Source organism: Notechis scutatus, unplaced genomic scaffold, assembly GCF_049901735.1.
Source record: "Notechis scutatus isolate UNSWTSFEM ecotype Mainland unplaced genomic scaffold, rNotScu1.2 NSCUSCF73, whole genome shotgun sequence".
Lineage (NCBI taxonomy): Eukaryota > Metazoa > Chordata > Lepidosauria > Squamata > Elapidae > Notechis > Notechis scutatus.
The window spans coordinates 1-61,235 of NW_028263174.1; the positions used below are offsets into that span (position 1 = coordinate 1).

At 42.7% G+C, this 61,235-nt stretch overlaps 3 protein-coding genes and 1 long non-coding RNA gene across 4 annotated transcripts; 3 read left to right on the forward strand and 1 right to left on the reverse strand.

Moving 5' to 3' along the window:
- Positions 1-4,673: 4,673 nt before the first annotated feature.
- Positions 4,674-9,721, forward strand: LOC113429758 (uncharacterized). Its single transcript, XM_087949085.1, has 3 exons — positions 4,674-5,727; positions 6,605-8,488; positions 9,597-9,721. Exons 1-3 carry the CDS (start codon positions 4,674-4,676, stop codon positions 9,719-9,721), a joined length of 3,063 nt encoding a protein of 1,020 aa, XP_087805211.1.
- Positions 9,722-16,891: 7,170 nt separating this feature from the next.
- On the reverse strand, positions 16,892-18,803 carry LOC148128440 (uncharacterized). Its single transcript, XR_015746400.1, has 2 exons — positions 18,686-18,803; positions 16,892-17,097 (listed from the first exon to the last, which is right to left on the reverse strand). It is a non-coding gene; the product is annotated as an uncharacterized LOC148128440 (long non-coding RNA).
- A 7,321-nt stretch (positions 18,804-26,124) lies between these two features.
- LOC113428770 (vomeronasal type-2 receptor 26-like) lies at positions 26,125-39,832 on the forward strand. The gene is made up of 7 exons (XM_087949086.1): positions 26,125-26,200; positions 27,995-28,049; positions 28,378-28,669; positions 28,918-29,133; positions 36,246-36,464; positions 36,612-36,738; positions 38,937-39,832. The coding sequence occupies exons 1-7, from the start codon at positions 26,125-26,127 to the stop codon at positions 39,830-39,832; spliced, it is 1,881 nt and encodes a 626-aa protein (XP_087805212.1).
- A 2,911-nt stretch (positions 39,833-42,743) lies between these two features.
- Positions 42,744-50,546, forward strand: LOC148128441 (vomeronasal type-2 receptor 26-like). The gene is made up of 3 exons (XM_087949087.1): positions 42,744-42,827; positions 43,363-43,492; positions 49,642-50,546. Exons 1-3 carry the CDS (start codon positions 42,744-42,746, stop codon positions 50,544-50,546), a joined length of 1,119 nt encoding a protein of 372 aa, XP_087805213.1.
- Positions 50,547-61,235: the final 10,689 nt, after the last annotated feature.

Here is a 61,235-nt window from a genome sequence, read left to right on the forward strand (position 1 = left end):
TAGCAAAAGTTTTGTATGCTCTAGTTCAGGGGTCCCCAACGCCGGTCCGCGGACCGGTCCGGTCCGCAGAACAAGTCTTACCAGGCCGCTGGTTGCTGGGGCCGCCATCTTTTTGATAAAAAGTGCTTCCGGTGAACTTTTCCGGGTAGAAAGCTCACCGAAGCACTTTTTCATCAAAGAAGATGGCGGCTCGCCTCGTGAGCTTTTCCGGGTAGAAAGCCATTTCTACCCGAAAAAGCTCACCGGAAGGCATAGCGCCGCCATCTTTTTGATGAAAAAGTGCTTCCGGTGAGGTCACCGGAAGCACTTTTTGTCAAAAAGATGGCGGCACCCAGTTGATGCCGGTACCGGGCCGCGGTGCCCAGCTGATGCCGGTACCGGGTCGCGGCATAAAAAAGGTTGGGGATCACTGCTCTAGTTAGCAATGTTTATTGCAGTGAACAAGGACATACATTTGATTTTGCAGCTACTAAGATTGTTGGCTGAGCAGGGACAAAAATAGCCAGGGAAATTATTGGATCCTGGGAAATGGGCCCCTTTTTTATTTTTTATTATTTTTTAAAACAAGTTTTATTGATTTTTCAAAAACACACAAATCATCATTAACCATTACATGCTTAAACCTTTTTCCATTATAAATTTAACAAGTCAGATAAAACCTTATTTTATACACTATAATTCTGTTTTAAACCATTTCCATATAAACATACAAAAACCTCTTATCCAATTTCTCTTTACTTCTCTTTACTCTTATTCAATTTCATTATTATTATTTCATCTATTTCTTTCTGACTTAGTTACCATTATTCTCATTCTATATTTCTGCAAGGTTTTATTAATTCTCCCAAAAAAAAAACATATACACACAACACACAAAACATTAAAAAAATCTTTTTGGAAAGTAACGTAGCCCCAGGTATCTCTCTCTTCATGGACTTCGATTATATTCATGCTCATCTTACATGTCATTACTTATTTTATTTACCATTCTGAATCTTCTATATTAACTTCTCCACACATTTCACTCTTCTTAATTCTATCTTAATTAATCATCTTAATTTGAGTCATTATATTTGTATCTTTTGTCCATTCTTTATTGTCCCTTTGTCTCGTTCCTTATAAAAAAAAAAAAAGAGTTTCTCCTGAAATCACTAATCAGAGTATGATGCCTTTCTATCTCCCCCCTAAATTAATCAAATTAACATTTAAAATAACACCCAATACCCAATCCGATTCTGCTTGGTACGTTCTATCTAAATAGTACATCCAAAATAATTAAATACATAGTTAAACAATAGATCTAAATATTGCATCTTATAAAATTCCCATTACCTTGTCCAAAAAACAAATACTACAATAAAAATTTTATAACAACATCAATACCATAATCTTATTAAACTCTTTAATTAAAACTCAATATTCTAAGCCTACCCTCATATTATTAAATTTTAAAACCAATCATTATTAAACATTTCAACATTTTAATCTTTTATCAACTCTTAAACCATTTAAGTTTTCTATTTCTAATACAATGCTACAATATCATCTTATGTACCTTGCAAAATCTTTTTTGAAAAAATTATACTTTACCCTTTATCCCTAAAAAAGATTCCTTTTTTTCCATCTAGTTTCAAAACTTTGTAGCTTTTCTCCACCTTTTCCCTTCCTTTCTTCTCCCAACAAACCTTTCTACCCCACCTTCTTCTAGCCTCTGCCTTACTGGCTTCCCTTCTCTGTCGTGTTCCTTTTCCCTTTTGTTTTCTATCATTATATTGATTTTGCACCTTATTTTTCCCTTTCTTAAGTGTTTTTTTAAATCTTAAGTCCTTTATTTCTCTTCCTTTCCCTCTTCCTTCTTTCTTGGTCGAATTCTGAGATTCATTAAAAATGGCTTCCTCTCCTTCTTCTTCTTCTGCTGTCTTCATCTGTTGTAATGTTTGTTGATAGTTAATAAGCGCCATTTCTAAAAAAAGGAAGGCTTCTTTCACACCATCTTTACCATTTTTTTTTGCTTGCTCATATTCTTTTCTCAGTTCCTCAACAGAAAAAGCCATTATAAATCTTTTCTTTTCTTTTCCCCTTCTTTCTTCTTACAACAACCAGAATATTCCAAAAAAAATAAAACAGTCCCAAAGTTATCAATCAGTCCAAACCAAGGCAGAGTTCTCACTTTCTCCTCCTGGGGTAGTATCAATCAGAAAAAAAGAAAGTCCAAATCTGTTTCTTAAAGTCTTATTGCAATATATTTCAATCTTCAAATCCTTAAGGCATCTCCTCCAACAAAGTCTTAGCATATGAATATTTTTTTTTTTTAGTCCTCTCCCTTCCCACTCATCACTTAAATCCAGTTTTTACCTAAAAAAAATAGGTTTCTTAATATCAGCTTATTAATTCCATAGGGAAGGAGAGTAAACTTTCCTTTTAGCACCACCAAACTGCCGCTTTTTTTCTTTTAGAAGGTATCATTCAGAAAGTCATAATTTTCAGGAATTTTGTTAAATATGTCTTAGAGTCCTGGGAACCAAGAAAAACTTTCTCTTTTCAAAAACTTTCTCCACTTCCTCCTGCGCATTCTTACCCGGCTACCAGCTTCTTTGTGGCGGCCATTGCGGACCGCCGCTGCACCGTCTTGGGAAAAGGGGGTTCTGCCGGCCGGGGAGGGGGTCTGCAACACCCCCAAACCCCTCTCCAGATCCCCCCTATCCGGATCGGAGCACCAAAAGCGGCTAGCGCAGCAGGGATCGCGCAGCTTCGCAAATCCCTGTCGCTCGCGAAGCCGACAAACCGGAAGTCGGAAATGGGCCCCTTGTCACTCAACAGGAGTGCTGATTATTGGGTACTTAGAAGCTGAGGGCACAGCAACACAAGGAAACAACAAGCAATGGCCTAATAGCCGGCCATCAACACCCTGATTAACAACTAAAACCCACACATAACAAGGCACTACATAAATACTACACATGCAACAGTCTAGTGCACACATTTTGCACAGAAAGAAGTTCCTTTCTGGAGGAAAGCCATTCTACTGATTAATTGTTCTAACTGTCAGGATTCAAGTTCCAAGTAATGCAGTCATCATAAAATGAACTCAGAGGCATTCTTGAAGCAGGACCAAAAAGACATATAAAATAATAGCACTTTTAATCATGTTAATCATATCATCACCCTATATAGGTCGTAGGTCATAACCAAAAGAAGGTCAGAGTGCCTTTGCTTCTGCTTGCTCAGATATTAAGCAATCTATAACTTTAGGGAACTAACAACTTAGTTGTCACTGTAAACAAGGGTGGGCATGGAAAGTATCTGGTGGTGTAAGATAACAGAGTAAGCAAAATATGTTTATCATATCCTCTTTCTGGTTCCTTCTTGGAAAAAGATGTTTTTCAAGTTTTCTGTATTATCTTGTAAGCACAGTTATCCATATTTGGTAAATATGTCAAAGATGAACGCCCAGGCTTGGGCTGAAGTCACAATAGGTATAAAGGAACTGCCCAAAATGTGAGACGGGAGTTCAGAATTTGTCATGCTAATGCTCTGAACGCTTTGCGCAAATAAACCTGTATTCTTCTACCTTTCGTGGTCTTGAGTCCTGTTTTGGAAACACGATTTGCTGCTACATTTAATGGTGACCGCGGCAGGACTGAAGGGGCCCTGAGGCCCTCTGGGGGGTCCATCCCGACTGCCAGCGTATCGGTGAGTTGCGGGGAACATCCCAGGTGCCACCGGACCCTTCAATCTGAGGGACTTCCTCAAACTTCTGTTTCCTGGCGTCAGCGATCGACACCTCCAAGAACCACTGGTGAAAGGTGAGAAGAACAGGACTGGGGCTGGCCAGCTGTGAAGAAGGAAGACGCCTGCAGGCAAGTATTGGACTGGGGAAATAATCCCTCCCTGTAAACAGGGACGGAGGAGAGGACTGATCACCCTCTCTTGAAAGGTAAGGTGGGCGGAATTGTCAAGTCCGATTGTGAAGAAAGGCTACTGCAGTTCCCATCGGTGACTGTGAGTGTCCAGTGCCGTGGGTCAGTAGAAAGCGAGTGGCGTCCGCAGTTCCCATCGGAGACCGTGTGCATCCAGCTCCCTGGGTCGGGCGTGAGTGTGTGTGACTCCTTATTGTGTCCGGAGAAGGAGGGACCCCATACCCTCCTCTTCAACCCCTTTCCGCTTATATCTTGTCTGGTTATATGGGTGGTTCATGGGTGGTGGAGAGAGCAAACCTGTGACCCCACTAGAGGTTATGCTAAAACATTTCAAAGAGGCATACCAGTCACAGGATTACGGGTATAAGTGGAGCAGGCTGAAATTACGGAAGTTTTGTGAGACAGACTGGCCCACATTTGGGTTTGGGTGGCCCCCAATAGGTACACTTGACATCCCCACTGCAGTACAGGTACACCGCCTAGTCTTCCACCCTACCTTGGGACATCCAGATCAGGCATCATACATAGACGTGTGGCTAGACCTCTTGAATCACCCCCCCTTGGATGAGGAAGCTCAAGATGCAACGGTGCAAGGCTCTGTTGTCACAAAACGTTACTCTAAAAAAGTTGTGAAAGACCACACAGGTGCTGCCTAGCTGCCTGGAGGAAGGGCCCCATCCTCCACCGTATGTGCCACCGGGTGGGTTTGATAGTGGGTCGGAGGGCGAGGAGTCGTCAGGGGTATCTGGCTTCATGGCTCGGTTGGACCAGTTATCCCCCTATGTGAAAAGCCTGTCAAAACCCTCGAGGACAGATCGGTCCGTCCAGGCTGACCGATCTCATCGGGCAGCCTCTACACCAGTAGAGGACCGGCCTGACCCCATCCCATCCGCACCCAGCCCAAGCTCCCTGGACCAAGATTTGGCAGGTCCAGGAACTTCATCTATGACCAAACCAGTCGCGGCTAGGACTAGGGCTAAAACGGAACAGCCTTCCCTGGTAGCCCCCTTGAGGCAGGTGGACCAATTGGCAATCAACCCCAAGAACCCATCTGAATCGGTCACACTCTCCCTGTTCCAACATGTACCCTTTACCTCTTCAGACTTACTGAATTGGAAACTGCACTACGGTCCGTTCAGTGAAAAACCCACAGAAGTGGCAGATCTGGTAAAAACAATAATGGATGCACATAATCCCAGTTGGCTAGATATCCAACAACTCATGGGGATATTGTTTAGTCCCGAGGAAAGGGAGAAAATTAGGAATGCAGTCACTGAAATATTGAAGCCTGATGTTCAACTATATAACTCCATGGAAGATCTTCTGAGAGTAAAATACCCGTCCAGTAACCCGGACTGGGATTTGTATAGCGATGGAGGAAAGGAATGGCTGAGGGACTATCAGTCTCTCCTGGTGCGAGCTATTTGCCTCGCAGGGAAACCTGTAATCAATATGTCAAAGCCCTCTCTAGTATTGCAAGAACCTACTGAAAGCCCGGAGGCATTTTTCACCTGTCTCATTGATGCATACCGCATGTACACCTCCATAGACCCCTCAGCCCCGGAGAATGCTCAGATGCTGACGATGGCATTCATCTCTCAGAGTGCCTTGGACATAAGACGCAAATTACAACGACTCGAAGGAGCTCTGGGGAAGCCCATGAGTGAGCTGATGGAAGTGGCCCGAAAGGTTTTTGCAAACAGGGACAAAGAGGAAGATAGGAAAAAGGACCAGAAGATGCAGCGGAAGGCTGAATTAATGGCGGCATCCATGATGTGGGCACCAAGAGGACGGGCCAACCCGCCACGTGGCGCAGGGTCTGGTCCACAGAGGGGCAGGGGGGGTAGTCTGCAAAGGGGGGGGGGCAGATGGGAACTTGGCCCTAATCAGTGTGCTTTTTGTAAGAAGCAAGGACACTGGAAAGGGGAGTGCCCCAAAAGAAATAGCAAGGAGGGGCATGGAGGAAGGGGAGGGCCCCCACGGAATCTTAGTTTTGTGGTGGAAGATGGCCAGCGGAGACTAGCGTAAAGAGGCCGGGGAAGACCGGAAGGTAGGAGGGGCCTGGGTAGACCCCCTTTAGTGGGTTTGGCACAGGTGGAGGAATGGGATTGAGGACAACCGGGTTCAGAAAGCCTCCCGGAACCCATGGTCAGACTAAATGTTGGAGGCAAACCTGTCACCTTCCTGGTAGATACCGGAGCCACCAGGTCGGTCCTCACCCAACCTTTAGCCCAAGCGTTCCGCGAGACCATTAATATCCAGGGGGCAACCGGGGGTACATTGCAACGACCCTTTCTGGAACCCCTTGAGTGTACCTTAAAGGGACAGGCAATAATGCACCAGTTCGTATACATGCCCGACTGCCCAGTCCCGCTATTGGGAAGGGATTTACTCTGCAAGATGCGGGCTCAGATATCTTTTAATGAGGATGGCTCTATGAATTTGGGATATGGAAAATTAAGTGTGTCCGTACCTCTAGAGGAATCATGGTGACTTATGGTAGCTAGAGATCTCGGGTGTGGTGATGAGGAGAAATGGAGACAGTTTGAAGTTCCTCATTTGTGGGCGGAGGATAACCCCCCCGGCTTTGCGGCTCACCATCCGCCTATCTTAGTCGAGGAAGTGCCGATGAAGGCGCCTGTAAGGATCCGACAGAGGGCATACCCCCGCCATATCATTGCAAGCCATTCAAGATATTATTGATCTATACCTGGAACATCATATCCTAGTGCCCACGGAGTCGCCCTGGAATACCCCGATATTGCCCATCCCGAAAGGGGATGGCCGCTTCCGCCCGGTTCAGGATTTGAGGCCCGTCAATTTGGCCACAGTAACCATCCATCTGGTGGTCCCCAACCCTTATGTAATATTAGGCCTGATTCCCCAAGCCGCCCAGTGGTTTTCGGTCATAGATTTGAAGGATGCCTTTTTCACTATACCCATACATGAAAATAGCCAACACCTATTTGCTTTTGAATGGGAAAGCCCCATCACGAGTCGGAAGCAACAGTACACTTGGACTAGGCTACCTCAAGGATTTAAGAACTCACCAACTCTCTTTGGTGCTGCATTGGCAAAAGATCTTGAGGCTTTACACATACCAGCCCCTGACGTAGTGCTGCAGTATGTAGATGATTTGTTGGTGACGGGCCGCACTGAGGAAGGTTGTTGGGACAATATGAGGGAGCTACTCTCCCTCTTACAGAGTCTAGGATACAAGGCATCTAGGAAGAAAGCACAATTAGTCTTACAGAAGGTCAGATACTTGGGCTATGATATTGAACAGGGGAAGCGGACATTAGGCCATGAGCGGAAGGAGGCTATATGTCAACTTCCTAGACCCACAAATAGAAGAGACTTGCGAGGGTTTCTGGGAGCGGCTGGTTTCTGTTGTATATGGATCCCCAATTTTAGCCTCATTGCGAAGCCCCTCTATGAGGCTACCAAAGGGGCCAATAATGACCCGCTTCAGTGGGACGCTGAAGAGGAGGCCAGCTTCCAGTCGCTCAAACAAGCCCTGTTGCAGGCCCCTAGCTTAGGCCTCCCGGATTTGGAGAAACCATTTCAGTTGTTTGTGGACACTAAGGGGAACGTGGCTGTGGGAGTCCTTACTCAGACTATTGGCACATGGCACCGCCCTGTAGAGTATCTTTCTAAGCAGCTTGACAACGTTGCCAAACGGTGGCCCACTTGCCTTAAGGCAGTGGCTGGGACTGCCATTTTGACCCAGGAAGCCAGCAAGCTAACCTTTGGTCAACAATTGGATATTTGTACCCCTCATGCTCTTAAATCTGTATTGGAAATGAAGGGCCACTTGTGGTTGACTAACCCCCGCATGCTTAAGTATCAGGGACTCCTCACTCACAACCCAATGATCACTCTTACCCAATCCACTACCTTGAATCCTGCCACATTATTGCCCGAACCTAACACTGAGCTGATTCACGATTGCATCCATACCATTGAGGAAACATATGCCAGTCGCCCTGACATGAAAGATGTACCTCTCCTCGCCCCGGACTACACCCTATTCACGGATGGGACCAGTTACCTACAGGAGGGAATGAGGAGGACAGGTTATGCAGTGGTTACCCTGAACGATGTATGGGAGGTGGGGCCACTACCCCCTAGGACAAGTGCACAATTGGCCGAATTACATGCACTCACACGAGCCTTAGAACTAGCTAAGGGACTGGCGGTGAACATATATACAGACTCCAAGTATGCCTTCCTCACAGTTCAGGTTCATGGAGCCCTGTATAAAGAAAGAGGGCTTATCACCGCAGGGGGTAAGGATATTAAATATGGTCCCCAAATATTACGCCTCTTAGAAAGTGTATGGGCTCCAACTAAGGTGGCGGTTATGCATTGCCATGGACACCAGAAGGTGGTCACGGACATACAAAAGGGAAACGAATGTGCTGACAGATTCGCACGTGAGGCTGCATTGGTAGACTTCGCCCCTGTGGAAAAGAACCTGGACATAAGGGTGCCCGATGCCAATCCACGACCTCATTATTCCAGAGATGACATGGCTCGGCTGGAAGCACTTGAGGCGCACCTAGACGGTCATTGGTGGGTCCTACCAGACAATAGGGTGTACATCCACGCTCACATGGCCTGGGATATTGTACGCCAAGTACATCAGCAACTACACCTAGGGAAGACCGCCTTAACGAGGGCGCTGAAGAGGGAATTATATATAGATAAAATCGGTAGTATAGCAGCCAACGTTTGTGCCCGTTGCAAAATATGTGCGGCTAACAATCCTAGACAAGGTCCGCAACCACCTCCGGGCCACCAACCTAGAGGCTGCTACCCTTTCGATTCATTAATGATTGACTTCACTGATATGCCTCGCTGTGGCCCGTACAATGCGCTTCTGGTTATTGTGTGTACATATACGGGGTGGCCTGAGTGTGTGCCCACTCGCACAAAAAAAGCCACCGAGGTCGCTCTGGCACTACTCCATATTGTAATCCCTAGGTATGGGTTGCCCTCTCGGATCTCCTCTGATAATGGTCCGGAATTCATACATAAAGCAACCCAACAATTAGCCAAGGTATTAGGTATTACATGGAAGTTGCATTGCAGCTTCCATGCCCCTTCAGGGGGCAGGGTGGAAAGAGTCAATCGAACGATCAAAGACAAACTGGCTAAGATATGTCAGGAAACCCATCTCAAATGGACAGATGATCTGAGTTTGGCCCTGGTAGCTGTACACTGTGCCCCGCGTAAACACATCTCTGTCTCTCCATTTGAATTGCTATATGGCCGGATCCCCAACCTTGTTAGATTCAATATTCATGATGATACCAGGGTATCGGATACTGTTCGACTACAACAACTTGCTGCCCTGAATGGGGTCGTCCAAAACTTACAACGATACGTCCTCATGTGTAAACCTCATGTGCTGGTGACTTCCCCACATGATATACATCCAGGGCAGGAAGTCTGGGTTAAGGATTGGAAGAGGGAGACGTTGAGCCCTAAATGGAAGGGACCCTATACTGTGGTCATGTGTTCTCCCCTTGCTGTTAAGGTAGCTGAAATTAAGTCATGGATTCACTGGTCCCGGGTTAAATTGGCTGCACCTACCCTTTGGAAAGCTGAATCCCGACCGGGTTCTCCGCTTAAAGTGGTCTTGAAAAGGACAAACAGGGATATCTCCCCTAGTGGTGACAAACCGGAAGCTGTCCCTCTACCTACGGGAGATGAAGAGGACTTGCTCTCCCCTAGTGGTGACACACCGGAAGCTGTCCCTCTACCTACGGGAGGCGAAGACCATCAGACCCCTGTAGGCATTACTCCGGAAGCTGACGCCCATCACACGGGTCTTCCTTGGCGACTAAGGTCTAGGGCCAGTCAGAGGCTTAGAGAAACCGCATGCATCCGCAGGGGGCTCATGCCATCTGTCTGGGTTGTGATCATTCTGCTTGTGCTAAGTGTTGTGATCAACTCACTGTACTTATATTCAACACTGATGCAAAAAAAAAGTGGCTTTGGATGAGCCGCTGCCTATTGATGATGACATAATGGAGAAATGGTACTCACCAGACCCCTTTGAGGATGGCCCCCCACCAATGGTGAATGTCAGGGAAATTGAAACATGTCTGAATTGCTTTCTGGTACGACCTACGGGAAACCATTTCACTTACACTAAGAATAGGCCCCCTAATTGTTCTATCACTAATCTCCTTCAGTGCGAATATCAGGGAACAAAGAATTGGCAATGTATGCAAAACAATACGATAAGGTGCTACTTTCTACGCTCCCCTTGGGTCCCGGTTAAGCATACCCGTTTCCCCCGCAATCCTGGTCATGAGCTGGCAGCTTACAAGCATGACCCTGCGTGTGATGGGTGCGTAGATGAGAAGGGAATATTGGTAGGATATGTTGGGATGCCACCTACTTGTACAATTTTCAACATAACTTCCACATGTTATTACATGCTACCCACGAACAGTGGACAGATGCAGAACACATTGGTACTAAAATGTTCCGGAAATCAGGGTATGCAGTGTTACACAGCAACCCCAAGAGATAGATCAACAACTCTCACTGAGGGGCAAAAATGTAACGTGCACCCTGAATGTAAGGATGGACGGGGTGGCCTCAGATACACAATGGGCAAACCACCAACCTGCACAGACTTTAATCTACCCCAGTGCACCCATACCACCTGGAGTTCTCCTACAAGCTGTAATGGCACAAAATGCACTGGAGTAGTAAGGATTAACAAGTCCCTAAAGCGATGCATGGGTAATCAGGGTCTCTGAGGTGGAGATCATACCCACTCCCCTCTGGAAAAATCCCAAATTCCATCCCACTGTTCCGCTGCCAAAGGCACCAAAACCACCTAAGCCCCAGGGCCCAGATAAGGGAGGAAAGGGAACCCCCACTAGATCGGCTCGGGTCCCACATGGCACAGACCCATTATGTCCTAACAACTGTACTGTATGTCTGAAAACGGTATTAAGGGGAAGGGAGATCCGCACTACCTTGATATACCATACTCACTACACGTGTGTGGAAATTCCGACCTCCTGTTGTTACAATGGGACCTGGTACTCCATCTGTCCGCAAAAGAATGAATGTTACGATCCCAAGGTAGACCCTGCCCAGACCTGGTTGGTGGTTAGAAGCCGGGGCGATAGCAACGGTCCAATCATTGCTCAAACATGGATTCTGACACCTAATAGCCCAGGCACTGTCTTATTTGATGTCTGCAAAACATCCCAATGGCCCACGTCATGTGGGACTTCCTTGTCCTGGCATAGAACATACTCCCAATCTGATGTTTATCTTTGCCCATATCAACATCCTGGGGGGAGGGGAAAATGGGATTGCAGTAGCAATGTCGGTGAGAGATACTGCCCATACTGGAATTGTGTCCTTTGGGCCACGTATACAGCCTCGGGTAGGGGAACCAATCTTCATATATCATGGGCACTTCAGTCTAAAGACTGTACACTTTACAATTGCAATTGGGTTAACATCACTATACCCAACCCCCTAACCTGGATTACTAAATATGGCCCAACTTTGGGAATCAGGTTATATGCTACAGGAACGAACCCAGGGGGCGTTATCCATTTGTCGATAGAAACTAGGAAGCTTGCATATAATTCCTACTCAAGGTACTTCTCTGAATTTTGGCAGGAGGTTGACATAGAATTCCAGCCCTCACATGAGGCGCGCAACCTTTTCCTCGAACTAGCCTCCACCATAGCTCATACCTTTAATGTCACTAACTGTTACATCTGTGGGGGAACCAAAATCGGGGATCAGTGGCCATGGGCAGCACAGGAGTGGAACTATTCCATAGCTTATAACCTCACGGTGATGCCAAAGCACCAGCCCCTCTCGCGGTGGGAGTTAACTAACCCCATAGTCGCTCATTGGTGCCTAGCCAATACGCAGGGGAAGGGTCCCTCGGTGGGGGAAACAGAATGTTTGGAGGTCCATTAATGGAATTGTTCCACAAAAGCATGGGACTACTGGCCTAATAAAACCAACCTCTTTTGGGCCGATAAATATTCCCTGGAGAACGCTACTGAAGCCCCTCCTGGAGTACATTGGATATGTGGAGATGTGGCCTATAGCTCCCTTCCCCCTAATTGGAAAGGGGCTTGTACTCTGGGGGTTATTAATCCATCTTTTTTTTAATGATGCCATTAAACATACCCCAAGCGGTGAATTCTAATCAATGGCAGAGTAGAAACCTGAAAGCAGATTATAAGATAAGTGACTGGAAGGATGATGAGTGGCCACCAGAGTGGATCATTCATTATTATGACCTGGCCATGTGGGCGGCAGACAGGTCTTGGGGATACCGTACCCCTATATATATGCTAAATCGTATTATTAGGCTTCAGGCTGTAGTTGAGCTCATCGCCAATGAAACTGCTCAATCTCTGCGCACCCTGGCGGCCCAACAGAAGAAATTTAGAGATGCCATTTATCAAAACCATTTGGCATTGGACTATCTGTTGGCAGCTGAGGGAGGGGTGTGTGGAAAGTTCAACTTTACTAACTGCTGCTTGGAATTCGATGATGTGGGTGAAATCATCGAACAATGTGCTAGGCGCATTGAAACTCTGGCTCATGTCCCGGTCCAAAACTGGAATGGCCTAGATCTTGGTGAACTTTTTGGTTCCTGGTTCCCCAAATTACCTGGCTTACAGGCCATCGTCGCACTCATAGAGGTTATTGCTGTAGGATGTGTAATATTGCCATGTATTCTCCCTATCTTTGTGCGAACAATTTCTGGCAGCCTTTCACTCCTTGTTGAAAAGAAAACTACTGAAAAGGTAATGGCCTTAGGGGCGCAGGACCCTTCAAACACATATGAGGAGCTTCTTCCCCTCTATCGGCCCAACCAGGAATATGAAACTGCACAGTAATTTGTCAATTAAGGTGAAGTTTCAAAGGGGGGAATGAAGTAGGACCAAAAAGACATATAAAATAATAGCACTGTTAATCATGTTAATCATATCATCACCCTATATAGGTCGTAGGTCATAACCAAAAGAAGGTCAGAGTGCCTATGCTTCTGCTTGCTCAGATATTAAGCAATCTATAACTTTAGGGAACTAACAACTTAGTTGTCACTGTAAACAAGGGTGGGCATGGAAAGTATCTGGTGGTGTAAGATAACAGAGTAAGCAAAATATGTTTATCATATCCTCTTTCTGGTTCCTTCTTGGAAAAAGATGTTTTTCAAGTTTTCTGTATTATCTTGTAAGCACAGTTATCCATATTTGGTAAATATGTCAAAGATGAACGCCCAGGCTTGGGCTGAAGTCACAATAGGTATAAAGGAACTGCCCAAAATGTGAGACGGGAGTTCAGAATTTGTCATGCTAATGCTCTGAACGCTTTGCGCAAATAAACCTGTATTCTTCTACCTTTCGTGGTCTTGAGTCCTGTTTTGGAAACACGATTTGCTGCTACATTCTAATTCCTCAAAGAACTATTTTATTTAATTACACATCATGGCATTAACTGGGTGGAAGCCAGTCCTGAAAGTTTCCCGGGTTTCCATGTTACTATAACCAAAAGTTTCTCATTTTTCCAAAACAATAAGTCACATTGTCCAACCAGGATATGGAATAGTTTCCTGGCAAATTCGCTCCTCCTTTCTCCAGCGGAGCAGCAGCTGGAATGCAGCTGACTCATCACCCAACTATGTTGTTTTGGTTGGAGCTTCATCCACCTCAGATCTCCCTCCTTCCAATCCTCAAGTGTGTCAAGCTAAATTCATATGATTCCACCACCAAATTTAATTCAGGCTTGATAGGAAACTTCTCCTTAGTTCTAGGTTGCTTCTTTCCATCTATTGCTTCATTTCCTGCCTTCTGGTTCTTTGGAAAATAAGTTGACCTTCTCTTCTTCTTGGCAAATACTGGAACACTGCTATCCTGTCACCTCTACTTTTCATTAAAATAGGCATGCCCAATTCCCTGCCACTATTTTTCATATATTTTAGCCTCCAGTTTCCTAATCATCTTGCTCTTCTCTGCACTTTTTCTAGAGTCTCGATATATGTAATGTCCAGTAATGCAGATGTACTGTCTTCTTCTTCTTCTTCTTCTTCTTCTTCTTCTTCTTCTTCTTCTTCTTCTTCTTCTTCTTCTTCTTCTTCTTCTTCTTCTTCTTCTTCTTCTTCTTCTTCTTCTTCTTCTTCTTCTTCTTCTTCTTCTTCTTCTTCTTCTTCTTCTTCTTCTTCTTCTTCTTCTTCTTCTTCCTCCTCCTCCTCCTCCTCCTCCTCCTCCTCCTCCTCCTCCTCCTCCTCCTCCTCCTCCTCCTCCTCCTCTTCTTCTTCTTCTTCTTCTTCTTCTTCTTCTTCTTCTTCTTCTTCTTCTTCTTCTTCTTCTTCTTCTTCTTCTTCTTCTTCTTCTTCTTCTTCTTCTTCTTCTTCTTCTTCTTCTTCTTCTTCTTCTTCTTCTTCTTCTTCTTCTGTACAATAATATTAATATACAATAAGAAGATACTTGGTTGATACCTAGGATACTGGTACCATCAGCACCAGTTACTGGTATTTGTGATGTATTTTTAGATGTTCAGTTGACTGAATTTCATGTTTAACGAATAAAAGAGATAATATACAATCTGTCAGCTTTGAAATCCTTATTAAAAGCTGCCACAGAGCTGCGGATGATGGACAAAATTCAGTAGACAAAATAGATATATAAAACCTTCATGGTCATTGTCTATGGTGTAGCAAGAATTGTAGCTGAAGGGTGATTGGTTCACGTGATTTATGATGTGATAGAAAAGGGGTGGGTGTAGGTTAAGTCTTGTGGGAAGTCTGGGAGGAAACTTTAGTTTCGGAATTCCACAGATGTGCCAAGCTTCTGTTTTAATAAAGCACTTTGAGATTACGGTTTTCTCAGAGTTACTGATTGGAATGGATAATTTCTGGAACCCTGACATTACTGTGTATTCACTCATGTCTGTCTTTCAATCTTCTCTGTCTCTGGGATTTCCCACCACTTTATTTATGGAGAACAAAGAAAACCTTGGCCTCCCACCATCCCACCACTGGATTTCCTGTGTCTCTTTTTTTTTCCTCCAGACCCTTCCTTCAATTTGATGAAAACTTCATATGTTTTTCCCTCTTCTGATGTACAAAGTGAAGCATTGCTAAGTGCATAGGATGTTATTCTTCCTTGCAATTATCAAATGTACAATAATTCTTAATTTATCCTCTGTGGATTTCCACCCACAGAAGTCTTCCAGAAAAAAACCTGCTTAAAAAAATAAAGTTCTGAATTATCCCAATGGGGACTGGATATATCAACTTTGCTTGTCTTGCAAAGAGGTAATTTCTTGCAATCAATGATGTTTAATTGGCCTCAGTTTTCTCTTTGGTGGCAACTCAAAGCATGTAACCCAAAGCATACTTGTCATTAAATGCCCCAAGGCCCTTTACATGGCACAGTTTGCTTATTTTCTGCTGTAGCTGTGGTGAGATTTCCTGGGGACAAATTCTAAGGAAACATTGATTTTTTATCTTGGAATAGAGGTGGGATTTTATCAGTTCGCACCTATTTGCCTGAACCGGTTGTTTACATTCTAAGCAGTTCGGAGAACCAGTTGTTAGAAGAAATTACTGTCCTAATCCTGTAAGGAAGGCAGGAAGGAAACATTCTGGTGTTGCTTACAGAAACTACCTCTCCATTAACCTGTATTACATTCTTGGCAGGACTAGACTTCCTGTCTCAGGAACGTCTCTGGAGGTTTTTTTTCCCCCTCCTTTGCTCGTACTTTGCTTGTGTGGAGTGACCATTTAAATTGGCATTGAAAAAAGTGACATGACCATTTTTCACACTCATGACTGTTGCAGCATCCCCACAGTTATGAGAGGCCAGGCGAGGAGATGCACGCCTCAATGTGAGTGATATTGAGTTGGCCACACCCAGCCAATAACATGCCCACCAAGCCATGTCCATCCAGTCACATGACCACCAAGCCATGCCCACCACCTAATCCACGCCCACAGAACCGGTTGTTAAAATTTTTGAATCCCACCTATCTAGGAAGGAAGGTTAGATTAATGAATAGGTTGCCTCTTCTCTTGCTTTTCTTTTGGTTCTTGCCTTCAACAATTCATAAGATGATGCAAACCATATGTTTAGTGAGCTGTGCAAACTTTGGAGGAGTACTATAGGCCTGGTGATCTCATTATTGGTGGGAATTTAGCCCTGAAATTGTTTTCTGGTGATATACTGATAAAATTTAACATTGAGCCATGGTTGATACCAATTGCAGGAAGGTATGTGGTCACCTACAAGCAAATAGATTAGAGGTTGGCCTATTTTGTTTTGGATTCAGGGATTTCTTTGAACAAATTCTGCTCAATCTGATTGGAGGAATAGAGATCCCTGAACTAACGAGTGGAACTATCACTTTGTATGGTCTGAACATGATATGTTTATGGATGCAGGCCAGGTTTTGTGGATGGGTGTAAACAATTGATTGACGGCTTACATTGGTAATAAAGTAATAGTTATCAATCACATTTATTTTTATTAATTTGTTATTTATTATTTTATTAATAAATGGGAGATTTATTAATCACAGATCAATTAAAAATCCATTTAAAATACAAATGTTAAAAAGCCATTTAAAATACATTTATAATTGTATTTATGTTTGTGTTTTAAGTATTTTAAATGGTATTTTAATTGACCTGTGATTACTAAATCTCTCATTTATTAATAAATTAATAAATAACAAATTAATAAAAAATAAATGTGATTATTGTCTTGTGTTTCACATGTCTAGTCTAGGGTCTCCTGCTTGAGCAGGAGTTTGGTCTAGAGGACCTCTAAGGTCCCTTTCAGCTCCATTCTGATTGATTGTGTGAACACCCATTTGTGCATGCATACACAACACACACACACACACACACACACACAGTAATGTAGTGCCATGAGCTCCTGTTAAAATCACCACACAACAACTGCAATGCTCACTTAGCTGTATTTCAAGAAAACGTTGCCAGATTTTACCTTAATGCATACATGTTTTAGTGTCTGATAGATAGCAATTTGGATTCATGTAAAGGGAGATAAAGCGATAGCAAGCAGTGATCTCAGGTCATTGGCCAGATCTTGAAGACATGCCTGAGAGTAGATGAAGATGGCATTATTCTTCCTCTAAGATGATCCTAAGAAATGAGATAAAACAATATGTTGATCAGTTTAATATTTTTTCTGCCCCCTGAGCTCCAACACCTATTCTCTCCTCCCTTCCTTTCGATGCAGAGCTTTCCTGTAAACCCACTTCATGTTTATTTCTTGCAATGCTTTGTAAATATAAACAAAATCAGGCAGATTGTCCCACTCTTGTATATAACCAGGCTAAGCACAAGGGAGGGGTCAACACATCACAAGTCACGAGTGCCTACTCGCCCACAAGCAATCTAAGTCTAGCCCACTTTGAATGCCTTTACAGATTTACAGATAATCAGAGTTGGAAGGGACCTTGTAGGTCATCTAGTCCAACCCCCACCCAAGTGGGAGACCTTACACCATTTCTAACAAATGGCAGTCCAATCTCTTCTTGAAAGTCTCAACTGATGGCTCTCCCACAACTTCCAAGGGCAACTTCTGTTCCATTGGTTGATTGTTCTCACTCTCAGAAAGTTTCTCCTTATTTCCAGGTTAAATCTCTCCTGGTTCAGTTTCCATCCATTATTCCTTGTCTGGCCTATAGGAGCTTTAGAAAATAGCTTGACCCCCTCCTCCCTGTTGCAGCCCCTCAAATATTGGAAGACCACTATCATGTCTCCCCTGGTCCTTCTCTTTACTAGACTAGCCAAGCCCAGTTCCTGCAACCATTCCCTGTATGTTTTAGCCTCCAGTCCCCTAATCTTCCTGGTTGCTCTTCTCTGTACTATTTCTAGAGTCTCAACATCTTTTTTATAATGTGGTGACCAAAACTGGATGCAGTTTTCTTATCTCCCACCTTTCTTATCTCCCACCCATTTCCCTTGACTGTTAGTTCGTCAGATTCTTGTAGAGAGCTTAAACTTGAAATAAATCTTTATACTTATTACATTAGATCAGATTAACCGAGTTGGGAGGTATCTTGTAGGTCATCTAGTGCAACCCCCATCCAAGCAGGAGACCGTACACCATTTCTGACAAATGGTATTCCAATCTCCTCTTGGAAGCCTGCAGGGATGAAGGCAACTTCCGTTCCATTGGTTGATTGTTCTCACTGTCAGAAAATTTCTCTTTATTTTTAGGTTGAATGTCTCCTTGTTCAGTTTCCATCCATTATTCCTTGTCTGGCCTTCAGGTGCTTTGAAAAATAGCTTGATCCCCTCCTCCTCTCTGTGGCAGCCCATCCTCAAATATTGGAAGGCTGCTCTCATGTCTCCCCTGGTCCCTCTCTTCCCTAGACTAGCCAGGCCCAGTTCCTGCAACTGTTTATCATATATTTTAGTCTCCAGTCCCCTAATCATCCTGGTTGCGCTTCTCTTTCTAGAGTCTCAACATCTTATTTTATAGTGTGGTGACCAAAACTGGATGCAGTACTCTAGGTGTGGTCTTACTAAGGCATAGAATGGTATTAGTATCTCATGTAATCTTGATTGTATCCTTCTATTAATTCAATTTAGAATTGCATTGGCTTTTTTGGCTGCTGCCGCACATGTCTTGCTGATATTTAACATCCTGGATTTCCTGATTTCTCTGGCACTTGACAAATTTACAACTGTGGCATCTCTATTAGGGAACTTTTTTTCTTACGGATGACAGCACACTTTTCTCAAGCAATCAAATATTCCAATGAAGATATAGCCTGCATGACAGGGAGAGGGCATGCAGTATCCTCCTCGTCTCTGGCACTGGGGACCAGCATTCCCTGTGAAAAGGAAAAGAGGAGAGAAGTAATTGAGGAGTAAAGCTACTTTGATATTGACATACATTTCCCATTCCAAGACACCACTACCAATGCAGAATTCCTGGGGCTTCAGGCAGTTTCATCTCACCAGAGGAATCTGTTTCTGCTTGTCTCCTTGCAATACGCCCAAATAAATCCATCTGGTGATGATAGCAATAGCAACAGCACTTAGACTTATATACTGCTTCACAGTGCTTTATAGCCCTCTCTAAGCAGTTTACAGAGTCAGCCTATTGCCCTCAACAATCTGTGTCCTCATTTTACTGACCTTCGAAGGATGGAAAGCTGAGTCAAATTTGAGCTGGTGAGTGCTTTTTCTCCGGGAATGTTGTACTAATAACTACAGCATACAAAACATTTGCTAGACCAATTCTCAAATACAGCTCAACTGTCTGGAAGCCACATTGCTTATCAGATATTAATACAGTTGAGAAAGTCCAGAAATATTTCACGAGAACAATGCTGGCTGAGGAATTCTGGGAGTTGAAGTCCACAGGTCTTAAAGTTGCAAGGGTTGGAGACCCCTGCTCCAGAGGACCGTTGCCATCTGCTGGTGGCCAAGTACTAAGGAAGGACTTCATTTCCTTCCTTCCTTTTCTTTTTTCCTTCCCTTTTCCTTCTCCTTTCTTCTTCCTTCCCCTCTTTCCTTCTTTTTCCTTCCTTGCTTTCTTACCATCTTTCCTTCTTTTCCTTTGTCTTTTCTTTTTCTCCTTTCCCATCCCTTCTTGGATGCTCATATGCAAAAGGGGAAACGTTTCACCTTTGGTTTTATTTTGCTTTGAGTTTGCTTTGCTAATCCTCTGCCAGCAAAAACAGGGCTTGGGGAAGGTGCACACAGCACTGTAAGCTAGTCCTTTGCCGTTCCAGAGCAGCTGTGTGGGCCAGATCTAAACATCCCGTGGCCCGAATCCGACCTGCGAGATTTGAGTTTGACATCCCTGCTCTAGAAAGTAGGACATAGAATAACTGTCTTAAGTTCTAGGAGGCAGATCTATCTGCAGGTTGGGAAACCCTTCCTAAGAATCTCTGCAGCCCAACAATGGAACCAATTCACTAGAGTAGTGGTAAATTAAAGCCTTCATAGATGCTTTGAATCCGATTCCTGTACTGAAGACAGGGCTAGATTGGATAGTCCCCCTCAACTTTTATGATTCTGCATATGATTTTGATTGAGGAATGATTTTGTGCCATCATGTCATTTTTGACTATTAGTGGTGCAGTTGCCTAGAGGTGGAGTTCTTGCCTCACAGTCAGAAGGCTGTGAGTTCAATCCTAGGAAGAGACAGATATTTCTCTCTCTTGGCACACTGAGAATATATCTGCTAAACAAAACTCAGTACTGGTGACAGGAAGGGCATCCGGCCAGTAAACACTCAGCTCCATTCTGTTGCCCAAACTCCACCCCACAAGGGATTATGGGGGTCATGAAAAGAGGATGATGATGACGAAGTTTCAATAGATTTACCGTGCCCCTATCATTCACCTCAGATGAATGTCCACATTTCATGTAATGGCAAAATACATTTGCACTGTCACCTTTCCTAATTTTGAACAATATCAATGAAATGTTTACTAAGCATGGATGGAGGGTAGGATTAAAACCTATGCAGAAGCAATGGCATTGCAACATCTTTGTAGGTAGAGGTGACTCTTACAATGCTTTGTGAATATGTCTGTGTCTGTTCCATGAGATTAAACATCGTGACACACCGATCATCAAAGCCAACAACCAAGATCTCAGCTACATCCTCCTGGTTTTCCTCCTGTTCTGCTTCCTCTGCTCATTCCTCTTTATTGGTCAACCAGGGGTGGTCACCTGTCTCTTCCAGCAAACTGCCATTGCCATTCTCTTTTCCCTGGTGGTTTCCTCTGTCTTGGCAAAGACGGTCATGGTGGTTCTGGCCTTCATGGCTACCAAACCAAGGAACAGGATAAGGAAACTCTTAGGAAAACCACTGACTAACTCTATTGTTGTAGCCTGTCCCCTGGTCCAAGCACTTCTTTGTGCCACCTGTCTGGCAACCTGTCCTCCATTTCCCAACTTGGACTTCCACACCTTGACTGGAGAGGCCATCTTGGAATGTAATGAAGGTTCAGCTTTAATGTTTTATGCTGTCCTCGCCTACCTGGGTTTCCTGGCCCTCATCAGTTTCACAGTGGCATTCCTGGCTAGGAAATTGCCTGACAGCTTTAATGAAGCCAAGTTCATTACTTTTAGTATGCTGGTCTTTTGCAGTGTTTGGATCACCTTCCTCCCCACCTACCTGAGCACCAAAGGGAAGTCCATGGTGGCTGTGGAGATCTTCTCCATCTTGGCCTCTGGTGCTGGTCTCTTGGCTTGCATCTTTTTCCCCAAATGCTACATTATCCTATTGAGACCATATCTGAATTGTAGAGAGAATATAATGAGGCACAAGAATATATGATTTGTCCTGGGATTGGGAAATTTTACTTGGATTGGGGCATTTTGGCAATTGTCCCTGGTGAGGACCTAAGGATCATCAGAGTAATATACATGTAAAATACAAATGTGGATATTAATTAATTAAACAAATTTATCTAGCCATCCAATTCACATGTAGGTTGTCAGCCTTCAAGATTTTTCTCCCTTTGCTTTGCTTCTTTCGGCTGTCATAAGTAATGGGGGGAGGAGGGGGAATGATTATGGGAAGTGAGCTGGAGGTGTTACAAAGCAGAACTGTATAAACTGGGGGGTTACATTCTTGCTTAGGTTTCTATCCTATGCTATGTGCAGCTGCAACCCTTTATCAAACTATGTCAAGGTCAATGGACAGAAGCCTCATCATCACCTGGAGATGCCCACATGATGATATACACAACTTTTAATTGGATGAGCCAATTGAACTATTGGGGGTGGGAACGTTGCCATTACTTTGTATATGTGATTTACGTGCCCATTTTCTCAGATTCAGAATTCTTTTGTTGCTACCACTTGATTTCCAGTAAAAGATATCTTTTCTCTGATTAAAAGAGTCTAAGTATTTCTTTCTTGGAGTTTGAATGGAACACCAGCTGACATAGGGGAATCTGGGCAGCTGGAAAAATATTTTGTAAAAATCCATCATATAATAAATCCATCATATAAAGAAACTGCAATTTACAGCAGGAAATTTTCCCAGTTTAATCAGAGTTCCTAAAATGTGCTGGATTGTGTTGGGTGGCTGGGGAGCTGGAGGGGAAGACTTTTTATTTTACAAAAGGAAATGTTGCTAATTAAAAAAGAGACAAAGAAATTGTAAATCGCCAATGACTCCAATTAATGCAGAAATTAAATCTGCGCTAAAAATAGCACAGTTTATATTAAAAACTATTTAAATGGAAAACACTTTCTTTTCCTGCTTTACTCAGTGGCTGCCTTCATCCCTGTTGCCTCTTCTCATCAGGGCAGTCTATCTTTTAGTTTACCTGTTTATCTGATTCTTCGTCTTTGGCTCTTTTTATTCAGCCACTTCCTCATGATGGAAAAGCTCCCATGGAAGCCATCTTGTCTTCCCTCCTTCTTGTCTCTTGCTCAGCACTTCATCTCCTCTTTTTTCATTTCTTCTTAATTCTTCTCTTCTTCATCTGAAATTTTACTCCATATAACAGATAATCAGAGTTGGAAGAGACCTTGTAGGTCATCTAGTCCAACCCCTCGGCCAAGCGGGACACCCTACACCATTTCTGACCAATGGCAGTCCAATCTCTTCTTGAAAGTCTCAAGTGATATGAGGGAAACTCTCCAGAGGATGTACAATAGGGCATCTGTCATACCTCTGGGACTCTGCAAATGAAGGATTTGTCTGGTAGGGTGATGGTTGGCTTGTCACTCAAAAAAAAGTAACCCTTCCTGGTTCAACCTGCAAAGGATGGAGACTGAAGAATGGTGTAGAGCAGAATGTTGTACCTGAGAGAAGCTCAGGATCCCGTCCTCAGGAAATCCTCCATCAGGCAGAATGATTCATTTTGAAATACTTGTTTAAAATATTAATGACCCATTCAAGTAATAGGAAGATTGGGCAGAATGCATTTAAGTCATTAAGAAAATAAGAAAGCATGTGATTAATAAAAACCATCCAGGAACCCCATAGCTGAAACACATCTCCATTGGCCAGTCAAGGAAACACCACTAAAATAAAGGCCATGGTGAATTATTCCAGGAAGTCCCAGGGCATTTCTTAATCTTGAAAGAGTTTGGTGGCGGCAGCAGAAACTGTCAATTCCAAAGAGATCTTAGAGACTTAAAAGAGTTTGACTCATGTGTACCAGCAAAGCTGACTGAGGAATTCTGGGAGTTGAAGTCCACAAGTCTTAAAGTTGCCAAGGTTGGAGACCCCTGCTCTACATTAAGGGGATTGAACTAGGTGATCCCAAATTTTGATCTAATTCTAAAGCTGCATCACTTTCCAATCACAGTTGCCCAATTGCCCACAGTTGCCCACAGTTGATCAAGAGACACAATTGTGGGTTCACAAATAAGTTTCCCTCTTGCTAAAATGGCACAGACTCCAGAGCTTTGGGGATAATGTGGACATTAATTTCTCCTGGGATACATCAAACACTAGCAATTCTTACTTCATCTCAGTGGATTTCCACAGATTAAATCCGTCCTAAGCCTAAAGAGGTTGTGGTGAAAACATGTTTATGTATCTACATGTTTAACACTATAACTGGGTCCTTTTACAGTTGGTGCTTCGATGAATGTGTATGTGAAGATTGAAAACCCCACTTGAGTCCTCTGAAGTCACCAAAGCATCACTTTCCCTGTAACATTCTCTGTTGGCTTGATCTAGAAGAAGGTCTCTTTCTGTGGCCAATGATTTGGCTTTTAGTGTTGCTGTGCACCTTGCCTGCAGCTGTGCAGATGGACCTGAGGCCAAACTGTTTGTGGAGGAGACCTTTCCAAGAACAAAAAGACTATTATAGACCCGGAGATCTCATTATCGGTGGAAACCTGCCTCTCTCACTTACTAAATTTCTACAGTTTCCTTTACATGAGCCTCCTGGTAATTGGGATACCTATTCTCTGTAAGTGTTTCTTTATTGTCTTTTGTCTCAGGGCAATGTGGAAAGGGCAGTTTTGAACATAGGGCAGACTTAAATCCCACCCAATCTCTGTTGAGATAGGACCTTCCTTGTTATAAGACACTGATTCTCTTTGATGATTGAATCTGCCTCTACTTCCCTTCTCAAATCCTCTGACTCTTCAGTGGTAAAGAACAGCTTGTCACCCAAGGGAGTCAACCTTTTCTCCATGTTCCTGAAGGCAAGATGCACATTGAAAAGAAACCAGTATGGACTGAACTTGGGGACAAATAATACTAGGCTCTTCTGACTTATTTCTGGACCAAATTCATCTTCCCATCTCGTTATTCTGATGATTTATAATGCCACCCTTCATGCTTGCATTACATTCTCTGAAGAGAAAGTCTGTCTTTTGTCCCACCAAGTCTGGCTTCCCACCAATTGCCTGTTAATCCTGGGCACTTCAAGGTCAGTGGAGCGAGCTTCCTTGGAGAATCCCCAACAAGAAGAGTTCCACCTTCTGACAAACTGAAAGGGTTTTTTCTACCTGGGGGCCATCCATCAGCTTAATCATTTCTAGCCAGCAAAAGTCAACCAGGTCAGACATTCAATTTAATTCAGTTTAATTTAATGTATGAGTTTATGAAGCCACTTAATTCAAAAGGACCCTGAGAACATGATAGGGTGCCAGATTGGGGGAAAGTGCTTGAGAACATAGGACAGAAGATGACGTGACTGGCTATAATAAAATGTGTAGTTTTGTCAAGATAGCAAGAGCAAGAGCACTTAGACTGATATACCATTTCATAGTGCTTTACAGCCCTCTCTAAGCGATTTACAGGGTCAGCCTTTTGGCCCCGACAATCTGGCTCCTTATTTTCCAATCTTGGAAGGATGGAAGGCTGAGTCAACCTTGAGCCACTCAGGATGAAACTGCTGGCAGTTGGCAGAATTAGCCTGGAATACTGCATTCTAACCACTGTGCACCATGGATGGATGGATAGATGGATGGATGGATGGATGATGGAAGAAAGGGAAGGAGGGAGGGAGGGATGGAGGAAGGAAGGAAGGAAGGAAGGAAGGAAGGAAGGAAGGAAGGAAGGAAGGAAGGAAGGAAGGAAGGAAGGAAGGAAGGAAGGAAGGAAGGAAGGAAGGAAGGAAGGAAGGAAGGAAGGAAGGAAGGAAGGAAGGAAGAGCAATAGCCCTTAGATACCTTATATACCACTTCACAGTCCTTTACAGCCCTCTCTAAGCTGTTTAGAGAGTCAGCCTCTTGCCCCTGACAATCTGGCTCCACATTTTACCAACCTCAGAAGGATGAAAAGCTGAGTCAGTCTTGAGCCTGCTGAGATTTAAACTGCCAAATTGCAGGCAGCTGGCAGTCAGCAGAAGTAGCCTGCAGTACTGCACTCTAACCACTGCACCACCATGGCTCAATCACATTTCCTTAACTGGACTGAAAAGTTCATTTTGGAAAAGTCAATCAAATCAAATCAAATCAACCTTTATTGTCAGAGTATAACATCTGTACAATGAGATTGGCTGAGTCTCCTTTCGTGCATCCCCCAACACAACTCACAGTGACGACAAAAAAGAAAAATCCCTAATCCAGTGAATCCTACTAACAAACACATTATTTTATTGCATCATGTGAACTTATTGCACAACGTGGCAGCCCCACAAGTCTATCATACCATGTTGACATGAAGTTATTTTCCTTTTGGGAGTCTGACAGCCCACAGGTAGAAACTGTTCATCAGCCTGTTGGTGCAGCTGGCTATGTTTCTGTATCTCCTACCTGATGGTAGGAGAGTGAAAAAGTGCTGACCAGGGTATAAGTCATCCCTGAGGATTTTCCTCACTCTTCTAAGGCAACGAGCTATAGTGAGGTCATCTAGTGCAGTGGTTCCCAAAGTGGGCGGTACTGCCCTTTGGAGGGCGGTGGGATGCCTTAGGGGGGCGCTAAGAGGCAAGTGGGCTGGCAGGGGGGCACTAAGAGGCGGCAATTCAGGGGTGGGATTTTGCAGGTAGCTTGGCCGAAGTCCTGCCCCTGGGAGTCAAAGCGCTGAAGCGTGAGCAGTGCGGGAAACTTTGGCCAGGGTCTCAAGATGAGAGCGACTCTGGCTGCTTCTTTCCACTAACAGGCAGCCAAGATATCTGCAAACTGTCAAGCTAAGTGCTCCTCAAAAGAGACGATTTTGCAGATAGCTAGCCAAACTCCTGTGCAAAGGGGAGCACAACATTGTTGCACAGTACTAACATGGGGGGTGGGGGGAAGTGGCTCATCCCCGAAGCACCAGCATTGCTCCAGCGGCACAGCCCCAAGGACTCTTGCCGTACCCATCACTAAAGTGCAGCAGCCAGAGAAGCGCTCCATTCAGAAGCACTGAACTTCCAATCGGTGCTGGAGGCAGCGCTGAAAGGGAAGAGGCAGCGCCCAAAGGGGTTTCCACAAATGGGGAAGAAAACCCTCCCTCTGCCGCCGCTGCCACTGCTTTCACCCCTCTCATAAACCCTGCCAGCTCCCGGGTGTTCTGTTTGCAGTCCTGCCCAAGGGCCTGCCCCCTGCCCCCCCATTACGTGTCTATTAGGAGCACCCAAGCCTGGCTTCTGGAGTCCTTCGGGGCACCGGGTGTAAAACCGTATCCAGCTGGCCATTCCTTTGTTTGAAGGGGAGATTTCTGGATCCTTGTGTTGCCATGTTTTTTTGTTTTGGTTTTGGTTTTTTTGAGGAATCAAGAGTTTCACGTATTTGTGGCATGGGTCCCTATCACAAAATCAGAGCCTTTTGGCAAGGCTTCTTGTATTTTATGTTACTGGTCCATTGCAGAGTGGTTGTTGAGAGAAAGAGATATTGTAATATAATGGCAAAATAGTTTCATTTTATTATACTGGTTGGAGAGTGGCTTCTGATAATCATGAAATGCAAAACAGTAAATGTTTCCCCCTCCTAATCAAGGTGACAGTATTTAATACCTGAGACAATAAGCAGTAGAAATTCAACAATACAGAATGAACCATTTTATGTGACACCTCACTGTTGATACTTAGAGACAGTTTTGCCTGTTAGCAGAGAGAAGTAGCTGGAGTCACTCTCATCTCTTGAGAGCCCGGCCAAAGTTTCCTGTGCCACCATCAGTCAAAATTCAAATTAGTGGTCCACAGGATTTAAGATTATGAGTTTGGTGGTCCCTGAGGTCCAAAAGGTTGGTGACCCCTGGATTAGGCCACACCTGTCTGGGCAGAAAATAGGTAGATAGGTTAAGGAAGGGATAGAAAGAGAGGGAAAGAGAGAGGGAACGAGAGAAAAAGAGGGAATGAGAGAGAAAAAGAAAGAAAGAGAGAGGGAGGGAGGGAGGAGAAAGTGAATGGGATAGGGAGGGAGAGAGGGAGAAAGGGAAAGAGAGAGGGGGGAATGAGAGAAAGAAAGAAGGAGGGAGGAGAAAGTGAATGGGATATGGAGGGAGGGAGAGAGAGAGAGAAAGAGAGAGGAAAAGAGAGAGAAAGAGAAGGAAGAGACAAGAAAGAAAAGAAAGAGAAAAGGGAAAGAAAAGGGGAGAAAGGAAGAAAAAGGATAGACAAAGAAAGGGGAGAATGGAAGGAAGGGACAGAAAGAAAGAGAAAGAAAAGAAGAAGAAAGAAAGAGAGGGAGGGAGGAGAAAGTGAATGAGATATCTAGTCCAACCACCTGCTCCAGCAGGGTTAGAAGGGTGTGTGAGTGTGTGTGTGTGTGTGTTTGTGTGTGTGCATGGCTGTCAAAACTCCCAAAACAGGTAAAGTAGCTCTGGAGAGGTCAGTCATAAATTAGAACACTTACTAAGCAACCAGCCATTAAACGAGGACCACTTATATTTGGTTTGCCAGTCACATGGCCACCTGGCCACGCCCACCCAGTCACATGACCACCAAACCATGCCCAGCCAGCAAGCCATGCCTAGCCAGTCGCATGCCCACAAATTAAGCCATGTCCACAGAACCAGTTGTTAAGAAATTTGAATCCCACCCCTGGCTGGGGGACACTGAGGATGAGTTTGTAGCACCAAGGGGGCGGTGGACTGAAAAAGTTTGGGAACAGCCTACGATGTTTTGTGCTGTGCTCACCTCCCTCTGTAGTGTCTTTTTATCCACAGCTGTCAAGGCAGCCTACCACACTGTCATGCAGAGGACGCTTTCTATAGTTGACCGGTAAAATGAGATCATCAGTCATTGTTCCACTTTGTTCTTTTGCAATACTGACTCGAACAGCTCATGATGTAAATTATGATTTATGCATCAACTCACTTAAGTTTGCTGTGGAGAGAGGGAGTGCAGGCTTTGTCATACACCATTGACAATAATAACAAAATCATACTGACTGACAGTAACCGTATTTTCTGACAGCAGTAAAACAAACCAACTGATTTGCATTGATCTGTTTTATGATCAATTCTTAGAATTGTGGTAATGAAATAATAGAATAAACATCTCCCTTCCACTCCTGTCTGTTTTTTATCCTCTAACACTTGTAACGAAGACCTGTTCCCAAGAACTACCAACACATTCTGGCTTTGGCATTTGCCATCTGGGAGGTCAATAGAGACCCACAGCTTCTCCCCAACATCACCCTGGGCTTCCGCATCTATGAAGACAACCACTATGCAAGCATGACTCCAGATGTCAGCCTGTCTCTGCTCTCCAGCCGGGGAAAATTGTTTCCTAACTATAAGTGTGACACACAGGACAACCTTCTGTCTGTCCTTGGGGGTCTCAACTCCAGAAACTCATATCAGATGGCAACCATATTTGGCAATTTCAAGGTTTCTCAGGTACTTGGACATACAACATGAGGAAAGGGTGAATGCTGTAAGCTCTGCCTTGTATGGTTACTGCCAACAACTCCCAGAGTCAATTCTGTGACCAGAAGAAAACATCTCATAAAGGTGCAAAGTTGTGGGGGTTTGGGTCTAGAATAGGATCCCTGCTTGTCTAGATAATCTGAGGATAGTAATAAAAAATACAGGTACCATTTTCCTTGATTAGCTTCTTTTTTTCTCTATCTCCATTCTCCTTTCAGCTAGGTTATCGCTTCTCTGACCCTGCTTTGAGGGATAAGAGCCAGTTCCCCATCTTCTACCAGATCGATCCCCAGTATCACCTACAGAATGAAGCCATTGTCCAGCTCCTTCTCTATTTCCAGTGGAACTGGATTGGGATTGTTGTTGAGAATTCAGAGAGCAGTGAGCATTTCATCTGGATTTTTGAAGCCACTCTTGCCCAGCATGACATTTGTGTACAATTTGTAAAACAGATCTTTCCCCGATTCTCAATATTCAATGAATTGTTCAGGGAACAAATAGATCTGGTTTTGACAATTTCGAGAAATAATGCTCAAGTTATAATTGTCTCGGGGGATTCAAATACTCTGCAAAGTCTTATTTTATCTCTCTACTTTTATGAAGAAGAGAACTACATTGCATTTCGGATGGTTTGGATCCTGAGCACCCAATGGGAATTTTCAGCAATTGGCTATCACTATGAGTGGGGAAAACTAAAATCCCTCCATGGTGCTCTGTCTTTCACGGTTCACACAAACCTGGTGCCAGGATTCAAGGATTATCTATCGGCTATGAATCCACACGAACCCCATGGAGATGTCTTTCTCCCCGAATGGTGGGAAATTGTATTTGATTGTGAGGTTTTGAAGGCAGGTCAGGCCTCACCTGATGGCCGAAGGGTTTGCACAGGGGAGGAGAACCTGGCCACTCTCCCAGTTTCCATCTTTGATGGAAAGATGACCGGTTTCAGCTACAGCATCTATAACGCTGCCTATTCTGTGGCACACGCATTACACACTGCGCATACATTGGAGTCACAACTGGCATTGAAGAGGGGCAGAAAGAAGTCACACCTTCACCTCTCTGTGAAGCCCTGGCAGGTAACATTTCAGATCTTCCTTTCTGATCTGCAAGTACATGCTTAAGCCTCAAAGACAAGACTGGACTTTTTAAGAAAGCATCTGAACTGAAATAGTCAATGTAAATATATATATAAATAAATAAACAAACAAACAAACAAATAGGGTATACTTTGGTTGTAAGATTGTTGATCAAGACAAGGGTTAGGGATTAGGGTTAGGGGCAATAAAAACAATGAAGGACATCAATGCCTCTTGCCAGAAATGGTGGAAAATGCAATATCAGTGCATCCAGGGGTGGAATTCAAAAAGCCCAGCAACTGGTTCTCTTTCTGGTTGCTGGGTGGGCATGGTCATGGTGGGCGTGAGCCTACCGGAACTTCCGGAAGGGCCATTTTTTGCCTTCCCCAGATTCCGGAGGCTTTCTTTGGGCTCCAGAGGGCCTCCGGAAACTGGAAACAGGCCCATTTCCAGATTTCCAGAACTTCCATTTTGGCCCATTTTTGGCCTTCCCAGAACCTCCACGCAGACCCTGCACTTACCTGCATCCAAAACAGGCTGCGTGGAGACTCCTGCAAGGGACAGGGCAGGGTGGGCGAGGCCAGCCAGACGGTTCAACTACCTGTTTGATGAACCAGATGTAAATTTAACAACTGGTTCGCCTGAACCAGTCGGAATCAGTAGAATCCCACCCTTGAGTGCATCTCATTCATTACTTCATTAATGAAGTAATTCATTAACAGCTTAACTAAAAATATTTTGCGGAGAAGTCATTTGGAACCAGAGTTTTACTCATTTATATTTACAAGCATAAATACTTTTTAGTTTCAATCCTTGAAGCTGAATATCTCATAGATCCAAAAATTGAATTTTGCCTCAGTCTACAGCTTAGTTGTAACTTTGATACAACCAGATATCATATTTTACAAAATTAATTAAATCTCCTTTCAGCATGGTATTTTCCTCTTCCTTCAAACTTCCATTTATAGGAGAGGTTAATTTATGTTTTTTTTAAGTTTGCCATTTAGTCATGAAAGGTGATGCTCTCCATCAGCTAACAGCACACTTGCAATTGTGGCTCTGCAGCAGTGCATAATAAACTCACAATGGTGCTGGGGAAAATAGGAGGGAATAATAAGGAACATCTTACCTAGGGGCTTTCCTGAACCCCTGAGAACCCCCTGGCAACCCACCCCTGAAGAGACTTGTTAGGGATATACACCCTAGCAGAATGTGCAACGGTAGTCAGTCAGGCAGACAGATATGTGAAATAAACGTTGTTGTAGCTTACACTCAGTAAAACAGATACACTGTGCCAGTTAAATAGTTTTTATTCCAGTAAGAGTTATAGCATAGTCAAACAGTCCATATATCATTCTCTAATTCAGTCCGTCCGGGGATTATTCTTTAGCAAAGTCCAGTGTCGAAAAAGAGATCAGTAAACTTAGAAATAATCAGTCCAGTAATATATCTCTTTTGCAGTTAGAGATATGAAGAAAATCAAACCTCTTTTCTTCTCTCAGCAATAGCAGGGAAAACACGCAGTTATCACCATCAATCCATCATTGTCAGCAATCCAGTAAAAGCCAGCAAACAGTGAGCTCTCTTGCTCCCTCTTATGGTGATTTTACAACCGCACCCAAAATACATGTTTTACAGTTAAAGTGATACACACACTTAAACTCACTAACATAGTTTATATATATTATTTTACCCAAACTAAGTTAGGTAACCAATGTTATTCCTAACATTCTCCCCTTTTGGGTAATATAATAATATATATATATATATATATTTACAATTTTAAACCATAGTTGTCACAACTTTGTTTGTGTTTTACTGCACCTTGGGCTTTTGTAAACTGATCGGCAATATTTTCTTCAGTCATGCAATATTCCAGTCTTATTAGACCATTTTTTACAGATTGTCTTACATTCAAATATCTAAGATCAGTATGCTTAGATCTCGTTTTTATAGCAATATTTGTAGCCAACCGTATGGCTGCTTGATTGTCCTCATACACTACAATGGCATCATTAACAGTTATTCCCATATCTAATAACAACTGTTTATACAGAATTAAATCAGTACATAATAAAGATAGACATGAAAATTCTGCTTCCATTGTGGACATACTTATGTGTTGCTGTCTAATTGACCTCCAACCAATCAGGGTTTTACCTAATAGTATAACCATACCTGAAGTTGATTTCCTAGTTTTTATATCTGTTGCAAAACTTGCATCAGCATATGCACTTAAAATCAAATCATCTTTTGGCTCCAAATACAATGCATAGTGCATTGTCCTTTTAAGATACCTTAATATACGCTTTAGCGCTTGCCAGTGACGTTCAGTGGGTTCAGCGTTGAATCTTGCCAATTGATTAACGCCATAAGCAATATCTGGCCTTGACCAATTACTAATATATGATAAACTACCTATTAATGACTGATAAATAGTCTTATCGAATTTTGAACTTTGAGCATCAGTACGGCAAAATTCCTGACTCACTGGAGTTTTTGCTGGCTTACAAAGTTCCATTTTATACATTTTTAGCAATTGGTAAATTTTATCTTCTTGTGATATCTTAAAGCCACTATTGGTTTTGTTTATTGTCAATCCTAGATATTGTGTTATCTCTCCTAATTGCTTTAATTTTATCCTCTTACCTAATAATGATATTATTTCAGTAACTTCATTATTAGTCTTTGTAATTAAGGCAATATCATCTGTAAACAACAATAATAATGACACTATTCCATTAGTCTCTCTCTTAAATAAACATGGATCAGCTAAACCTGCTTTAAACCTTATATTGTTTAACTCTTTAACAATATATTGGTTCCATTCGTAACCAGATTGCTTTAATCCATAGAGACTCTTTTTAAGTTTCCAACAGTCATTATTTGATGTATTATCCTTAATACCTACTGGTTTTCTTAAATATATAGTGTGCTGCAATGGTGCATGCAGATAGGCAGTTTCTACATCTAAATGCCCACACTAAAGCTGCTCTCAAGGTTGTTGCCTTTAAATTTGGTGCAAATACTTCATCATAATCATATGCAGTTTGATTAAATCCTTGAGCTACTAACCTAGCCTTATGGGTAACAGTCCCATTTTTACCTGTTTTTAACTTAAATATCCATTTGCAGCCAATGGACTTTTCACCTGGAGGTAATTTGGCATTTTCATAAACTTTCATTTCTTTTAATGAATTTAGTTCCTTTTCCATTGCCTTATGCCAATTTTCCTGTTCCTTTGCTGGATACATTCTAAGTTCTTCAACAGTAGTTGGAACTTTACTAACTTGGCAAACTACAATTGCTTGGTACCTGTCAGGTGGTCTGGTTTCACGTGTAGAACGTCTAGGTATTACAGGGCTTACAGGTGGACTTTCATGTACTACCTGTTCCTGGTTATCTATTTCTTCCTGTTCTGGTCCTATATGCTCTTCCTGTACTTCCTCTTTAATTGTACTCTTCTTATTACTGATTTGTTCTGGTCTTTTGTAGGTTTCTATAATTACTTCCTTACTTGAATCTTGATCCAGTTTTTCCCATCCTACATGTTCAAGGAATTGTGCACTAGCACTACAGTAAACTCTAGATGTACCTTTTCCCCAGAATCTGTATGATTTGTGATTAGATTCATAACCTACAAAGAATAACTTTTTAGCCCTATGCTGCCCCTTTTGTCTCAGTTGTGTAGGGATATGCACCCATGCTGGTGCTCCAAATGTGTGCATGTAGCTTAGGTCAGGTTTTCTGCCATGCCACCGTGTGAATGGTAATTCACCAGTTGTTGAGTTAACAACATTATTCAATATATGATTTCCACACATTATTGCTTCTCCCCACAAAGTTTCAGGTAATCCTGAATCTGACAGCATAGTACGAGCCATTGCTTGTATTGTTTGGCCTTGTCTTTCTATAAAGGCATTATGTTGTGGCCTATATGGTGCAGACTTTTTATGTTCAACACCTGCCATCTTCAGTCTATTTTGGAATTTATTGTTTATAAATTCCGTACCATTATCAGTGACAAGAGTTACTAATTTCCTTTTAGTTTTTCTCTCGGCAAATTTTAGCCAATTAAAGAAATTCTGATATGTTTCCGTTTTACTCTTCATTAAATAACAGAAACCATATCTGGAATAATGGTCCATTATACTTAGTATATAACGAGCACCTCCCACACTTGGTTTTTTAGGACCTATAATATCAGCAAATACGACCTCTAGAGGCTCTTTTGTTTTAAATCCATTAATTCTATTTGCTGGTATTACCTTGCTTTTTTCTTGACTACAAGCATTGCAGTGCAAATACTTACTGCAAGGTTTTAGTTTTATACCTTTAGATAGTTCTACTGTTTGTTTAAGCATTTTAAAATTTATATGCCCTAAACGTCTGTGTAATAAATGTATGCATTCATCATGAGGTTTAACGTTATTATACACTGTGTTAGCCGCCTCTAATTGATTATCATTTAACCCATACAATTCACCTTTTAAAGTTGCAGTCACTTTTTTACCTTCCTTTTCTTTTATGCAGTTTTCTCCCCTAAAGGTAACTACATAACCTAGTTTAACCAAAACTCTAACCAAAAGCAAATTAAACTTAAGTTGTGGTACATATAACATTTTTACATTTTCTCTTATGCAAGAACAATATGCTATACCTTCACCTTTAGCTTTCAGTTTCCAGCCATTAGCTAACGATATCTGCTGTGAACTCGTGGACATCTTAACAAATATTTTCTTATCTTTCGTTATGCAGTGCGGTGCTCCACTATCTACAACCTATAAATTATTATTCATAGTTTCGTTGCTATACATGGCTAACTCTATGCATTTTTTATTCTTTTGATGCCTTTTAGCATTCTGGCTGGCATTTTGGCTTTTTCCTTTCTTGGAGAATCTAGCCAAATGTCCTTTTCCTCCACAATTAAAACATTTTCTAATTGTATAGGCTGACGAAGATATTTTCTCTTCTTTACATTGTGGTTGTTCCCTTCTGAGTTGATCCCTTTCAAGCCTTCTCCTGGCTTCTTCAATTAATCTGCCAGTAATGTCAGTTAGTGTAAGGTTATCTTTTGGCAGTACTTCAAGTGAAGTTACATAGTCATCATAACTCTCATCTAACGAAGACAAAATTATATAAACCTGATGCAGTTCTGTAAAGATAAGTTATTTTTCATGCAGTTCCTGAAAAATTCTCTTCATAGTGTTTATATGAGTCAGCATGTCTCCATTCTTTTGAAGATGTGTTCTGAACAGCTTCCGTGTAAGATTTATATGTGCTCCTACACTGTCTCGAACATAAATCTTCTTTAAATTCTCCCAACATTTCGCAGCTGTTTCTTCTCCACGAATATGGATAAGCTGCTGGTCACAGAGTGTCAGTCCTATTATACAGAGAGCTTGTTCATTCTTCAGTTTATATTCTTGTATTTTCTGGGCATCATCCTCATCCTCCGGATCCCATGCATCTACCTCTGGTGGGTTTTGAATTATACTCCACAAACCTTCTCTGCGTAGAAGTAGGCTGCATTTCATAGACCATGAAACATAGTTTGTTCCATCCAGTTTGGATATTAGAGACAAACTTGGTAAATTGACTTGTGCCATCTTTCTGGATATTAAACTATAATTAATAAAACACAGCTGTCTGTTTACAGTATTGTGTAACTACACAAACTCTCACTTTATATAAGCCTGTTATATCCTGATTAGTCTGACTGTGCACCTGGGCCCATAACCAGTGTTAGGGATATACACCCTAGCAGAATGTGCAAGGGTAGTCAGTCAGGCAGACAGATATGTGAGATAAACGTTGTTGTAGCTTACACTCAGTAAAACAGATACACTGTGCCAGTTAAATAAGAGTTATAGCATAGTCAAACAGTCCATATATCATTCTCTAATTCAGTCCGTCCGGGGATTATTCTTTAGCAAAGTCCAGTGTCGAAAAAGAGGTCAGTAAACTTAGAAATAATCAGTCCAGTAATATATCTCTTTTGCAGTTAGAGATATGAAGAAAATCAAACCTCTTTTCTTCTCTCAGCAATAGCAGGGAAAACACGCAGTTATCACCATCAATCCATCATTGTCAGCAATCCAGTAAAAGCCAGCAAACAGTGAGCTCTCTTGCTCCCTCTTATGGTGATTTTACAACCGCACCCAAAATACATGTTTTACAGTTAAAGTGATACACACACTTAAACTCACTAACATAGTTTATATATATTATTTTACCCAAACTAAGTTAGGTAACCAATGTTATTCCTAACAAGACTGCATATAAAAACCTATTGGGGAAATGTTGGTTTCATCCATTTCAAAAATGACTAACTCCATCTGTCTTTTATCTCTGGGATAAGAGAAAAACATTTATTATGCGTATTGCAATTTAAAATATCTTTTATATAAAGTCTCTTCTCTTCCATGGACATTTTGGTTGTTGGTTTAATTGTTTTGCAATTCCAGATGCTCGCCTTCTTGAGAAACATCCTTTTCAACAATACTGCTTGGGAGGAAGTCTCCTTTTCAGAAACTGGAATGAAATATGCAGGATTTGACATCCTCAACTGGGTCGTCTTTGCAAATATGACGATCCTTCGACAGAAAGTTGGATGGGTCAATCCGGAAGCTCCTTCAGCTGAAGGTTTCAGCATCAACCCCAATGCCATCGTGTGGGCCAACCAGGTGGGGAGTAGATGTTGCTTCCAGGTTGTTGTGATGGAAATTCTACTCAGTGGAAGGAAGAAGAGGGGCTGCTATTATGCAGGCCCCGAAGCCAATCTGAACATTTCTAACCTCTCCACCTCAAAGCTAATCCCACTCTCCTTTCAGACAAAGCCTTTCTCTCGTTGTGTGAAACGCTGCCTTCCAGGACAAGCCAGGAAAGTTGCAGAGGGGAGGCCCAGTTGTTGCTACGGATGTGCTTCTTGCCCAGAAGGGACCATTTCTAATGAAACAGGCAAGTTGCTAGAGGAGACCTTCCAGCAGGAATGAAGAGGTGTACCAGGGCTGCCTGGGGAGGAGTGTGAGACAATACAAATGGCAAATCAGTTGAGCAAATTAACATGAAAGTCATTCAGAACTTTTAAGAGTGGTCCATTGAATGCATCCTTTCTTAAGTTGTGGGCAGCAGTTGTAACTTTTATGTACCATTTGTATGTTTTAACATTTTATTGAACACTGACCAGAGTCAGTTTAACAGATTAACAGAGTTGGAAAGGGTCCTTGTAGGTCATCTAGTCCAAACCCCCACCCAAGCAGGAAACCCTACACCATTTCTGACAGATACCTGTCTCTTCTTGAAAGTTTCCAGTGATGAAGCTCCCACAACTTCTGAAGGCAAGTTGTTCCATTGGTTGATTGCTCTCACTGTCAGAAAAAAATTCTCTTTATTTCTAGCTTAAATCTCTCCTTGATCAGTTTTCATCAGTTATTCCTTGTCTGGCCCTCAGGTGCTTTGGAAAACAGCTTGACCCCCTTCTCTCTGTGGCAGCCCTTCAAATATTGGAAGACTGCTATCATGTCTCCCCTAGCCCTTCTCTTCCCTAGACTAACCAGGCCCAGTTCCTGCAACCATTCTTCATATGTTTTAGCCTCCAGTCCCCTCATCCTGGTTGCTCTTCTCTGCACTCTTTCGAGAATCCCATCTTTTTTATAGTGTGGTGAGTAAATGGACGCTGCATTCTAGGTGTGGTCTTACTAAGGCTTTATAGAGTGGCATTAGTACTTTACTTGAGCTTGATTATATCCCTCTGTTAATGAAATTTAGGATTGCATTTGCTTTTTAGGCTGCTGCTGCACACTACTGGCTCATATTTAGCTGATTGTCCATTAAGACTCCAAGATCCCACTCACAGTTCCTGCTATTGAGCCTGGTTTCACCCAGTCTATATGTGTACTTTGGGTTTTTCTTGCCTAAATGTAGAACTTTACTTTTCTCTACACTGAATTTCATTTTGTTAGATACAGCCCAGTGTTCAAGTCTGTCAAGATCCACCTGGATCTTGAACCTATCTTCTAGGGTGTTAGCTATTACTGCCAGCTTAGTATAATCTGCAAATTTGGTAAGTTTCCATTCTATTCTCTCATCTAAGTCATTTAGGAAGATATTGAAGAGTCCTGGGCCTAAGAAAGAATCTTGTGGTAGTCTACTGCTTACTTCCCTCCATGTAGATGTAGCACCATTAAGGACTACTCATTGAATACAGTTTGTCAGCCAGTTACAAATCCATCTGATGGTAATGCTATCTATCACACTTTTTTCTTGTAGGTTGGGGTCTACTTTGTTGAATGCCTTGAGTCCCTCGCGATGGGAGTTGGGAATTTCAAAATGTAAACAAGAAAAAATCAATGAATGCATTATAGTCATTCAGTCATTCAGAACTTTTAAGAGTGGTACATTGAATTGATCCTTTAAATTGTTACTAGCAGTTTTAAATTTTATGTGCTGCTTATATGTTTTAATTGTTAACTCATAAAACATTTCTATGTCGGTTTTAGAATTGCCATGAACCAGAGGGGGGTGGAAAGAAATTTGAAAGAGCAATGCAACAGTTTGGAACTGAAAGTGCATTCCATTCATATCTTGAAAATATTATAACTAAGTGACTGGAATTTCTGCTGTGCAAATCTCTAATTGAAGAGCATGGTCGATGATTCTTGGCTATGAACGTGTTTCATTGGAGAATATGAATTATGATACACTCAAAGGTGTGGGGGGAAACCAGGGTCAAGGTGACAGTTTATTACATGTCTCAGAATTGGCTTCATACAGGTCATACCGACATGTTTGCTCCTAATAAATTCTTTGTAGTTTTTGAAGCTTGGCTAAAGGATCATAATTTAATTAGGGCAATGCTGGAATCCTGACAGCAATATTTTATTGAACACTGTGCAGAGTTCCTCAGTTTGGGAGTTGGGAATTTCAAAAATGTAATAATAAAATTAAACAAATCAATTAAGTCATTATATAATTACTCCCAATAAGTTTTTAGATGCTATAACATCTTAGATTGATTCCACTGGATCCTTCTGTGTTGTGTGCAGCAGATGTAAAGGGATGGGGCGTATGTGGCATTTCAATTCCTTCACTGAGAAAGCAATCCATCCATTTTTTCTAGTTCTCTGTCTAATATATACTGATGCCTGTTCTTTCAGATGCTGCCCAGTGCATCCCATGTCCAGAAGACCAACACCCAAACAAGAACCACGTCCTGTGCATTCCCAAGACCATGAACTTTCTCTCCTATGAGGATACACTTGGCTTCATTTTAGTTTGTCTAGCTCTTGTCTTCTCTTTGATCACAATCCTCGTGTTGGCAGCCTTCATCAAACACCACAACACACCCATCGTCAAGGCGAACAACCGAGATCTCACCTATATCCTCCTGGTCTCCCTCCTGCTTTGCTTCCTCTGCTCCTTCCTCTTCATTGGGCAGCCAAGGAACCTCACTTGTCTCCTCCGACAAACCACTTTTGGCATTGTCTTCTCCGTTGCTATTTCATCTCTGTTGGCAAAAACTCTGACTGTAGTGCTGGCCTTCATGGCTACTAAGCCAGGAAACAGGGCAAGAAAATTCTTGGGGAAACAACTGATCATAGTCCTGACTTGTCCCCTTGTGCAAACAGCTCTTTGTGCTTTCTGGTTGGCATTCTCCCCCCCATTTACTAATTTGGACTTTCATTCTGTAAAGGGAGAAATTGGGATGGAATGCAATGAAGGTTCAACCACCATGTTTTATGCTGTGCTTGGCTACATGGGTTTTCTGAGTCTCATCAGCTTCATAGTGGCTTTTCTGGCCAGGAAGCTGCCTGACAGCTTTAATGAAGCCACGTTCATTACTTTCAGCATGCTGGTCTTCTGCAGTGTTTGGGTCTCCTTTCTCCCCACCTACCTGAGCACGAAAGGAAAGTCCATGGTGGCTGTGGAGATCTTCTCCATCTTGGCCTCTGCAGCTGGTCTGCTAAGTTGTATCTTTTTCCCAAAATGCTATGTTATAATGCTGAAGCCAGATCTGAATAATAGAATTCAACTCACGAGGAAGGTTAAGTAGGAAAGTGAGACAACATATAGTTACTTCTGTACAGATGAATGTAGAAATTTCCATTCCAACTATGTCCAAACACAACAAGCACATTCTAGCTAAAATGATATTGAGGGTTTCTGTTTTTTGTTGACTCTGTCTGGCTCTATGTGACCTACTTATAAAGGTCTGCAAGAAGAATTCAATTTTATTCAAATATACAAATACTTTAACCAGAAAGAACTCAATTTAGCCTTATACCTCCCTCCCTTTTATTCTGAAAAACTCAGCTTCTAATTATTGTGTTTTGTAATGTCGCATTAAGTTTTCATCATTTGCAGTTCTTCTTACCTTGAGCAACTGAGCCAAAATTCTTACGACTCAACATCAGATGCTGTTAACAGTTCCCATCACAGGCTGTGAGGACTGATCATTGAATAAAGATAATATTTATATCATCTACCAATGCCAACCACATTTTTCCAGACATCAATTCCTTGGGATCCATGGACATCCAGACCCACTTTTTCCAGTCTTTATTTTTTAATTAAATCAGCCCAACTGCACATCAATTCCATCTTAGGTACTGTGACCCCATCCAGAACAAAGGATAGAAAATCAGTGGAGCTTGTTATAGGTTCTCTTTTAAACTGTATTTGATTAGATTATCCTAGACTCAAAAGTTCTGCAAAAGCACTGGACCATTGGCGAGATGTTTCATTTTGATAAAAAATATCTAAGATACAAAAGAGAAAGATTAAGTATGTGAGTTCTTTTTATGTATATTGTCTTATATTTCTATCACTTTTGATAATATATTACTATTATCTCTATGTTAATTATGTCTATCATTAGTATATAATTGTTACTCTACTACTACTACACTACTAATGCTACTACTACTACTGATATACAACACTGTTTTCACTCAGGTCTATCCTCTCTAAGTAGGAACTTTGGTGGAATTATACTATCGTGTTTCCCCCGAAAATAAGACATGGTTTTTCAGGATGCTCTTAATATAAGACCTACCCCCAAAATAAGTCTTAGTTAAGAACATCAGCCAGACAGATGCATTTAGTACCATATTTTCCTGAAAATAAGGCCTATCCAGAAAATAATGTGTCTTTTGGAGCAAAAAGTAATATAAGATCCAGTCTTATTTTGGGGGAAACATGGTAATTATGGCAAATGTGTACTAATTGTTCTTGGAAATTAGAGGCAAATGTGCTGATTGCTATTAGACAATACAGATGCAAGCTAAGCATTATTAATAAACAATGACAAAGTCATAGGTTGATCTCAAAAAGGTTGGGTTAAGGTGGGCTTAAGTATAAAAACTGTATTGTTGAAGGAGTGGCCTTTGCACAGGCCCAATGGGAATGATCCCCCTGTGTCTTTTCTCCTGTGCAGAATAAAGCTTTTTAAAATCTCCATCTCTGTATGTGTTTAATCGGGCATGACACACTAGACAGAACCAGCTTTCTGGGACCACACTGGAAAACCATTGAACAACTCTATCATGGTTGATGGTATTCTTCCCCACCAGCTGACAGCAGACTAATTTCCCAGCCTTTAGCCAGTTGCTAGGCAGCACTCCAGCAGAGTTTAAATTAGCCATACATCTCAAGTACTTCATCTCATGGAGAAATGGGTTTCTAATTTCATCCCTTACCATACAAGAATAAATCAATCAGTTTTTTCATACAAAATTATTGCTTACTTTTAGATGGCTACAACTGATCACCACACTAGAACCTTGCTCCTTATCCCTCCCTCCATCTGAACAACTAATCTGTGGAACAACTTGCCTCTAGAAGTTGTGAATTCTCCAACACTGGAAGTTTTTAAAAAGATGTTGGATAACCATTTGTCTGAAGTGGTGTAGGGTTTCCTGCCTAGGCAGGGGATTGACTAGAAGACCTCCAAGATACCTTCTAACTCTGTTCTATTTTATTCTGTTCAGTTCAGTTCTGTCCTGCTCTGTTCTGCATTCTGTTCTGTTCTGTTCTGTTCTGTTCCATTCCATTCCATTCTATTCTACAGACTCCATCTTAGGTGCAGATATTCACTTTCAGGTAGGCTGAATACTAGTTGCACCATGACCCTCAACTCCTACTTCTGTTTTGGTGAACAACACAGGAAACAAACCTGCTTTTCTCCTTCTGGTTGTATGAAGATAAGCTATTGCTAAATGAGTAGGATGTTATTCTTCTTTGCAATTATTGGAAGAACAGTAGAAAAATCAGGAAATAAAGATCAGGTAAGAGCCCAGGTGGGCGGGTGGGCAAAAACATCAGCAGACATAGAACCGGTTCTATGTCTGCTGCTCTTCAGAGCTACCGGTTCTACAGAGGTGGAAAGAACCGGTAGAAACCCACCCCTGGTGCAACTCCACTTCCTTTTTTATGGGGTCTGGTTTTTTTGAACAGTTTGTATCCTTCTACCAATATGTTCCAATCATGAGTTTCATCCCACCAAGTTTCTGTTATTCCAACTATATGATATCTACCTTCATGTCTTCGTAGTTCGAGTTCACCTTGTTTGTTCCCCAGACTTTGTGCATTTGTATATAGGCACTTGAGATCTTTATGTCTGACACTGTGTTTACTGTCTACATAACCTGTGTTGCGCCTGCCTGCCCCTACTTTCTTGCCGCCAGTTTGATTAGTGCACATGGTATGGCACTCACTATTAAATGCTTGGTTTTGGTTGGCATCAAGGTTGATAATCTTACCTGAACAAATGTCTATTTTGCATGCACTGGTAACCAGGATTCAGCCAAATAATCCAGGTGTCTTTTTTTTCAGATTCTTCCCTATCTGAGGAACATCAAGTTCAACAACAGTGCTGGAGAGGAAATCTCCTTCTCAGAAAGTGGGTTGGTTTCTTCTCGTTTCTTCTCAACTGGCTCTTCCTCCCCAATCAATCTTATGTCCCCATGAAAGTTGGGCAAATGGATTCCATGGCTTCCCCGGGACAAGCTTTTACCATTAACTCTGATGCCATCATCTGGGCCACAAAGGTGAGCTAGAAGGAAAAGTTGTACATTAAGCAAAGGATTCATTCACTCCAGGGGATGCATAACAGACTTTTAACTGGGAAATAGGTCTATTTATAAAAAAAATTCAGGAGTTTGATGAAAAACCTGTTTTGGATTTAAACACATTTGAGATTTGGCTTCTGAAAAGTCCAAGATGTGGTGAGATTGTGAAAAATTCCTGCTTGAAACTCAGGACGCCATTAAAGCAGGCAAGAATCATTTCCATGGACCAATCCCATTCAGTTGGATCCTCATGATTCTTTATTTTAGAAAAGCTGTAGCTGCATGTCACAAGCCTTCCTTTGCAGTTTGGGGTCCCGGTACCAATGTCCAGTATCCATTCATGGGTCAGGATTGCCACTGGCCTGAATCCCTCTGGAGCCTATCACTCTGGTAGGGCCTGGTTGACCATTTCTTTTGAAAACATTCTGAAGGTGGAAATAGGAATGGGGAAATGAATCAATGAAGCACGTTCATTGCTTAGGCCATCTCAACCATTTCTCTTTTTCTCTTTTAGAAGATGCCCTTTGCCAGGTGTGGCAAGAAGAGGTGCCAGGCAGGAGAGAGGAGGAGACTTCTGGAGGGCAAGCAGGTTTGCTGCTACAAATGTGCCCCTTTTCCAGAAGGAACCATTTCTGATCAGACAGGTAGAGCATTCAAATGTTGATCTTCCAGCCATTCAGTGGGGAAAAACATATTAATTTTAGCATCATTTTTGGTAGAATTTACATGCTTCAGTATATTCATACTTTTCAGCAGATTCTCTTATTCATGAATCTAAAATACTATCCCTACAGGCAACTTTTCTTTTCTTAGGAATTTAACACAGGTTAGTTTGAGGGCACAATTCAGGGGTTTCCCTACTAGACTCTCTCTACTCCTAATTTTACATCCCATCAGGAAAACTAGCTCTCAATCTTTTTGTAAAAGAATGGGATGTAAGATTCAAGCTTTAATTTTTATGAATGATAAAAGCAGAAGTGGGATTCTACCTGGTGGCACCGATTCTATAGAACCGGTTGTTATGATTCTGTGCAGTTCGGGGAAATGGAAAATCACACCATTGGCTGGCACTGCCCCTCCCCACCCCACCCAGTCACTCCTTACCTGGCATGCATGCCATCCAACTTACCTGCTAAGTTGCTATTTTCCCTTTTTTTCCCCAGACCATCAGCTGTTCTGGATATCAGCTGTGCCAGGAGATTTAGATTAGCGAGAAAGCAGGAAATTGTTTGATTTCTTGCTTTCTAGCTAATCTAAAAGCAGAGCTGAACCTTCATAGCTTCTATTTTTCAGTGCAGACTCAGGTAGCACATTGCAGAAAGATAGATCTCTGAATGAATCTATGATTCTGTGAGCAACTCAATCTGCCTGCCTGTTTTGCCTGATTTTGTGTAATAGTTGCTTTTTTAAATGAAAAGGTCAATATTTAAATACATGGTGTGCTGTGAGTAAATTTTCTGAGTTTGCTTGCTAGCAAATTTTATGAGTTTGCTTGAAAGCAACTTTTATGTGACAGACTCAGGTAGCAGATTGCAGAATGGTAGATCTCTGAGTGAATCTGTGATTCTGTGAGCAACTCAATCTGCCTGCCTGCTTTGCCTGATTTTGGATAAAAGTTGCTCTTTTTTATTAAAAAAAATCAATATTTACATAAATATTTACAATATTTATATACAAGCAATGCCCATCCAGTCATGTCACCTCCAAGCCACACCCAGTCAGCAAGCCATGCCCATCCAGTCACATGACCACCAAGCCACACCCACAAATTAGGTCATATCCATAAAACCGGTTGTTAAGAAATTTGAACCCTACCCCTGGATAAAGGATAGTTCTTTTTTCAGAACTGTCAATCTCCCAGGATGTCCAAAGACTTGTTGGAGAAACAGGAGATCCATCTAGCCAGGTGTGCTAATCCTTCCCTGCAAAAAATAATAATAATGAATGACTGGATTTCAATCATAAAGCAGACACAGTGAGACAGAGAACAAATCCATTTTTCTGGCTAAATTATTCCCAGCATCACCAATATGGATGCCCTTGTTGGTTCACCATGAAATTCACACTGACTCTTGATTTCATATGCAGCTCACTGTGACCTCTGCCTAGAAGACCAATAATCCAACAAGGATAAAGATCACTGCATTGCCAAGAAACTCCACTTCCTTGCTTATCAAGACGTCCTGGGCTACTCATTAACATCTCTCACTCTTTTTCTCTCTGTAACCACATCTTCAGTCCTGGTGGTTTTCCTTAAATATCATGATACACCAATCATCAAGGCCAACAATCGAGATCTCTCCTACGTCTTCCTGGTCTCCGTCTTGCTTTGCTTCCTCTGCTCCTTTCTCTTCATTGGTCAACCTGGGAAGCTCACCTGTCTCTTCCGACAAACTACCTTTGCCATTCTCTTTTCCCTGGCAGTTTCCTCTGTCTTGGCAAAAACTGTCATTGTGGTTCTCGCTTTCATGGCTACCAAACCAGAAAACAAGTCAAGGAAACTCTTAGGAAAACCACTGACAAACTCCATTGTCATAGCGTGTCCCCTGGTCCAAGCTGTTCTTTGTGTCATCTGGCTGGTAACCTCCCCTCCATTTCCCAACTTGGACTTCCACTCCTTGACTGGTGAGATCATTTCTGAATGTCAGGAAGGCTCAGCTTTAATGTTTTATGCCAACCTTGCGTACCTGGGCTTCCTGGCCCTCATCAGTTTTACAATGGCCTTTTGGCTAGAAATTGCCTGACAGCTTTAACGAAGCCAAGTTTATTACTTTCAGCATGCTGGTCTTTTGAAGTGTTTGGATCTCATTCCTTCCCAGCTATCTGAGCACCAAAGGGAAGTCCATGGTGGCCATGGAGATCTTCTCCATCTTAGCCTCTGATGCTGGTCTCCTGGCTTGCATCTTTTCCCCCAAATGTTACATTATCCTATTTAAGCCCCATCTGAATAGTAGAAAAGAATATATTGAGGCCCAAGGATCTCTGATTATATTATGCATTTATGAAATGTAATTACATTGCCACCTAACTTATACACAGGTAACTCCAACTGGATTGAACATTTGATGTTACTTCTGATTGCTTAGATCTCCACCAAGGATCTTAGGAGAAACTTCCTAACAGTAAGGACAATTAACCAGTGGAACAGTTTTCCATCAGAAGTTGTAGGTGGAGGTTTTTAAGAAGAGACTGGACAGTCACTTGCCTGAAATGACATAAGGTCTCCTGCTTGAGCAGGGGGCTGGACTAGAAGACCTCCAAGGTCCCTTCCAGCTCTATTCTGATTGATTTAGCTTCTCATCTATAGACCCATCTCCTAGGATGATGGGCATCATATTATGATAGATAATTAGAGTTGGAAGGGACCTTGTAGGTCATCTAGTCCAACCCCCCACCCAAGCAGGAGACCCTACACAATTTCTGACAAATGGCAGTCCAATCTCTTCTTGAAGGTCTCCCACAACTTCTGAAGGCAACTTCTGTTCCATTGGTTGATTGTTCTCACTGTCAGAAAGTTTCTCCTTATTTCCAGGTTGAATCTCTCCTTGTTCAGTTTCCATCCATTATTCCTTGTCTGGCCTACATGTTCTTTAGAAAATAGATTGACCCCTTCCTCTCTGTGGCAGCCCCTCAAATATTGGAGCATTGCTATCATGTCTCCCCTGGTCCTTCTCTTTACCGTCTGGTTCCATCCTCTACCTTTTGGACAACAAAGTTGTCAGCTAGGTTGGTTAGGAACTTATTTGATTTCTCACTTGGTGCAGAATTAGGATTAATTGAAGTCTCCCATTAATATTGTTGTGTGTTTCCTACATATGTTTGTTAGTTGGTTGGCAAAAAGGACATCTATTTTTTCTGCTTGATTGGATGGCCTATAATATACACTTATGGCCATGTCATTCTTTTTTTCTTTTATATTGACCCATATGCATTCTAGGAGGTTTTCATCTTTAGTTTCATGCATTTCTGTAACAATATAATGGTCCTTTACATACCGTGCAACTCAGGGGTGGGATACGACAGGTTAACTACCGGTTTGGGATTTACGAGCTTCCCTGCACACTGTGAGCCACACGCCTGTAAATCGTCATCAGCATGCTGTGTGTAGAGATGCAGCCTTTGAAACAGCCCACTTTTCCTGCTTTTTTAACTGCAGCTGTGCCTCGTTCAGCAGCTGAAGTTGAAAAATCAGGAAATAAAGATCAGGTAAGAGGCCGGGTGGGCGGGTGGGCAAAAACATTAGCAGACATAGAACTGGTTCTATGTCTGCTGCTCTTCAGAGCTACTGGTTCTACAGAGGTGGACAGAACCAGTAGAAACCCACCCCTGGTGCAACTCCACTTCCTCTTTTATGGGGTCTGGTTTTTTTGAACAGTTTGAACAGTTTGTTCAAAACTTGTCTACCAATTTGTTCCAATCATGGGTTTCATCCCACCAAGTTTCTTTTATTCCAACTATATGATATCTACCTTCATGTATTCATATTTGAGTTCACCTTGTTTGTTCCCCAGACTTTGTGCAGATCTCAAGTGCACAAAGATCTTGAGATCTTTATGTCTGACACTGTGTTTACTGTCTACATAACCTGTGTTGTGCCTGCCTGCCCCTACTTTCTTCCCGCCAGTTTGATTAGTGCACATGGTATGGCACTCACTATTAAATGCTTGGTTTTGGTTGGCATCAAGGTTGATAATCTTACCTGCACAAATATCTATTTTGCATGCACTGGTAACCAAGATTCAGCCAATTAACCCAGGTGTCTTTTTTTCAGATTCTTCCCTATCTGAGGAACATCAAGTTCAACAACAGTGCTGGAGAGGAAGTTTCCTTCTCAGAAAGTGGGTTGGTTTCTTCTCGTTATGATCTTCTCAACTGGCTCTTCCTCCCCAATCAATCTTTTGTCCCCATGAAAGTTGGACAAATAGATTCCACGGCTTCCCGGGACAAGCTTTCACCATTAACTCCGATGCCATCATCTGGGCCACAAAGGTGAGCTGGAAGGAAAAGTTGTACATTCAGCACAGGATTCAGTCACTCCAGGGATGCATAACACCCTTTTAACTGGGAAATAGGTCTATTCAATCAGGAAAAAAAAAATCAGGAGTTTGATGAAAAACCTGCTTTGGGTTTAACATATTTGAGATTTGGCTTCTGAAAAGTCCAAGATGGAGTAAGATTGGGGAAAACTCCTGCTTGAAACCCAGGACGCCATTAAAGCAGACAACAGTGATTTCCATGGACCAATCCCACTCAATTGAATCCTCATGATTCTATATTTTAGAAAAGCTGTAGCTCCATGTCACAAGCCTTCCTTTGCATTTTGGGGTTCCAGTTCTAATCTCCAGCATCCATTCATGGATCAGGATTGCCACTGGCCTGAATCCCTCTGGAGCCTATCACTCTGGTAGGGCCTGGTTGACCATTTCTTTTGAAAACATTCTGAAGGTGGAAATAGGAATGGGGAAATGAATCAATGAAGTATGTTCATTGCTTAAGCAATCTCAACCATTTCTCTTTTTCTCTTCTAGAAGGTGCCCTTTGCCAGGTGTGGCAAGAAGAGGTGCCAGGCAGGAGAGAGGAGAAGAGTTCCAGAGGGCCAGCAGGTTTGCTGCTACCAATGTGACCCTTGTCCAGAAGGGACCATTTCTGATCAGACAGGTAGAACATTCAAATGTTGGTCTTCCAGCCATTCAGTGGGAAAAAACATATTAATTTTAGCATCATTTTGGTAGAATTTACATGCTTCAGTATATTCATACTTTTCAGCAGATTCTCTTATTCATGAATCTAAATTACTATCCCTACAGGCAACTTTTCTTGTTACTAGGAATTTAACACAGGTTTGTTTGAAGGCACAATTCAGGGGTTTCCCTACTAGACTCTCTCTACTCCTAATTTTATATCCCATCAGGAGAACTAGCTCTCAATCTGTTTGGAAAAGAATGGGATGTAAGATTCAAGCTTTAATTTTTATGAAGTATAAAGGCAGAGGTGGGATTCTACACAGTTCTGATAACTGGCAAATTGCACCATTGGCTGGCCCCGTCCCTCCCCACCCTGCCCAGTCACTCCTTACCTGGCATGCACGCCATCCAACTTGCCTGCTAAGTTGCTATTTTTCCTTTTTTATCCCCAAACATCAGCTGTTCCGACTATCGGCTGTGCCAGGAGATTTAGATTAGCTAGAAAGCAGGAAGTCGTTGGATTTCTTGTTTTCTAGCTAATCTAAAAGCAGAGCTGAACCTTCCTAGCTTCTATTTTTCAGTGCTGACTCAGGTAGCAGATTGCAGAAAGATAGATTTTTGAATGAATCTATGATTCTGTGAGCAACTCAATCTGCCTGCCTGCTTTACCTGATTTTGGGTAAAAGTTGCTCTTTTTTATTAAAAAAAATTCAATATTTACATAAATATTTACAATATTTACATACAAGCAACGCCCAGCCAGTCACGTGACCACCAAGCCACACTCACAAATTAGGTCATGTCCATAAAACTGGTTGTTAAGAAATTTGAATCCCACCCCAGGATAAAGGATAGTTCTTTTTTCAGAACTGTCAATCTCCCAGGATATTCAAAGACTTCTTGGAGAAACAGGAGATCCATCTAGCCAGGTCTGCTAATCCTTCCCTGCAACAAAAGATTGAATGACTGGATTTCAATCATAAAGCAGAGACGGTGAGACAGAGAACAGATCTGTTTTTCTGACTAACCTATTCCCAGCGTCACCAATAAGGCTGGGTGATTTGCCCTTGTTGATTCACCATGAAATGCACACTGACTCCTCATTTCAGATGCAGCTCGTTGTGACCCCTGCCCAGAAGACCAATATCCCAACAAGGATAAAGATCACTGCATTGCCAAGAAACTCCACTTCCTTGCTTATCAAGACATCCTGGGCTACTCATTAACATCTCTCACTCTTTTTCTCTCTATGACCACATCAGCAGTCCTGGCAGTTTTCCTTAAACATCATGACACACCAATCGTCAAGGCCAACAATCGAGATCTCTCCTACATCCTTCTGGTCTCCCTCTTGCTCTGCTTCCTCTGCTCCTTCCTCTTCATTGGTCGACCCAGGAAGCTCACCTGTCTCTTCCAACAATCTGCCTTTGCCATTCTCTTTTCCCTTGCAGTTTCCTCTGTCTTTGCAAAAACTGTCATGGTGGTTCTGGCTTTCATGGCTACCAAACCAGGGAACAAGTCAAGGAAACTTTTAGGAAAATCACTGACCAACTCCATTGTCATAGCCTGTCCCCTGATCCAAGCCGTTCTTTGTGTCACCTGGCTGGTTACCTCCCCTCCATTTCCCAACTTGGACTTCCACTCCTTGACTGGTGAGATCATTTCTGAATGTCAGGAAGGCTCAGCTTCAATGTTTTATGCTGTCCTCGCCTACCTGGGCTTCCTGGCCATCATCAGTTTCACAGTGGCCTTTTTGGCTAGGAAATTGCCTGACAGCTTTAATGAAGCCAAGTTCATTACTTTCAGCATGCTGGTATTTTGCAGTGTTTGGATCACTTTCCTCCCCACTTACCTGAGCACCAAAGGGAAGTCCATGGTGGCTGTGGAGATCTTCTCCATCTTAGCCTCTGGGGCTGGACTCTTGGCTTGCATCTTTTTCCCTAAATGCTACATTATCCTACTGAGGCCCCATCTTAATTTCAGAGAGAATATTATGAGGCACAAGGGTCTTTGATGATATGTATTTATGAAACATAATTATATTGCCATCTAACTTATACACAGGTAACTCCAACTGGATTACACCATTAAAAACCACAACATAAAAACCCTTTAAAATGCCCTACTCCACCCCAGGTATTGGGAGTCTTTATTTTGATTTTGAACATGTTTCCATTTCATCTCATTTCTAAGAAATAAGGAGCTTAGAGATGGCCTTGCCCATTAAATAATTGGAAACCAAGTGGTGTGAATAATCATAAGACGTTTGTTAATCTGCAATAATCAAATTTTTCATTCATGCCCATTGTACCATAGATCCAAAAATCAACTTGGCAATAAATGTTGGTATTATATATTTAGATATTTGTTTCCAACATGACATTTTCCAACTTTATTTTAATCAAAATCATTTTTAAGAATATGTTGGCATTGTTTCACTTTCAGTGTTTTTAAGCATGTTTCTTTCCACTGATTCCTGAGGCTTTGCTGAATTCTCTACGAATGTTTTCTTTCAATCGACTATTAATTCCAGCGTCGACCTGAACAGAAGGCCTGATGGTTATTGCTTCTCCTTGGTTTCTGGCTCCTTGGTTTACTCAGTTGCTGCCTCCTTTTCAGTTGCTTCTTCTCATCAGGAAGTCTATCTTTTAGTTTCCTTCTTTCTCTGATGCCTGGGCTTTGGCTCTACTTATTGAGCCTCTTCCTCACGAGGCCTCGCAAACCCTTCTTATTTTGTTTTGATTTCATCTGGAGCTCCTTCCCTTCATGCTGAATCCTCCTAAGATGCTGACTTTAAGCGAATCCCCTGGATGTTTGTGAAGAACTGTGGTTACTATTGTGTGGTTGAACAGGTGGACTAGTGAGTCATGCCAAAACCTCACTAATATCATCATATTGTAGGGGGGGGAAACCCTCATAGAAGAATGAAATATTTTGAGGAATATTAAAAAGGCAAGATATTATATTTCCCCAAGGGGAGAAATGGAGAAACATGTTTTTAAAGGCAGGAAACAGCCCCCCCAAGTCTCTCTTAATGGCCTCCCCCCAGCAGATATTTGGTGCCCATTAAGAAAGTTTGGGCCAGCCTATCTACAAAACAAAAGACCTTCAGCTTCAGGGTGTTGGGATTAAGAAGAACAGGACATGATCCTTCAGGACATAATAGGATTAACCAACTACCATTTAGCAGAAGGCATAAAGCTCACTACACTGTGCAATCTCCTACAAGTGTTGCAGCATATCCTGTTTCCAAATCAGGATACAAGACCACGAAAGGTTGGAGAATACAGGTTTTTATTTGTGCACAAAGGTTCAGAGCATTAGCATGGCAAATTCTGAACACCCATCTCTTCCTGAAACATTTCCTTTATACCTAAAATGACATCATCTAGAATCTGGGCGTTATTCTTAACACTATTCGCCAAATAAGGATGGTTATACATATTTCTATTACATGTTTCTACATACGGATTATAATAGAGGAAATAAAAAGTTCAGTTAAAAGTTCATTTCAGAGTACAGGTCAAAGTACATATTCAAAGTTTCCAGTTATCTTACACCATTTGGTTATTTTCCATTCTTCACTCTTGTTTACAGATATGTGGTTAGCTTTAGTTCCTCAGTACAGTTAGAATATGGGAAGTTACAAATATTCCTTTTGACTCGCTACAGGAAGCATGCAGGTATTTCTTAATATGGCTTGCTTATAGTAACAGAATAATGTTTTAGATATGTTTATATGAAAGATATGAAAGTTTATATTTCATCCTTGTTCAGCTCCCTCTTCATTCCCCCCTTTGAAACTCCACCTTAATTGACAGATTACTGTGTAGTTTCACACAGCGGGGCAAATTCCTCATAGGTATTTATCTGACCTTCCACCCAAAGAGCCATAGCTTTTTCAGTAGACTGTTTGTCCACGAACAAAGAAAGACTATTAGAGATTGCCCTTACAAAGATAGGGAGAATACATGGTAAGATTACACACCCGGCAGCAATTATGACCACGAGCACAATAATAGCCTGAAGGCCAGGCAATTTAGGGAACCAGGTTCCAAACATTTCACCAAGATTGAACCCATTCCATTTCTGTACAGGTACATGGGCAAGATTCTCTATACGTCTGGCCTGTTGCTCAATGATTTCACCGACATCATCGAACTCTAGGCAACAATTAGAGAAATTAAACTTCCCACACACCCCTCCTTCAGCTGCCAATAGATAGTCCAGGGCCAGGCGGTTTTGATATATTGCATCTCTGAATTTCTTTTGCTGGACAGCTAGGGTACACAAAGATTGAGCTGTTTCATTGGCAATTAGCTCCACAATTGCCTGGAGCCGAATGATGCGATTAAGCATGTAAATCGGGGTACGATACCCCCAGGATCCGTCGGCTGCCCATGAAGCAGGTGAATAATATTGCACAATCCTAGAGGGTGGCCACTCATCGTCCGCCCACTCCCCTATTTTGTAATCTGCCTGCAATCTCCTACTCTGCCATTGATCAGCATTCAGCACCTGAGGTATTTTTAAAGGCAGCATGAAAAAGGAAGGGTTAATAATCCCTAAGGTGCATGCTCCCCTCCAATGAGGAGGGAGAGAGCTATAGGCCACATCTCCACAAATCCAATGAACCCCCGGTGGGGCGTCAGTCATACTCTGCAAAGTAAAATTGGCCCAGAAGTGGTGTGTTCTATTAGGCCAATAATTCCAAGAATTCGATGACTGATTCCATTCATGGACCTCCAAACATTCAGTTTCTCCTACCATAGGCCCTGCTCCTTATGTATTAGCCAGGCACCACTTTGCAACGATGGGATTGGTTAACTCCCACCTGGAGAGTGGCTGATGTAGTGGCATAGCTGATAAATTGCAAGCGACGGAATAATCCCATTCCTGTGCTGCCCAGGGCCATTGGTCCCCTATTTTGGTTCCACCGCACACATAACAGTTAGAAACATTAAATGTATGGGCTATAGTAGAGGCCAATTCAAGGAAGAGATTCCGTGCCTCATGTGAAGGTTGAAATTCTATGTCCACCTCTTGCCAAAACTCAGAAAAATACTTGAAGTGGGCATTGGATGCAAGCTTTCTAGTTTCTATAGATAAGTGGACTATGCCCCTAGGGTCAGTGCCCCTGGCATACAGCCTAATTCCCAAAGTCGGGCCATACTTAATAATCCAGGCCTGGGGGTTAGGCATAGTTATATTGACCCAATTACAGTTATAAAGTGTGCAATCCCGTGTTTGAAGCACTCTTGATAGATAGAGATGGGTTCCCCTCCCCGAGTTGGAATATGTGGCCCAAAGGACACAACTCCAGTATGGGCAAAACCGTTCACCTATATTTTCACAATCCGCCTTTCCAGCAGAAGGGGTCCCATTGTAACAGCAGGAAGTGGGTATATCAGCACAAGTGTAGTGGGTATGATACACAAGGGTGGTAGTGATTGTTTTACCCCTTAACACAACTTTAAGACACGCAGTGCAATTATTGGGGCATAAGGGATCCGTAGCAGGTGGGATCCCAGATTTTTCTGAGGACATACCCATGTTGGTATTACGGAGAAGGCCCTGTGCCTTTGTTGGTTGTACCGCCTTAGAGGGCGGAACAATGACATGCCGTTATGGATCTTTCCCAACATTAGTCGGCACGGCTATGTCGTCTGTATAACATATGACACCCTCCTTCCCATGACACCGTTTGACAAATGTTGTAAGCCTGAGTATACCTGTACAAGCAGAGCCATTGCAAGGGGTAGGAGCTTTCCAGGTGGAATGTTTACACTGGGACAAAGTGAAATCTGTGCAGGAGGTTGGCTTACCCACCGTATATTTAAGACCTCCCTGACCATTTCGACATTGGGGTTGTAGATGACATTGTTGTCCATCAGAGGGAACTGTCAGCTTACCGTGGGGGGCTTCAGTGTAACACTGTATACCATGATCCCCTGTGCATTTGCGAACTAATGTGTTTTTAGGCACGAGGGAACCTAGTATGTCTTACAGGTACCCAGGGGGTACGTAGAAGATGGCACCTTATGGTGTTGTTCAATACACACTGCCAATATCTTGTCCCTTCATGTTCACACTGAGGGAGATTTGTCACAGAACAACCCGGGAACCTGGTGACACTATAAGTAAAATGTTTCCCATCTGGGTCGCACCATAAAACACATATCACAAGGCCTAATCTCTCTTCCATCATCTATGTAGGGGGGTTCTGTACCCTCAGATGGGTCTGGGGAGTACCACTCCTCCATTGCATCCTCATCCAAGGGGGTCTCCTTATCCAGTTTATTGTTCCTGTTTATCAATACTCCGTATAGATATAGGGAGTTAAGGATAACACTAATAACCAGCAAAACAGTTACCATCCAGACAGAGGGCATAAGCCCCCTGCGGATACATGCGGTTTCTCTTAGCCTTTGACTTGCTTCCATTTTTATAGTGTTGGCCTATTCCCCCCTTTCCAGAAATAACTAAGCCCTGCGCTAAGCCTGAGACCTAAGCTTCCAGGGAAGACCCGTGCGTCGGACGTTAGCTTCCGGGGTAACATCTACAGGGGTCTCCCGGTCTTCGTCTCCCATTGGTAGAGGGACGGCTTCCGGGGCGTCACCACAAGGGGATACAGTCCTGTCTTCGTCTCCCGTAGGTAGAGGGACAGCTTCCGGTGTGTCACCACTAGGGGAGATATTCCTCTTCACCTTACGCAGAACTACTCTAAGTGGAGAATCCGAGCAGGATTCAACTTTCCAACAGGCAGGTGCAGCCAACTTAACTTGGGACCAATGAATCCACGATTTTATTTCGGCCACCTTAACAGCAAGGGGAGAGCACATAACTACAGTATAGGGCCCTTTCCATTTTGGACTCAAAGTCTCCCCTTTCCAATCCTTAACCCAGACCTTCTGCCCCGGGTGTATGTTATGTGGAGCGATGACCAAGACATGGGGCTTACAGGTCAGAACATATTGTTGTAAATTGTGGACTATGACATTAAGGGCCTGTAGTTGTTTCAACCTAACAGTATCAGATATTAACACATCAGCTGGAACATCCAAGTGGGCTAGAGTAGGGACTCGACCATACAATAACTCGAACGGGGAGAGGGAAAGATCCCTCTGGGGTGTACACCTAACGGCAACCAAAGCCATACTTAAAGCATCTGTCCACTTAAGCCGTGTCTCCTGGTATATTTTTGCAAGTTTGTCCTTAATGGTTCTATTAGTACGCTCTACCCTGCCACCAGAGGGGGCATGAAAGCTGCAATGAAGTTTCCAATTGATACCCAATACCTTAGCTAATTGTTGAGTCGCCCTGTGAATGAACTCAGGGCCATTATCAGAGGAAATTCATGATGTGATATAATTCGTGATATAATGTGCAGTAATGCCCGTGCAACCTCACTAGCCTTTTTGGTGCAGGTTGGTATGCACTCAGGCCACCCAGTATATGTGCACACAATAACCAACAGAGCCCTGTAGGGGCCACAGTGAGGCATATCAATGAAATCAACCATTAAAGAATCAAATGGGTAGCAGCCTCTTGGCTGGTGGCCCGGGGTGGTTGCGGACCTCGTCTGGGATTATTAGCTGCACAAACCTCACACCGGGCACATACATTGGCTGCTATACTATTTAGTCTGTTGATATATAATTCCCTTTTCAGTGCTTTTGTTAGAGCCGTCTTTCCTAAGTGCAGCTGGTGGTGTACCTGGCGTACAATATCCCAGGCCATATGTGCAGGCACAAAAACCCTATTATCAGGTGGGATCCTCCAATCCTCTTCTGGATGTGCCTCAAGTGCCTCAATCTGGGCCTTATCATCCTTTGAATAATGGGGCTGGTGGCGATCAGCCGGTTCCCAAACGGCAAGATTCTGTTCAAAGGAGGGGAGTACCCGTTGGGCGGCTTCACGTGCTACCTTATCTGCTGTTTCATTCCCCCGTTGGATGTCCATGACCACCTTACAGTGTCCCCGACAATGCATAACTGCAACTTTCTGTGGGGTTCAGACACTCTCTAGAAGGCGAAGTATCTGGGGGCCATACTTAATATCTCTGCCCCCTGCAGTGATAAGTCCTCTTTCTTTATACAGAGCCCCATGGACCTGAACCGCGAGAAAAGCATACTTAGAGTCTGTATAAATGTAAACAGCCAGCCCTTCGGCCATCTCTAAAGCCCTTGTTAGTGCGTGTAATTCTGCCAACTGTGCACTTGTGCCTGAGGGAAGGGGTTCTGCCTCCCAAATCTCATCTAAAGTGACCACTGCATACCCTGCTTTTCTGACGCCCTCCTGTAGGTAGCTGGTGCCATCAGTGAATAAGGTGTAATCAGGAGTAGGGAGGGGTACATCTGACATGTCTGGGCGACTAGCATATGTCTCCTCTATTGTATGGATGCAATCATGAGTGAGCTCAGTGTTTGGTTCGGGGAGTAGTGTGGCAGGGTTCAATGTGGTTGATTGGATAATGTTAACCAGAGGGTTGTGAGTGATCAATCCCTGGTATTTCAACATACGAGGGTTGGTCAACCACAAATGGCCTCTGGCTTCCAACACAGATTTGAGTGCATGGGGGGTGTAGATATCTAAGTGTTGTCCAAATGTCAATTTACTAGCTTCCTGAGTTAAAACAGCTGTTCCAGCCACTGCCTTGAGGCAAGCAGGCCACCCTTTTGCAACATTATCAAGTTGTTTGGAAAGATAAGCAACAGGGTGGTGCCATGCGCCTATAGTTTGGGTAAGCACACCCACCGCCACATTCTGTTTAGTATCCACAAACAACTGAAACGGTTTATCCAGATCCGGGAGGCCTAAGCTGGGGACCTGCAATAAAGCCTGCTTGAGGGATTTGAAACTAGCTTCCTCCTGCTTTCCCCACTGCAACGGTTCTTTGTCTGCTCCTTTGGTAGCTTCATATAAGGGTTTTGCTATAAGACTAAAATTGGAAATCCAGATGCGGCAAAACCCTGCAGCCCCTAAAAATCCTCTCAGATCCCTTCTGGTTTGTGGTATAGGGAGCTGACATATGGCCTCCTTACGCTCATGGCCTAGAGTACGCTTTCCCTGTTCTATATCATACCCCAAATATCGAACCTTTTGCAGAACTAACTGTGCCTTTTTTCTAGAGGCTTTATATCCCAAATCCTGCAAAAGAGTCAACAACTCATGCGTATTACTCCAGCAAGCATCTTCAGTGTGTCCAGTGACTAATAAGTCATCCACATATTGCAACACCACATCCAGGGGTGGTGTGTTTAAGGCCTCTAAATCTTTGGCCAAGGCAGCCCCAAAAAGAGTTGGTGAGTTTTTAAATCCTTGGGGCAACCTGGTCCAGGTGTACTGCTGCTTGCGACCAGTGGTGGGGTTCTCCCATTCAAAAGCAAACAAGTGTTGACTATTCTCATGTATTGGTATTGTGAAAAAGGCATCTTTCAGATCTATAACTGAGAACCATGTGGCAGCCTGGGGAATAAGGCCCAGTATAACATATGGATTTGGGACCACCGGGTGAATGGTTACTGTACTGATGTTGACCACCCTTAAATCCTGCGCCGGTCTAAAGGGCCTTCCCCCTTTAGGATGGGTAGTATTGGGGTATTCCACAGTGAACTCAGTAGGCACCAGAATACGATGTTCCAAATATAGATCAATAATTTCTTGGATTGCTTGCATAATATGCCTGGGTATGCTCTTTGTCTGATTCTCACAGGCACCCCCATTGGTGCTTTCTCTACCATAATAGGGGGATGGTGGGCAGCAAACCCAGGAGGGTTGTCCTCGGCCCACAACTGAGGAACCTCAAACTGTTTCCATTTATCCTCATCTCCCCCACTCATGTCCCTAGCAACCATAAGCCTCCATCCCTCTTCTAGGGGTACAGACAACTTCACCCTTCCACATCCTAGTCTCATTGACCCATCTTCTTCGAAGGAAATCTGCGCCCGGAGTTTACACAGCAGATCTCTTCCCAACAACGGGATGGGGCAATCAGGCATATACACAAACTGATGTGATATGGCCAGTCCCTTCCTTGTACATGTAAGGGGTTCCAAAAAGGGACGCTGCTGTACACTTCCTGTTGCACCCTGAATATTAATAGTATGCTGGGATGCCTGAGCCAAAGGTTGAGTCAGGACTGATCGGGTAGCTCCAGTGTCCACCAGGAAAGTTACAGGTTTGCCTCCAACATTTAGCCTGACCTTAGGTTCTGGGAGGCTTTCTGTAATTTCTTACAGCGTCGCATCTTGAGCTTTCTAAGCCAAGGAGGGGGGTGATTCAACAAATCAAGCCAGACATTTATGTAGGGGGCCTGGTCTGGATGCCCTAGTGTAGGGTGAAAGACTAAACGGTGTACCTGTACTGTTGTGGGGATATCTAGTGTACCTACAGGAGGCCACCCAAAACCAAATGTGGGCCACTCTGTCTCACAAAATTTCCGTAGTTTCAGTCTACTCCACTTGTAACCATAATCCTGAGACTGATATGCCTCCTTAAAATGCTTCAGCATAACCTCCAATGGGGTCACAGGCTTGCTTCCTCCACCACCCATGAACCACCCAAATAACCAGACAAAACAGATGAGGAAAGGGGATGGAAAGGAGGGTATGGGGTCCCTCATTTTCCGGGCACAATAGGGAGTCACACTCATCCACACCCGACCCAGGGAGCCGGATGCACACGGTCTCCGATGGGAACTGCGGACGCCACTCGCTTTCTACTGGCCCACAGTGCTGGACACTCACAGTCACCAATGGGAACCGCAGTAGTCTTTCACTTCAACCAAACCTGACAATTCCACCCACCTTACCTTAAGAGAGGGTGATCAGTCCTCTCCTCCGTCCCTGCTTACAGGGAGGGATTGTTACCCAAGTTCAATACTTGCCTGCAGGCATCTTCCTTCTCCACAGCTGGCCAGATAATGTCCTGGTCTCCTCACCTCTCACCAGTGGTTCTTGGAAGAATCAATCGCCGACACCAGAGAACAGCAGTCTGAGGAAGTCCCTCGGATTCAAAGGACCGATGGTGCCTGGGATGTTCCCTTCAACTCACTGATACATTGGCAGTCGGGATGGACCCTCCAGAGGGCCTCAGGGCCCCTTGTGTCCCGGCGGAGTCGCCATAAATGTTGCAGCATATCCTGTTTCCAAATCAGGACACAAGACCACGAAAGGTTGGAGAATACAGGTTTTTATTTGTGCACAAAGGTTCAGAGCATTAGCATGGCAAATTCTGAACACCCATCTCTTCCTGAAACATTTCCTTTATACCTAAAATGACATCATCTAGAATCTGGGCGTTATTCTTAACACTATTCACCAAATAAGGACGGTTATACATATTTCTATTACATGTTTCTACATACGGATTATAATAGAGGAAATAAAAAGTTCAGTTAAAAGTTCATTTCAGAGTACAGGTCAAAGTACATATTCAAAGTTTCCAATTATCTTACACCATTTGGTTATTTTCCATTCTTCACTCTTGTTTACAGATATGTGGTTAGCTTTAGTTCCTCAGTACAGTTAGAATATGGGAAGTTACAAATATTCCTTTTGACTCGCTACAGGAAGCATGCAGGTATTTCTTAATATGGCTTGCTTATAGTAACAGAATAATGTTTTAGATATGTTTATATGAAAGATATGAAAGTTTATATTTCATCCTTTTTTCTTCTTTTTTTTTTTAATCTTTTTTCAAATTATTCTTCAAACTTTCTAAAAAATAATTAAAAAACACCCATCCAATCCCACCCCCCACCCATTGCCCGAAAAAACAAAAAAAATGGATGTGTTGTTTTACAATAAATAAATTTTTCCTTCCCAAGCCCCAACCCCCCTTCCTTTTCATTTTTTTTTTCTATTTTTTACCAGGGTCAGGCTGGGTTTTTTTATTTTATTTTAAATTCTAGTTCTGAACCAAAAGAAAAAGAGCCCGAGCGGTCCGATTAAAAAATAGGGGTTTGGGGTTTTTTTTTTTCCATCCACAAAGCGCAGAAAAAACCCGTTAAGAAAAGGGGGAAACCACATAATTCTGTGGACTCATTCTTATTATCCTAGCCAGGCCAGAGGTATACCATACTTCAAACACAAATAGAAACACACTTCACAAGACAAACACAACACACAAAGTTTTGTGGCTTCAGTTAGTTGTTAGATAATATTCCAGTAGAGTTTAGATCTGCCTAACATCTTCATGGATCCTCTTGTCTGTTTTTAAGACCTGTGGGAGAAGTTAGCTTCTAATTTCATCTCTTGCCGTGTGACTGTAAATAAACCAGTTATTCCATCCAAGAGTTTGTATGATTGCTCACACTTACTCGGGTACAACTGATTCTCATGGGCCACCATGCCTCACAACACTCAAACTATGCTGGAGGTCAAGCTCCATCTTGTGCTCAGTTTCACGTAGGTCAAATACCCAGCTTCATCGTGATTCTCAACTCCCTCTCCTCTGTGGATGACAAGAGACATAAGCATGATTTCCCCCTTCTGGTGCACAAACAAAATCTAATGCTAAGTGGGTAGGATATTGCTTCTCCTTGCAATTCTTGAAACAATAGTAATTCCCAATGGATCCCCTGTGGATTTCTATCCATAAAAATCTTCCAAGATAAAGCCTGCTTTAGAAAACAGGCACTGAGTTTCCCTATTGGGGCAGGACACCTCATGTTACTTTGTCTTGCAAACAGCTAATTCTC

Coding starts and splice junctions, on each gene's coding strand:
- LOC113428770 (XM_087949086.1), top strand. CDS start 26,125: ATGGGGGGTGGGGGGAAGTGGCTCATCCCCGAAGCACCAGCATTGCTC. Junction 26,201..27,994: donor CAGCCCCAAGGACTCTTGCC/GTACCCATCACT, acceptor TTTTATCCACAG/CTGTCAAGGCAGCCTACCAC. Junction 36,465..36,611: donor CCATCGTGTGGGCCAACCAG/GTGGGGAGTAGA, acceptor CTCTCCTTTCAG/ACAAAGCCTTTCTCTCGTTG.
- LOC148128441 (XM_087949087.1), top strand. CDS start 42,744: ATGAAAGTTGGGCAAATGGATTCCATGGCTTCCCCGGGACAAGCTTTT. Junction 42,828..43,362: donor CCATCATCTGGGCCACAAAG/GTGAGCTAGAAG, acceptor TTTCTCTTTTAG/AAGATGCCCTTTGCCAGGTG. Junction 43,493..49,641: donor AACCATTTCTGATCAGACAG/GTAGAGCATTCA, acceptor TCCTCATTTCAG/ATGCAGCTCGTTGTGACCCC.
- LOC113429758 (XM_087949085.1), top strand. CDS start 4,674: ATGGCTCGGTTGGACCAGTTATCCCCCTATGTGAAAAGCCTGTCAAAA. Junction 5,728..6,604: donor AGGACGGGCCAACCCGCCAC/GTGGCGCAGGGT, acceptor TATCATTGCAAG/CCATTCAAGATATTATTGAT. Junction 8,489..9,596: donor ACTTGAGGCGCACCTAGACG/GTCATTGGTGGG, acceptor TATCTCCCCTAG/TGGTGACAAACCGGAAGCTG.